At 46.7% G+C, this 69,514-nt stretch overlaps 4 protein-coding genes and 2 long non-coding RNA genes across 25 annotated transcripts; all 6 read right to left on the bottom strand.

The window, feature by feature from the left end:
- Positions 1-5,706: 5,706 nt before the first annotated feature.
- LOC129046826 (uncharacterized) lies at positions 5,707-6,378 on the bottom strand. Its single transcript, XR_008508614.1, has 3 exons — positions 6,035-6,378; positions 5,895-5,938; positions 5,707-5,794 (listed from the first exon to the last, which is right to left on the bottom strand). It is a non-coding gene; the product is annotated as an uncharacterized LOC129046826 (long non-coding RNA).
- A 6,216-nt stretch (positions 6,379-12,594) lies between these two features.
- LOC129046827 (uncharacterized) lies at positions 12,595-13,020 on the bottom strand. The gene is made up of 3 exons (XR_008508615.1): positions 12,937-13,020; positions 12,817-12,858; positions 12,595-12,722 (listed from the first exon to the last, which is right to left on the bottom strand). It is a non-coding gene; the product is annotated as an uncharacterized LOC129046827 (long non-coding RNA).
- Positions 13,021-28,240: 15,220 nt separating this feature from the next.
- Positions 28,241-31,399, bottom strand: LOC118698532 (uncharacterized). Of its 2 annotated transcripts, none has more exons than XM_054516328.1 (2): positions 30,879-31,399; positions 28,241-30,466 (listed from the first exon to the last, which is right to left on the bottom strand). In XM_054516328.1, the coding sequence occupies exon 2, from the start codon at positions 29,096-29,098 to the stop codon at positions 28,484-28,486; it is 615 nt and encodes a 204-aa protein (XP_054372303.1). In that variant the 5' UTR covers positions 29,099-30,466; positions 30,879-31,399; the 3' UTR covers positions 28,241-28,483. The 2 variants fall into 2 exon arrangements, with proteins under 2 accessions (XP_054372303.1, XP_054372304.1); XM_054516329.1 differs by having other exon boundaries at positions 28,241-30,443.
- A 197-nt stretch (positions 31,400-31,596) lies between these two features.
- On the bottom strand, positions 31,597-33,638 carry LOC118698533 (translation initiation factor IF-2-like). The gene is made up of 3 exons (XM_054516331.1): positions 32,951-33,638; positions 32,356-32,420; positions 31,597-31,736 (listed from the first exon to the last, which is right to left on the bottom strand). Exons 1-2 carry the CDS (start codon positions 33,525-33,527, stop codon positions 32,383-32,385), a joined length of 615 nt encoding a protein of 204 aa, XP_054372306.1. The 5' UTR covers positions 33,528-33,638; the 3' UTR covers positions 31,597-31,736; positions 32,356-32,382.
- Positions 33,639-40,899: 7,261 nt separating this feature from the next.
- Positions 40,900-44,588, bottom strand: LOC118698531 (uncharacterized). Its single transcript, XM_054516330.1, has 2 exons — positions 43,384-44,588; positions 40,900-42,960 (listed from the first exon to the last, which is right to left on the bottom strand). The coding sequence occupies exon 2, from the start codon at positions 41,590-41,592 to the stop codon at positions 40,978-40,980; it is 615 nt and encodes a 204-aa protein (XP_054372305.1). The 5' UTR covers positions 41,593-42,960; positions 43,384-44,588; the 3' UTR covers positions 40,900-40,977.
- Positions 44,589-54,418: 9,830 nt separating this feature from the next.
- Positions 54,419-65,087, bottom strand: LOC118698530 (uncharacterized). 19 transcript variants are annotated; one of them, XM_054516316.1, is made up of 21 exons: positions 64,863-65,076; positions 63,286-63,407; positions 62,252-63,057; positions 62,128-62,155; positions 61,871-62,033; positions 61,707-61,787; positions 61,517-61,629; positions 60,521-60,585; positions 60,415-60,442; positions 60,316-60,329; positions 60,162-60,202; positions 59,998-60,078; positions 59,826-59,921; positions 58,827-58,891; positions 58,709-58,750; positions 58,570-58,613; positions 58,425-58,468; positions 58,303-58,343; positions 57,748-57,950; positions 56,818-56,911; positions 54,419-54,938 (listed from the first exon to the last, which is right to left on the bottom strand). In XM_054516316.1, the coding sequence occupies exons 7-21, from the start codon at positions 61,546-61,548 to the stop codon at positions 54,671-54,673; spliced, it is 1,158 nt and encodes a 385-aa protein (XP_054372291.1). In that variant the 5' UTR covers positions 61,549-61,629; positions 61,707-61,787; positions 61,871-62,033; positions 62,128-62,155; positions 62,252-63,057; positions 63,286-63,407; positions 64,863-65,076; the 3' UTR covers positions 54,419-54,670. The 19 variants fall into 19 exon arrangements, 17 of the variants coding, with proteins under 17 accessions (XP_054372291.1, XP_054372295.1, XP_054372287.1 ...); XM_054516320.1 differs by having other exon boundaries at positions 60,543-60,583; positions 61,467-61,629; positions 64,863-65,075; XM_054516324.1 differs by adding an exon at positions 55,118-55,227 and having other exon boundaries at positions 54,665-54,752; positions 60,521-61,629; positions 64,863-65,070.
- Positions 65,088-69,514: the final 4,427 nt, after the last annotated feature.

Here is a 69,514-nt window from a genome sequence, read left to right as displayed (position 1 = left end):
CGCGCTTTACGGCACCTTTTACGACAGTCGCGCTTTACGGCAGTTTTACGACGTTTTATGGAAAATTTACGGCACTTTACAGCACTTTAGAGTTTTTATTTTGTTTTTCATGTATTTTTAATTAATTTTATTTTAATAATTTTGGGGTTTTTTAAATTTTTCTATTTTTAAAGCTTTTTATTTTATTTTTTAAATTTTTTTGGTTTTTTATTTTCCTATTTTTAAAGCTTTTTATTTTATTTTTAAAATTTTTTAAAATGTAATTTTTAAATTTAATTTTTCTTTTTTTAACGCATTTATTTTTTTAATTTTGTTTTTTATTTAATTTTTATTTTTCTATTTTTAAGCCTTTGTATTTTTTATTTTTTATTTATTTTTATTTTTAAATCTTTTATTTTTTAAATTTTTTTATTTAATTTTTTTTATTTTTAAAACATTTATTTTATTTTTTAAATATTTATATTTAATTTTTAATATTTCTATTATTAAAGCGGGTTTTTTTAATTTTATTTTTAATATTTTTAAATTTTTCTCTTTTTAAACTATTGTTTTAATGTTTTTTCTTTTTATTTTTCATTTTTCTATTTTTAAAGATTTTTATTTGTTAATTTTTATTTAATTTTTATAATTCATTTTTTTATTTTAAAGGATTTATTATATTTTTTAATTTTGTTTTTTATTGAATGTTTATTTTTCTATTTTTAAAGCATTTATTTGATTTTTAATTTTTTTTATTTAAGTTTTAATTTTTCTATTTTTAAAGCCTTTTTAAAATTTTTTACATTTGTTTTTATTTTTAATTTTTCTATTTTAAAAGCATTTTATTTTATTAATTTTTTATTTAATTTTTATATTTAATTCTTTTATTTTTAAAATATTTATTATATTTTTTAATTTTGTTTTTTATTGAATGTTTATTTTTCTATTTTTAAAGCATTTATTTGATTTTTAATTTTTTTAATTTAATTTTTAATTTTTCTATTTTTAAAGCCTTTTTAAAATTTTTTAAATTTGTTTTTATTTTTAATTTTTCTATTTTAAAAGCATTTTATTTTATTAATTTTTTATTTAATTTTTATATTTAATTCTTTTATTTTTAAAACATTTATTATATTTTTTAATTTTGTTTTTTATTGAATGTTTATTTTTAATTTTTCTATTTTAAAAGCATTTATTTGATTTTTAAAATTTTTTTATTTAATTTTTAATTTTTCTATTTTTTAACCTTTTTTAAATTTTTTTGTTTTTATTTTTAATTTTTCTATTTTTAAAGCTTTTGATTTTTTTAATTTTATTTTTAATTTTTTTATTTTTAAGTTTTCTATTTTTAAAGCATTTATTTTTTTAATTTCGTTTTTTATTTATTTTTCTTTTTTTAATTTTTGTATTTTTAAAGCATTTATTTTTTATTTTGGGGGTTTTTTAATTTTTATATTTATTTATTCTATTTTTAAAGCATTTATTTTTTAATTTTGTTTTTAAATTAATTTTTATTTTTAAAATTTTCTATTTTCAAAGGTTTTGCTTTTTTAAATTTTATTTTTTATTTATTTATATTCTTATTTTTTTATTTTTAAAGCATTTCTTTTTTAATTTTATTTTTTATTTAATTTTTATTTTTAATTTTTCTATTTTCAAAGCTTCTTTATTGTTAAATTTTATTTTTAATTTACTTTTTATTTTTAATTTTCTATTTTGAAACCTTTTTTTATTTTTTAATTTTAGTTTTTTATTTCTATTTTTAATTTTTCTATTTTTAAACCCTTTAATTTTATTAATTTTTAATTTAATTTTTATATTTATTTTTTCTATTTTTAAAGCATTTATTATATTTTTTTAATTTTGTTTGTAATAAATTTTTATTTTTAATTTTTATATTTTTAAAGCATTTATTTTATTTATTTAATTTTATTTTTTATTTAATTGTTATTTTTAATTTTTCTATTTTTAAAGCACTTTTTAAATTTTATTTTTATTTAATTTTTATTTTTAATTTTTCTCTTTTTAAAGCATTTTATTTTTTAATTTTATTTTTATTTTTTATTTCTAATTTTTCTATTTTTGAAGCATTTATTTTTTTAATTTTCTTTTTAATTTAATTTTTATTTTTAATTTTTCTATTTTTAAAGCTTTTTATTTTATTTTATTTGGTGCTGCCCAGACCAATTTAAGCTGGTGATTGTGGTGGTGTTTGAGGGTCTTGCATTACGCCACTACATTTTATGGAGCTTGTACGGCACTTTACAGCACTTTACAGTTTGGTTTTTTTATTATTTATTTTTAATTAATTTTGTTATTTTATTTATTTTTATTTTTAATTTTTCTATTTTTAAAGCATTTTATTACATTTTATTTGGTGCTGCCCAAACCTGCTGTAGTGCATTTTTATACTTTGTAATACTTTGAAGTAATTTTGTTTTGTATCCTCATATTTTTCCCAAATGGTTTATCCCAAACTGTACCCCCCTCCCTTTACCTGTGTTATCCCTCTCCCGGGATGAGATCATCCCCAAACCCCCACCCTGGCTCTCTGTCAATCACTCAGCCTCCCATTCCCTCCATCCAGAAGTTTCGGTCCAAGTCCTCGAGTGATCAGCCAGAGGCTCGGGGTCAGCCCCCCAGGCCTTGCCCCATACGCTGTCCTATATGTCTATCCCCCAGCATCCATCCCTTAGGGTCACTTAATGGTTGGTAGGATGTTATCTACTGTCGGTTTCCACCTCCCTTAAAATGTAACCTTGGCACAGCTCCCGGGACTCTCGGCAGGAGCCCCCTGAGGTGCAGGAGCTCCTATGGGACTCCTAATAAAACCTTGGATTAACCCCTGCTAAGAGTCGTCCCTTTATCATCTACCGCTGTCTCTGGTGTCTCTTGTGCTGCAAAGGCGACCAGCCCAGGTGCCCTCAGTACCCTCGGGGCACAGAGAGTGTCTCCCCGCTCTCGGCCGTGCCGGGGCTGCCAACTCAGGACCGGCCGAGGGTTCCTGAGGGGCTCGCACAAACCCGCTCGGCCGCTGATTGTGGTGGTGTTTGAGGGTCCTCCAGGACAAGGGAGGAGATAAGAATCTTGACTCCCCCTTTCAGAAGGCTGAAATATTATTTTATGATCTCTATTATATTAAAAGAAAATGAGATATTAGAACTACACTAAAAGAGCAAGGAGACATCAGAAAGCTGGAAAGGAATGAATAATAAAAACCTGGGACTGATCACAGCCCCGACACCGCTGGACCAGGATTGGTCATCAAGTAGAAACAATGCACAGGAGACCAACCCAAGATGCCCCTGTTGCTAAACCATCTCCAGCCCACACTCCACAGCCAGCAGATTGTTATTGGTTCCATTTCTGTTCTGAGGCTTCTCAGGAGAAAAAACCCAGCAAAAGGATTTTCATCAAACACGTCAGTGCCAGGTGATGGCACAGGCAGCATCAGCTGGCAGAGGTCACTGTGTCATCCCTGCCAGCCCAGGTGTCACAGCAAGGAGGAGAGAGTTCACCCTGTGCTCACACTGCAATACAGAGCAATACAACACAACACACACATTAACACAAGATTATAACCTTTTTCTATTTTCATTACATGTGGATTTATTGTTACACCCAAAACAACAAAAGCACACAAAAAACAGCACTCATCTACCATTAACACCCCCTTCAAATGACACACAAACTCACCGTCCCTCCCCTCACAACTGCTAAATTACACCCCAGCAATCCTTGGTCCTCAGGAACGTGGTTCCCAGGAGCCTCCAAAAAATCCTCCTGCCTGACGAAATACCCAGTCCCTGGACGGTGCGCGCCCAAACTTTGGCGATGAACGTCGCCTCGCAGACCGACCGGGACCGGGGAAAAAAAACCCAGCCGGGGGGCAAAAAAAAAAGAAAACAAAAACCCAGCCGGGGGTGGCGGTGGGGAACCAGGCTAGGGATTTTTTACTCTAAATTTACAAATGAGTTGAAAAACCTGAAAAGCAAAAGTCACACGGTTAAATCCAGTCAGTATGCGCTCACACACTCAGAGATGAGCAGACAGACAGACACAGACACATGCTCACACACTCCTCCCATTTAAACGTTCCCTGTGGCTCTTACTCGAGACGCTGAAGAACGCGCTTCCGCGCTTCTTCTGGCTGCCGCTCCTCGACGTCAAATGGTAGATTCTGGGGAAATCGGCAGCCTCGGGGACCTGTGAGACGACAGGAAGCGGTCGATGAGTGGCTGACAGCTAGGACTTGTCCCCGCTCTGGACCAATAAATTTTCTACCCAAAATCCCATAAAAGACAGATGAACAGAAAAGTTTTTATAACTGTTCTACCTAACTGTGACTATGTGCCAGGGCAGGGCAGCTCCGACCATAAGTGGTACAACGTAAGTACACACAATATAAGCCGACGCATACAGTGCAAGTGTACGTGGAGTGTAAGTACATACAGTATAAGCCAACATAGGTACACACAATATAAGTACATACAGTATAAGCCAGCATAGGTACAAGCAATGTAAGAACATACAGTATAAGCCAGGACTTGAGGTAACTCTCTGGAAGATACTAATTCTTGAGCCCTATACCCTTTGAGAAGATAGAACCTATGGAACTTCTGCAGTCACGTGAGGAGGGTGTAAGACGCTTCCTCCAGAAGTCCAAGAGAATGGCGTGGAAAAAAAGGCACTACCAAAGCCGGTAGTGAGAAGGAAGACGGATGAGAACATCTTGTCCCTTTGAGACATTCCTGTCTCAAAGAGTAAAAATGTAAAGATGCCGGAATAAGGGATATCCGGAAAGGAACGTGACTAGAATATGGGCAATGTGGCACGGAATAGTGCCAATAAAGCATCGAGACGTGACAAAGGCCTGTGACACGTAAGACAATGGACACAGACTACATAACACAGACACAGACGACATAACATAGACACAGACGACATAATACAGAGACGAGTGACAACTGCCTGGCACTGTCCCCGTAGGGACCCGAGATTCCTAACGCAAGATGAGCCAGAGGCTGATGATGCCAAAGGAAAGGAAGCCCTATGACGAGAGCACGTGATGATGAAACGGAACTCGTTAAAACAAGTTAGTGCCACAGCAATTAAGAGGATGCTCGAGAGGCTCGGCGAGCCTAGAGAAGGAAGCCGACTGCCGGGTGACCGTGGCCGTAGCTCCGGACGTGAAGGCGAGCTCCTCGGGGGAAAGATCCGTGACGACGTCGAGTCAAGGAAGGCGGACGACACAAAGTACGCGAAAATGTGCAGATGGGTCGGAACTGCCCTGCCCGGCAAAGGCTCTGGCGAGGCTGAGGGGAAACCCTCTCCCTTTACTTCCAGAGAGCCCGCCCCCCTACAGACCTGTCCCCTAAGCTGACATCTGATGGCCTCCTGTGAGAGTAAAGCTTTTTACCCTTCTCCCAGCCACTGGCCCCGACACTTAGCTTTTGGAAGAGGAGCGGACAAAATCCATCCTCGGTCGGACGTGGACGTTGAGATGCTCTCCGTGTGTGCTTCGGTGCTGCCGTTTCCAAGCTTTGGCTACGAGCCTCCTCAGGGTACCTAAGACAAAACAGAAAACCTGACTATTGCCCTCAAAAACAGTAATCCCCGGGACTCCTCCGCACCACTGCCCCGGCTCACCTCAAATCTTGATTTGACTCCAGAGGGTGCCCGGAAGATACCGGCGAAAAGAAAAGGTACACGCTTAGCATGCTGCTGTGTAACGCTCACCTAGGAGTCAGCCTGCCTAAACTCCGACTCACCTGCCCTCCTCTGTTCCTTGGCGTGCCTAGGGCAGCGACAGCACCTGCAAAGAAACAAAGCAGAAAATTTGCTGAGATACTGTGAAAACACAACCTCCCAAATCTGACAAGGATGCCACAACAATACCTTAAGCCTGCACACACCTGGCACGGATATGCTCGGCCAGGATAGATGGCAAGTGGACCAGCTAAAAGACAACAAAAACAAGAGGAGATGCTTACAACTGCACAAAAACTGAGACATCAGCAATAACAACTGCTTCTGTACGCTACTCAATGCTCACCTCACCCATTCGGCCTTGACTTCCTAAAAAGAGAGACAAAGAACACTGCTGTAACAGCCACCATTTATGCTCCCTCTGCAGAAACAAACAGTGACTGACCTGCTCAGGGCAATCCCCTCACCTGGGATGGGGGGCTCTGCCCTGGATTTTATCCATCTGCATCTGAAAGAAAGTTAGGACTAAAGTCAAAGGGCTGCAGGATAACTTAAGAGCTCCAGATAACTTGTGTCCATCGACACATCGCACCTAGAGTTCAACCACACCCCACATTACAAACTTCAAGTCCACAGGACTTCTCCTATTGCACCAGGCTATGCGGCAGGGCAGAGAAGCTCCGGCACAAATGTGTGTGCAGACACCCGTGACACAGGACAGGACGTGACAAACAACGGGGACACAACATGGACAGAAATCTCCTGGCAAGGAAAATGGCTACGAGGACTGAGAGAATGCAAAAGGAGATGACCGAGGGGAGACCGATGGTGAGCTGATGAGGCTCAGAGAAACCTGGAGGAAGAAGATGCTAACTGAATGATTTATTCCAAGAACTGCAAAGATGGATGCCCGAGAATCCTACGGCCAGAAGCCTCTACCTGCCCTCACGTTCTTTCGAGTCCTAGTCCGCCATAATGGATCCTGGCGGGACATAGCTGTCCATACAGCACAGAACAAGACCTGAAAAGACATCCGACCGGATGCTTCTAAAGACACAAGAGAGTCTGATGCCTGTCTGAGATCCCGAGTCAAAAGTTCTATGGCCTGGGTGCCAGGCCGAGGAATGCAGAGAGCACAGATGCTAACAATGATGCCAGGGTTTCTGACAGGCCCCTCAAAGGGCTCAGGGAAAAGACATGACATATGCAAACAACACATAAAACACAAAAGACAAGTGACACAATACACACCAGAACTGCTCTGCCCTGCGCACCTCAGCACTGTGATCAAAAGTCAGGCTTTGCTTTTATGGGGCCTAAGGGGCCGCTTCAGGGACACCGCCACCTCCAAAGGGGAAACAAAAACCCCTCCCAGTAATTCCCAAACCAGCACCCAGCTTCCATCCCCTCTGTGGGTCGTGGCCCTCGACTTATCTCTCGCACATCTGGGGATGCCGGTCTCGGGTGCGAAGAAAGGCCACCTCGTCGGCCGGGAAGCTCCTGCTGGCACCGGGCTGGTGTCTCTTAGACAGCTGTATTAAAGAAAACCAAACATCAGTGCCCAATCTCGGCAGCCCATCAGCCAAAACCCCACAAGTCTGCTACTCACCCTTCTCCGAAGAACGCTCAGCTGCTTGGGCCGCATGCTTCGGGCACGCTCGGAGACCGAGGCCGTCGTCACAGGGGGTGCCTGGGTTAAGAGGAGATGAGGTGATTTGGCATGGCTGAAACCTGAGGGGACCATCACTCCTCCTCCCTACTTCCCCGACTCACCCCAACTCCTTGGCAGGTGCCCAAGGCCACCTGGATGGCACCTTTAAATAGAAAAGTTCTGGGCTTCATCACCAGGTCCTGTAACGCATCCACAGGGCTCACACGTGCAGGGAACCCGGTGCATCAGCCGGCTGGTGACGGGGGCTCGGCAGGCTCCGAGTGGATTGCCTAAACCACAAAAAAAGAGAATGGAAACTTAGAGCTGCACCAGACACTGAGAGCTGAGCAATAACAACTACTTCTCTCCACTGCTCACCTTGACTGCTGGTACCAAGATTTACTTCCTAAAAAGAAAGACAAAGAACAGAGCTGTAACAGAGTCACCACATACACTTCTGCTGCAGAGATAAACGGTGCCTCACCTGGTTGGGGGAAACCACTCACCCAGGATGGGGCCCTCTGGCACACATTTAAGCCATCTGAATCTGAAAAAAAAGTTAGGACAAGAGTCAAACTGTTGCAGGATAACTTAAGAGCTCCAGATATCCTGTGTCCATCTACAAATCCCACCTAGAGTCCAACTACACCCCACATTACAAACTTCAAGTCCCCGGGACTTCTCCTATTGCACCACGCTATGCAGCAGGGCAGAGAAGCTCCGGCACAAATGTGTGTGCGCACACCCGTGACACAGAACAGGACGTGACAGACAACGGAGACACAACACGGACAGAAATCTCCTGGCAAGGAAAATGGCTGCGAGGACTGAGAGAATGCAACAGGAGATGACCGAGGGGAGACCGATGGTGAGCTGATGAGGCTCAGAGAAACCTGGAGGAAGAAGATGCTAACCGAATGATTTATTCCAAGAACTGCAAAGATGGATGCCCGAGAATCCTACGGCCAGAAGCCTCTACCTGCCCTCACGTTCTTTCAAGTCCAAGTCCGCCAAAACGGATGCTGGTGGGGCAGAGCTGTCCATACAGCTCAGAACAAGACCTGAAAAGACATCCGACCGGATGCTTCTAAAGAGACAAGAGAGTCTGATGCCTGTCTGAGATCCCGAGTCAAAAGTTCTATGGCCTGGGTGCCAGGCCAAGGAATGCAGAGAGCACACATGCTAACAATGATGCCAGGGTTTCTGACAGGCCCCTCAAAGGGCTAAGGGAAAAGACATGACATATGCAAACAACACATAAAACACAAAAGACAAGTGACACAATACACACCAGGACTGCTCTGCCCTGCGCACCTCAGCACTGTGATCCAAAGTCAGGCTTTGCTTTTATGGGGCCTAAGGGGCCGCTTCAGGGACACCGCCACCTCCAAAGGGGAAACAAAAACCCCTCCCAGTAATTCCCAAACCAGCACCCTGCTTTCATCCCCTCTGTGGGTCATGGCCCTCTACTTATCTCTCGCACATCTGGGGATGCCGGTCTCGGGTGCGAAGAAAGGCCACCTCGTCGGCCGGGAAGCTCCTGCTGGCACCGGGCTGGTGTCTCTTAGACAGCTGTATTAAAGAAAACCAAACATCAGTGCCCAATCTCGGCAGCCCATCAGCCAAAACCCCACAAGTCTGCTACTCACCCTTCTCCGAAGAACGCTCAGCTGCTTGGGCCGCATGCTTCGGGCACGCTCGGAGACCGAGGCCGTCGTCACAGGGGGTGCCTGGGTTAAGAGGAGATGAGGTGATTTGGCATGGCTGAAACCTGAGGGGACCATCACTCCTCCTCCCTACTTCCCCGACTCACCCCAACTCCTTGGCAGGTGCCCAAGGCCACCTGGATGGCACCTTTAAATAGAAAAGTTCTGGGCTTCATCACCAGGTCCTGTAACGCATCCACAGGGCTCACACGTGCAGGGAACCCGGTGCATCGGCCGGCTGGTGATGGGGGCTCGGCAGGCTCCGAGTGGATTGCCTAAACCACAAAAAAAGAGAATGGAAACTTAGAGCTGCACCAGACACTGAGAGCTGAGCAATAACAACTACTTCTCTCCACTGCTCACCTTGACTGCTGGTACCCAGATTTACTTCCTAAAAAGAAAGACAAAGAACAGAGCTGTAACAGAGTCACCACATACACTTCTGCTGCAGAGATAAACGGTGCCTCACCTGGTCGGGGGAAACCACTCACCCAGGATGGGGCCCCTCTGGCACACATTTAAGCCATCTGAATCTGAAAAAAAGTTAGGACAAGTTATCCTGCAACAGTCTGGCTCTTAAGAGCTCCTGATATCCTGTGTCCATCTACAAATCCCACCTAGAGTCCAACTACACCCCACATTACAAACTTCAAGTCCCCGGGACTTCTCCTATTGCACCACGCTATGCGGCAGGGCAGAGAAGCTCCGGCACAAATGTGTGTGCGCACACCCGTGACACAGGACAGACAGGACATGACAGACAACGGGGACACAACACGGACAGAAATCTCCTGGCAAGGAAAATGGCTGCGAGGACTGAGAGAATGCAAAAGGAGATGAGAGAGGCGAGACCGATGGTGAGCTGATGAGGCTCAGAGAAACCTGGAGGAAGAAGACGCTAACTGAATGATTTATTCCAAGAACTGCAAAGATGGATGCCCGAGAAGCCTACGGCCAGAAGCCACTACCTGTACTCACGTTCTTTCAAGTCCTTGCCCGCCATAATGGATCCTGGCGGGGCATAGCTGTCCATACAGCTCAGAACAAGACCTGAAAAGACATCCGACCAGATGCTTCTAAAGAGACAAGAGAGTCTGATGCCTGTCTGAGATCCCGAGTCAAAAGTTCTATGGCCTGGGTGCCAGGCCGAGGAATGCAGAGATCACAGATGCTAACAAGATACCAGGGTTTCTGACAGGCCCCTCAAAGGGCTCAGGGAAAAGACATGACATATGCAAACAACACATAATACACAAAAGACAAGTGACACAATACACACCAGGACTGCTCTGCCCTGCGCACCTCAGCACTGTGATCAAAAGTCAGGCTTTGCTTTTATGGGGCCTAAGGGGCCGCTTCAGGGACACCACCACCTCCAAAGGGGAAACAAAAACCCCTCCCAGTAATTCCCAAACCAGCACCCTGCTTTCATCCCCTCTGTGGGTCGTGGCCCTCGACTTATCTCTCGCACATCTGGGGATGCCGGTCTCGGGTGCGAAGAAAGGCCACCTCGTCAGCCGGGAAGCTCCTGCTGGCACCGGGCTGGTGTCTCTTAGACAGCTGTATTAAAGAAAACCAAACATCAGTGCCCAATCTCGGCAGCCCATCGGCCAAAACCCCACAAGTCTGCTACTCACCCTTCTCCTAAGAACGCTCAGCTGCTCAGGCCGCATGCTTCGGGCACGCTCGGAGACCAAAGCCGTCGTCACAGGGGGTGCCTGGGTTAAGAGGAGATGAGGTGATTTGGCATGGCTGAAACCTGAGGGGACCATCACTCCTCCTCCCTACTTCCCCGACTCACCCCAACTCCTTGGCAGGTGCCAAAGGCCACCTGGATGGCACCTTTAAATAGAAAAGTTCTGGGCTTCATCACCAGGTCCTGTAATGCATCCACAGGGCTCACACGTGCAGGGAACCCGGTGCATCAGCCGGCTGGTGACGGGGGCTCGGCAGGCTCCGAGTGGATTGCCTAAACCACAAAAAAAGAGAATGGAAACTTAGAGCTGCACCAGACACTGAGAGCTGAGCAATAACAACTACTTCTCTCCACTGCTCACCTTGACTACTGGTGTCTGGACTTACTTCCTAAAAAGAAAGACAAAGAACAGTGCTGTAATACAATCACCATTTACACTTCCTCAGCAGAGACAAATGGTGCCTCACCTGGTTGGGGGAAACCACTCACCCGGGATGGGGGGTTCTGCCCTGGATTTTATCCTTCTGCACCTGAAAGAAAGTTAGGACGAAAGTCAAAGAGCTGCAGGATAACTTAAGAGCTCCAGATATCTTGTGTCCATCTACACATCCCACCTAGAGTCCAACTACACCCCACATTACAAACATCAAGTCCCCGGGACTTCTCCTACTGCACCAGGCTATGCGGCAGGGCAGAGCAGCTCCAGCACAAATGCGTGCGTACACCGGTGACGCGGGACGGACGGGACGTGACAAACAATGGGCACGAGACACGGACGGAAATCCCTTGGAGAGGAAAATGGCTGCAAGGACTGAGAGAATGCAAAAGGAGATGATCGAGGTGAGACCAATGGTGAGATGGTGAGGCTCAGAGAACCCTGGAGGAAGAAGATCCTAACTGAATGATTTATTTCAAGAACTGCAAAGATGAATGCCCAGGAATCCAATGGTCAGAATCCTCTCCCTAACCTCAGATTCTTACAAGTCCTAATCCACCATAATGGATCCTGGCAGGGCATAGCTATCCCTACAGCTCAGAAAAAGACCTGACAAGACAAGACATCTGACTGGATGCTTCCAAAGAGAGAACTTTTGATTGCGGAGCTCAGACAGGTATCAGAATCGCATCTATGGCCTGGGTGCCGGGGCAAGGAATGCTGAGATCACAGATGCTAAGAATGATGCCAGGGTTTCTGCTAGGCCCCTCAAAGGCCTAAGGTAAAAGACCCGAGATATACAAACAACACATAATGCACGATAGACAAGTGACACGATACACGTCGGGATTGCTCTGCCCTGTGCACCTCAGCACTGTGATCAAAAGTGAGACTTTCCTTTTATGGGCCTAAGGGTCCACTTCTTGGCTACCCTCATCTCCAGAGCTGACTCAACACCCCCCCCCCCCCCAGAGAGTCCCAACCCAGCACCCCACTTTCAGCCCCTATGTGGGTTGCAGCCCTCTACTTATCTCTCGGACGGGTGGGTGTGCCGATGCGTGTCAGCTTCGATAGGAAGCGGATGCACCGTCTGGGAAGTCCCTGCTGACACGGGCTATTGTTCTCTTAGTCTGCCAAGAGAAAGGAAACCAAACGTGAGTGCACGATCTTAGCAGCATGGCAGCCAAAACACGACAAGTCTGCTACTCACCCTTCTCCTAAGAATGCTCGGCTCCTCGGGCTGCACGCTTCGGGCTCGCTTGGAGGCCGACGCCGTTGTCGCAGGGTGCGCCTGGGTAAAGTGGAGATGAGGTGATTTGCCATTGCTGTGACCTGAGTTGAGCCTCCCCCCTCCTCCCTACCTCCTCCGCTCACCGCAACTCCTCAGCCGCTCCCGAGGGCTCCTCGGATGGGACCGTGAAATAGAAAATTTGAAGGCTTCATCATCACGGAGTCCTGTAATACTTCCATGGAGCTCATATTTGCAGGAAACCCGGTGCATCGGCCGGTTGGTGACAGGGGCCGGACATACGCCGAGTCGATTGCCTAAATCGCACAAACGAGAATGGATGCTTGTAGTTGCACCAGAGAGTGAGACTTGAGCAATAACCACTGCTTCTGTACGCTACTCAATGCTCACCTTGCCCACTCAGCCTTGACTGCTGCTCTCTGCTTTGACTTCCTAAAAAGAAAGACAAAGAACAGTGCTGTAACACAGACACCATTTACACTTCCTCGGCAGAGACAAATGGTGCCTCACCTGCTCGGGAGAAACCCCTCACCCGGGATGGGTACCTCTGGCATAGATTTAATCTATCTGACTCTGAAAAAGAGTTAGGACAAAAGTCAAAGGGCTGCGGGATAACTTAAGAGCTCCAGATATCTTGTGTCCATCGACAAATCCCACCTAGAGTCCAACTACACCCCACATTACAAATTCCAAGTCCCCGGGACTTCTCCTGTTGCAGCAGGTTATGCGGCAGGGCAGAGCAGCTCCGGCACAAACGCGTGCAGACACCCATGACACCGAACGCGACAAACCGGGGGACGTTAAACATGACACATTAGGCTTGTGGTGAGAGCCTCGAGGGGAAAAGGGAGAGATATCTGACCAAAGGGACCCCAAAGACACACTAGGTAACACGGTACACCGGACAACATGACGTGGACCGGAACTGCTCTGCCCTGCCCACCTGCACGCTGCCATCAAATGTGGAGTCTCTCCCTTGAGCTGTCCTAAGAGGCCTTTTGGAGAAGATTGCTTTTCCCTCTGCTAATTTTTCAATCTATCCCAAGAACTCCCAACCCGCTACTCTCCCATCTCCGGGCCGTGGCCCCTGACTTATCTTTTGGATGATTGGTGATGTGAATCCACGTTGCACCTGAAATGAGTCTGCCTCGGAGGGCCCCGTGATCGCCTCTTAGCCTCTCTCGGTCAGCTACAATAAAGAAAACCAAAACCAATGTATGAGTTATGTGGGCCAAATCCCAGCAAGTCAGCTACTTGCCCTCTCCTGAGTGTGCCTGGCTCCTTCAGGCTCCAGCTTCATCCTGATTCCAAGGGTGTAACCTTTATTATCAGTGGCACCTGGGTTAGAGAAAAGCAAAGTTAAATGGCATTCCTGTGAGTGCAGTGGATGACCTTGTGTGAGGAAAACATGGGAATGCCTCTGCTATGCTTCTGAAAAGCCTTGTGTGGGGGGGCCCTCAAATAAACACCCTTTCTCACCCTGCTGCCTGCAAACCCCCCTGCCCCCCAATAACTCCTAACTGGATACCTGCTCACCCTCCCTCTCCTAGTCACAACTCTCAACTCATCTGAAGCCTCAATCTCAAACATCATTTTTGACACTGGGCAGATTCCTCTTGTGACACGATGAATCTGCTGAAAGAAGTGCTATGCTTGGCACAACCTGGAATCTCTGAAAGCTATGCTCCTCCTAAAAATAATAAAAAAACCAAAATAAGAACAAAACCAGAAATTGCAAATGCATTTTACCACCCCTAAATGCAATACCCAAAATCATGAACTTAAATACTCCCTGTATTCCATGCTGTTTTCTTCACAGTATCTTCCAAGCTTCTGTTGCTTTAGATGCCCAGAAACACCTGCTGAAAACAGGCTGAGATAAGCTGAAAGAGCCTCTTCACTGAAGTAACAGGAGAGCTGTTATCCCAGCACACCCCAGAAAGGGACTGAAGCCCCTCAGCAAAAGCTGGGGTTAATATACCCCTGATGGTGCCCGCCTCTCGTTCCCATGATGCCCGGGAAAAGGGAGGGGGCTAATCCCACCGGGTATAAAAGCCCTCAGAGCAGCTACAGCTGTTTGGCTCCTCTGACTCAAATTCAAGGGGAGTAAAGGGTTTGTTATAGAAGAAAACTCTTCAGAAAAATAGCAGTGCTTTCTTTTTTGCAGCAACTACTCAGAGGAGAAGAACAGAAAACTGGTAAGACATAAAACTTTGTGTTAAAGTTACATAGCTAGATAAATTGAGTTATTTGCTGTTAACTCACATAATTATTCCTTGGTGATTACTAAGTAGAACATCAAGTGTGACTAAGTAGGGAGAGAAGTAGAGAGAAGAACACTAATGATATAAATAGTCTAAGTCTCCTTGGGACTCCTACTTAGGCCTATCTACATTAGAAACAAAAATAAGAAAAAGAAAAAAAACCTCCTTGGCAGTGTATGGGTTAAGTACATGCCAGGCTCACCCTTCTCTGAGATAGCTGGTCCAAAGGCACAGAAAGAAGTGCCCAGAAATGAATATTTACATCCTAAAAAATACTGAAAAAGACAGAGCTTCCTTCAAGTGAACCTGTAAAAATGAGAAACCAGGGCAGTTAGGTCCACTGAAACTGATAAAATGACAAATAAACAAATTCTGCCCTTTAATTTATTCTGCAAAGATATTGTGAAAAGAAGGGTTCTCCTCAATTTCAATCCCTCCAGCGATGAAAAAAACAGAAATTTTTCCCTCAATCAAAACCCTTAACAAGGAGGGACAACTGGGGAAGGTTTGCAGGAGGCACTTAAGACTCACAAGGCAGCCTGACTTTGCGATGGTGGCAGCTTGTGTCTGGGAGATATTTGGCGCAATGCACGGTTTTTAGCGTGCAGCTGGCCGCTCTGGGCCACAGGCCCCCAAAAAACAACGCCGGCCCTTTCCCGGGAGAAGAAAACTCCCCAGCCCAGGTTCCTGGTGGCAGTTTGAAGCAGGCACTTAGCACTGTCAAAGCAGCCTGACTTTGTGGTGGTGGCAGCTTAGGTCTGTGAGGCGTCTTGCGCAATGCGGAATTTCAGGAGCCAGACGGCCGCTCCAGCCACAGGCCCCCAAACATCAAAGCCAGGCCTTTTCCCTGGAAAACAAAACTCGTTGTCCCATGTTCCTGATGTCAGTTTACAGGAGCCACTTGGCACTGTCAAACCACCTCGAGTTGCAAGCGGTGCCAGCTTAGGTGTTGGAGGCATCCTGTGCAACAGGGAATTACAGCAAGCAGTGGGCCACACCAGGCCTTAGTGCCCATGAAACCAAATGCTGGCCCTTTTCTCCAGCAAACAAAACTGACCATCCCAGGTTCCTGATGGCAGATTGCAGGATGCGCTTGGGACTCTCAAATCAGCTCGAGTTGGCAGAGATTCCAGCTGAGATCGAGGAGGCATGCTGTGCAATGCGCAATTTCAGCAGCCAGACGGCCGCTCGGGCCCACAGAGCCCCAGAACAAAAACGCCGGCCCTTTTCCCTGAGAAACAAAACTCACCGGACCAGATTCGTTAGGTCAGCTTGCAGGAGGCAGTTAGAACTGTTAAACCAGCCTGACTTTGCGGTGGTGGCAGCTTGGGTCTGGGAGGCATCCTGCGCAATGTGGAACTTCAGCGGTCAGACTGTCGCTCCGGGCCAGAGGCCCCCGAATAAAAATGCCGTCCATTTTCCCAGGTACGCAAAATTCACCGGCCCAGGTTAGCGATGTCAGTTTGAAGGAGGGACTTGGCACTGTCAAAGCAGCCTGACTTTGCGGCGGTGGCAGCTTGGGTCTGGGAGGCATCCTGCGCAATGTGGAACTTCAGCAGGCGGCCGGCCGCTCCGGGCCTTAGGTCCCTGAAACCAACGCTGACCCTTTTCCCTGGCAAACAAAACTGACCGGCCCAGGTTCCTGATGGCAGATTGCAGGAGACACTTGGCTCTCTAAATGCAGCTCGAGTGGGCACTGGGACCAGCTTGGGTCTGGGAGGTATCCCGTGCAATGCGGAATTTCAGCAGAGAGCCCGCCTCTCTGGACCGCTGGCCCCTGAACACCCGCGCTAGCCCTTTTCCCTGGGAATTAAGACTCACCGTCCCAGGTTTCAGATGGCAGATTGCAGAAACCACTTGGCGCTGTCAAGCCAGCTCGAGTGGGCACTGGTTCCAGCTCAGGTCTAGGAGGCACCTGCGCAATGCAGAATGTCAGTAGCCAGCTGGCCCGTGAGCCCTGAACACAAATGCCAGCCCTTTACACAGGTAAGCATAACTCAGCAGTCAAGGTTCCTGATGGAAGATTGCTGGAGCCACTTGGAACCCTCAAACCAGTCTGACTTTGGGGTGGTGGCAGCTTGGGTCTGGGAGGCATCCTGCGCAATGCTGGAATTTCAGGAGCCGGCCGGCCGCTCCAGGCCACGGGCCTCTGAATGCTAGCGCTGACGCTTTTCCCAAGTAAGCAAAACACGGCTGCCCAGGCTCCTGATGGCAGATTGCAGGAGGTGCTTGGGACTCTCAAACCAGCTCGACTGGGCACAGGTGGCACCTTGGTTCTGGGAGGCATCCTGTGAAATGCGGAATTTCAGGAGCCAGCCGGCCGCTAGGGGGCCCTGGCCCTGAACGCCGATGCCGGCCCTTTACGCAGGTAAGCGTAACTCACCAACCCAGGTTCCTGATGGGAGATTTCAGGAGACACGTGCCATTGTCAAAGCAGCAGGAGCTGGCACTGGTGCCAGCTTGGGTCTGGGAGGCATATTTGGCAATGCAGACTTTCAGCAGGCAGCCTGGCACTCTGGGCCGCAGGCCCCCGAACAATAACTCCGTCCCTTTTCCCTGGAAAACAAAACTTACCAGTCCAGGTTCCTGAAGTCAGTTTGCAGGAGGTACATGGCACTGCCTACGCAGCCTGACTTTGCAGTGGTGGCAGCTTGGGTCTGGGAGGCATTCTGCGCAATGCTGAATTTCAGCAGGCAGCCGGCCGCTCCGGGCCGCAGGCCCCCAAACAACAACGCCGGCATATTCTCAGAGAAGAAACTCACCGGGCCAGGTTCCTGATGGCAGATTGCAGGAGGCGCTTGGCACTGTCTACGCAGCCTGACTTAGCGGTCGTGGCAGCTTGAGTCTCGGAGGCATCCTGCGCAATGTGGAATTTCAGCAGCTAGAAGGCCACTCAAGGCCTTAGGCCCCAAAAAAACCCACTGGCCCTTTTCCCTGGCAAACAAAACTCAGCAGTCCAGGTTCCTGATATCAGATTGCAGGAGGTACTTGGCCCTCTAAAAGTAGCCCGAATCGGCACAGGTGGCAGCTTGGGTCTGGGAGGCATATTTCACAGTGCGGAATTTAAGCAGGCAGCAGGCCACTTCCAACCACAGGCCTTCCGAAAAAAACACCAGCCCTTTCCTAGAATAGGAAAACTCACCATCCCAGGTTCCTGGTGGCAGATTGCAGAGACGCTTGGCACTGTCAAACCGGCCTGACTTTGCGGTGGTGGCGGCTTGGGTCTAGGAGGCATCCTGCGCGATGTGGAATTTACGGAGCTGGCCGGCCGCACCGGACCGCGGCCCCTGAACTACAAGGCTGGCCCTTTCCCAGAAGAAGAAAACTCACCAGGCCAGGTTCCTGGTGACAAATTGCAGGAGGCGCTTGGGACTCTAAAACCAGCTTGAGTTGGCACAGATTCCAGCTCGGGTCTGGGAGGCATCCTGCGCAATGCACAATTTCAGGAGTCTGCTGGCCACTAAGGGCCCCTGAGCCATGAACACCAATGTCAGCCCTTTACACAGGTAAGCATAACTCACCAGGCCAGGTTCATGATGGCAGATGGCAGGAGGCACTTGGCCCTCTAAATGCAGCTCAAGTGGGCACTGGGACCAGCTTGGGTCTGGGAGGCATCCTGCGCAATGCGGAAGTTCAGGACCCAGCCGGCCGCTCAGGGCCGCCCCCCTGAACACCAACGCTGCCCCTTTCCCAGGTAAACGAAACTCACCAGGGCAGGTTCCTGATGGCAGATTGCAGGAGGCACTTGGGACTCTCAAACCAGCTCGACTTGGCACAGGTGGCAGCTTGGATCTCGGAGGCATCCTGCGCAATATGAAATTTCAGGAGCCTGCCGGCCGCTCGGGGGCACGGGCTGCTGAACGCCGGTGTTTTGCGGAGATAATCAAAACTCCACAACTTTGGTGAAAGTTGTAAAGCCTGTATGTTTATTACAGCCCTGGACGCATATGAGTATCGTTCCCCTAAAATGACATGTGTACCTCGGGGAACTTCAGGTCTCTTTTTATCCCCCTCTCAAATACATATGCATACAATTTCACAATAGGTTCGTATGTATTAATTTTTACGAATTTTGCGTTATATTTTCTGCTAGTTTTTCTTTATCGGAAAGAATTCCTAGGTCAGGTTGACCTGCTCTCACAGCAGTCTCTCTGTCTCTCTCTATCACCTTCTGTCTCCCCCACCCCTTATCTCTGTCCTTCTCTGAAGTAGTTTCTCTGAGCCTCAGCTTTGCAGTCAGGCTAAATGGCTATGTTTTCTAAGCACAGACTAAACTCAAAAATGTACATTTGATCTAAATCAAAATGGATTTCTACCCTGGAAAATTTCCACTCTGCCTCATTCCCCCCTTTCCTAAAAGGAAGAAGTAAATTCTTTTACTTCATGCAAATTCCTATGACAATAAGTGTACTTTAGTGCTTTACCGTGTACGTTTGATAAGGAGGTTAACGCAGCTACTCGCTGTAGCGTTCTCTAATTCCAAATTAGCTGTATAATGGATAATCTTAAACTTCTTCTAACTAATATTAACAAAACTACAATGGGATGACACAACTTATTAAAGATTGCATTTGCAGTTGGCGACCACCCAAAGATCACATGCCACCGGTGATGATCTGCATTTTGTTTTATTCTTTGCAGAATTCCGGTTATTTCCTTTTGTATCGTGTTGGACGGTTCTCTCCGCTTTCTTGCGTTTTTCTTCAAGATCCCCAGTAGGTCTTGGTGCTTAATTAATTGTTGTACCAATGTAAGGTCCATTCCAATAGGAGTAAGTGATAGTCTGTGATACATTGTGTAATTGGTTTTAATCAACTGGTGGGATGTCACTCGGGCCAAGTACGAAAACCGCACTCGGTAATCTTAACGAATTACAAAGACAAAAATTAAAATGATTTCTGCTAGACAAAATAACATCGTTGTTATCAATTTTTACAGCGGCACGAGCAGTTCTCGGGCACACGCAACCTTTATCGGTATATACGAGCACAGTTTTCTGGTCAGTGACTGGATGAATTTCAAAGTGTTAAATACTCTGTTCAGTGTCTAGACACACATCTTGGGCATTCATAGTATTGCTTTAACAAATTAATCCCAGCTGTTCTCTAGTAATGCAGGATTTTAAGTTTACTTGTTCTAAAGGGTAGAGCGCTGTTTATTTCATGATTTAATCTTAGCGCAATGACGGGATGGATAACGTAAACAATGGCATTACATATGGTAAGCACAAAGGCAGTGGCCACATTAGAAGCAGGATAATAGGTGAAATTTACCATAGTCCACGGGGATTGAAACTTCTTTTCAAAATCAATTGCATTATCTCAGACAACTTTCCAAATTTCAGCTGGAAAATTACCTTCACCTCTTTCCCATATGATCAGAGCTGCTGTTGCTTGCATCTATAACAGTGCTTGTATACAACTGAAAGCTAAAGACACATTATCCTGAACTGTACTAAGCGCTTCTTCTATTAACTTGTGGTCTTGGTACCTGGCCTTTTCTCACTTGGGTAGGACTTTTGAAATCTGCCACTGGCTAGTTCCTAATGCCGATAGAGATGACTGTAAAGGCTGCTTCAATTTTGCTAGGCTACCTGCTGCAGTGGCCAGCTTATTCATCAGTATTTCTGAATCAATTCCATTTAAAAATCTCAATCCTGTCCTTAATATCTCAGTTAGATCCTTTCTTATTCTGCTCTTGGGGTATACTTATTTTTGTAACCATGTTGTCTAGCTCTTAAAGGATGTTCTTAGGAAAGAGCAGCAGGCTGGTTGGATTTTTGAGATGTTAATTTGCATTAGCAACTCAACACGTTTGAGAGGCCATTCTGGATTGAAGAACGGTTGTTGTTCGCCCTCATTCCTCACTACGTAAGGGCCTATTTCATATGCTTCAGGTTCACGTTTGGGTTGCGTCTGAACTATTTGATTAGTAGTGTGGGTTGTATAAGGTCCTGCTGTTGCATAAAGTGCAGTGTCTATTTTAAACTGAAATGAGAGCCTGATAGCATCCTGAGCCTAAAGGCAGGTCACTTCTACAGGCTGTATCAAGGTGAAATTACACCAACGGTATGATTCGCTTAGGCTATCGCAAACTTCCTGGTGCCTCTATACCGGAGAGGTCGAGACACTAATTGCATCTGGTCTCTCCTAAGCCATCCGATTGACCACCCAGCACCCTACTTTGATTTCTTCTCTGCTGATCTCTTGAAGTGTCCACAGTTCTCGTTCCTGCCGCTCCTGCTCCTCATATACCTGATCTTCATGAATTACTACAGTGGATAGGTTTAGATCTTTTATCTCAGCAAGTTCTCCCATGGATCTAGTATACTGATTAAAAGCCTGGGACCAAGGCCATTCAGCATCGCTTTGGATAGAGGCACTCTCTAATTCTAAGACTCCGGTTATAATTATATACAAAACAATTCTGTAAATGAAATTACAAACTACCCCCGGCCACAATATACTCATTTTGTCCGAGTAAGCTTAATCTCAGTTCGTTGCCTCCTGATGTCACTCTCTGAGGGGCTCCTGGGGCCTTCTTCACTCAAGAGTGATGGATCTAGGCATTCTGCTCTTTGATCTTGATTGTGGTGAAGGTGGTGAGAAGCACTTGGAAGGGTCCCTCCCACTGTGGTTCCAAAGTCTTTTCTGCAAGAGGCTTAACATATACATAATCTCCAGACTGTATGTTATGTACTGGTCTATCTAGCTCTCTGCTCTGAGTTCCAGCCACGTGTTTCTCAATTTCTCTAAGCTGTTTGCTTAAAGCCACTGTGTAGGTGGCCAGTGTTATCTCCCCAGTGTGGGTGGACATTCCCTTTTGTATTCCATATGGTCTTCCATAAAGCATTTCAAAAGGACTCAGCTTTCCTTTAGCCCGAGGTTTAGTTCAAATTTGCAATAGTGTCGGTGGAAGATCTTGGGGCCAGGGTAGATTAACTTCCTGCCCCAGTCTTACAATCTGCTGCTTAATCAAATGATTCATTTTCTCTACCTGGCTGTTTTACCGGGGGCGGTATGGAGTGTGAAGTTCCCAATCTATGCCCAGGTGGCTACTAATCTGTTGCGCTACTTTGGAGAATAAATGTGATCCTCTAGCCGAGGATATTGTGGCTGGAACTCTGAAGCATGGTATTATTTCTTGTAATAATACCCTGGTCACCTCTTGAGCTTTGACAGTTCTGGTGGGGAATGCCTCTGGCCACCCGGAAAATCTATCTGTTAATACCAATAAATACTGATACCACCCCTTTCCTTGGGAGTTCTGAAAAGTCAATTTGCTGCTGCTGTCCAGCCCGTGGTCTCTCCCGGTCTGACCGAGTTTCGGCCTGGGGGTATTTTTGGGGTTAGTCTGGAGGCGAGGATCACGCTGTCGGTTTACCTGAGTAACAGTGGCATATAAATTCCTGGCAACGATTCTTTCAATCAGATACGTGTCCTAGAAAGCCTGTGGAAACTACTACTTAAAAGTCAACACTTCATTTCAATGCACTCTGTATCACTGGCAGCCTTGGTCATTCTGGGAAAGGAGCCACACTTTATAAAAGCTTTTAACTAGTTAGGCCCTAGTGTGTTTTCTAGTGCTCCTCCTTCGCTAGTGACCACAAAAATGGGAAGGGATTACCAGCTCTCTTTCAATGGTAGCCCACCCCTTGTGGTTGCATGTCTCTTTTGATTAGTATTATTATATTCTGGCTTACCTTCAAGGAAAATCTGTCCATAATTACCTCACCTTTTGCTTTCTTTGCCTCTCCATCCACCAGCTCGTTTCCTTCCTCCAATTCTGAGCTCACTCTCTGGTGTGCCTTAATATGCCTTTTCAGGCAGTTGAACCGCTTCCAGCAGCCGGATTGTCTCTTCTTTCCTTGTGAGGTTAGCAGTCCCCTCTCCTTCCAGATGGCTCCATGTGCATGCCCAGCTCTGAATGCATACCTCGAGTCTGTATAGATGTTTATTTTCTTTTCTATTTCTAAGGCATGGGTCAGGGCATTTATCTCGCCCTTCTGTGCAGAGGCACTTGTTGGTATGGGTCCAGACTCTATTACTTTATTACCTCTCTGCAGGTAGTCACCGTGTACTTAGCATGTAGCTTTCCACTGGCAACGTAGCTGCTCCCGTCAGTGAACTAGGTCTCTGCATCGTCCAGAGGAGCGTCTTTCAAGTCTGAGTTGCTGGAGTAAGTAGATTCAGTGGTGTCTAGGCAATCGTGCCGTACTGCTTCTCCTTGATTCCACTGAGAGAAGAAGCTGGGTTGACAATATCAGTCACTACTATCTCTACATCACTTTGCTCTACCATGATGGCCTGGTATTTCAGGAACTTCTGTGGTGAGAACCAGTGGCTGCCCTTTACTGCCAGTACTGCGGACACCGTGTGGGACATTAGCGCGGTCATTTTTGTCCCAGGGTAAACTTGCATGCCTCTTAAATGCTCAGCACGACTGCTGCTACGGCCTGAGGCAACCTGACCATCCCTTTGCTGTTGCATCTAGTTGCTTAGAGAAGTAAGCAACTGCCCTCTGGTATGGACCCAAGTCCTGAGCCAGTATTCCCAGGGCAATTCCTTATCTTTCATGGGAAAATAGAAAGAATGGTGTACTTACATCTGGAAGTCCCAAAGCTGGAGCTGACATGAGGGCACTCTTTAGCTGGTGAAAGGCCCGTGTGGCTTCTTTTGGCCACTGGAGATCTCTGTTTCCAGTGGCAATAAGAGCATAGAGGGGTCTGACGAGCGGTCTATAATTATAAACTCACAGCTGGCACTACCTTGCCGTGCCTAAGAAGGTTCGGAGTTCCTTCGTTGTCTGGGCTTTTGGGGTTTGGCTTATGGCTTCCCTGCCCTAAAGTCCGCTGCTCGGCACTCGCTCCGTACCCCAGGTAGATTACTTTCTGTTTTGCTACCTGTGCCTTTTTCTTTGATACTCTGTATCCTTGGAGTCCTAGGAAATTTGAAAGGCTTACCGTCTAGGCCACACGTGCTTCCTTTGTCCGAGTGGCTACTAGAAGATCATCTGTGTACTGCAACAGCCTCCCTTCTTCTTGTGGAGCTTACCAGGACTCTGGATCTTTGCAAGTTGTTCTCCAATCAGAGTGGGGGAATTTTTGAAGCCTTCAGGCACATGGACCATGTGAGCTGTGTTTTGCACTGCTTCTAGGGCTTTCTCACGCGAACGCAAAAATTTTCTGGCTGGCTTCGTGGATGGGGAGGCAAAAGAAGGCATCTCTCAGGTCTAAAACAGTAAACCAGGTTAACTCAGGTGTTAAACAAGTTAGTAAAGTATATGGATTTGCTACCACAGGGTATAAATTCTTGGTTATCTTATTGACAGCCCTCAATCCAGTACTATCAATTATTGGGCTGATTTCTTTCCTATCTTCTTTTGAGGGGGTACGCTTAATTCTTACTGGTTGTGTTCCTTCCTTAAGCCTGATTACCATGGGGGGCATTTTTCACTCTCCCTGGTACAGCAGAGGAACATACCCCAAAAATACTTATTTACTTATTCTAATATCTCTTTCCTAATGTCTTTCTTAATTTCAATGGCTGTTAATGTTAAGCCTAACATCTTTATATCATTTGCCTCCAGAATAACCTACTCATTTGAGATTGTTTAGTGAATTGAGCGTATACAAAAGCTTCTAAGTACACATGTTACTTTAAAGGTTTGCAAAAGTATGCCTTCTCAGACTGGCCAGTTGTTCACCACACTACAACATAAACATTCTCCACAGGTACTAAAGCTTTATTTAAAACTGAATATATGGCCCCTGTATCAACTAAAATTCCACCTTTTTCTTTCTTCTGATCTCACTGCCTCTTGCAGAGGGGTCTGTTACCTCCTAGTTCTGGATGAAATCGGACTGCCAGGAGGGGGATGAGTGCGAATGGGTATACCTTTGGAGCCTGAGTCCTCTTCCCTTTTGGGGAGGTCATCCTTATCCTTCCTCCCTTACCTCATGAGGAGCCTTCAACAAATCATATGTACTCATTTTGCGAACTGTAATCTCTTTGCATTTCAGCATGATAATCTTTGTCTGACTTCATACATTGCTATCTTATGCTGCATACTGAACAACATGTTTGATTTGCCTTCTCTTTCCTTTGTTTTTTTCTTTTTTTTTTTTGTTCAAGAGCTACACCAGTAGGTCAGAGGGAGCTCTGACCCCACAGTTAATCCACCATTCTGGGTGATTTCTTAAAGCAAAAAAAACACATCAGCATACAGGGCCTTATCCCGTTTACTTTTCCATTTTAAAACAGCTTTAACTGCAATGAGGTATTATAAATATTTTTATTTTCTGAGCTGCCCCTACTGACAGCCTTGTCCCAGCCAGCCCATCCCAAAAGGGGCTGGTTCAGGAACCTCTTTGCTCTGGTTAGTTCTCATTATCTCCTTCTCCTTATGCTATCTTGTTTCCCCCCAAGCCTCACAGTGTCTTTTCTCAGTTTTTCCTCACACACAGATCTCCAGGTGGCAGGTATCAGATGTGATTGTTCACACAGAAGCTTTAAGATCTCAGGTTCTGAATTGGCTTCATCAGGAACCTTTAATGTACGCTTAAGACACAGTACAGCAATACTAGTGCCTCTCACAAACTCTTGCACATAAGGTGCCAGCCTCTCAATGCACCAAAAACTCCCGGGAATTGCCTGCAGGCTATTCCGTTTATCACTTCGGCATTTATTACTTAACCTCTATGGCGGGTTGTTCTCAGTCTAAACTTACTGTATTACACACTGAAGTCCCATAAATTCATTCATCTCTTCTATCTAAACTCTATTTTACAAAATCTCAGTCTATTTTAGTTCTCTTCTTGCACAATCTAATTAAAGCATTGCTTCTACTGACACTCACTTTACTGCCTTGCAAAAGGCTGTGCCTGTTACAGCAAAAACTCTGATATGCTCACACACACACACCACTGATCACAAATTCACTAGAGCCAGGCCGTGCCAAATTGCCCGTGTGCCTCGGCAACTGCCCAGGCTGTGCCAGGAGGGCTCCTGAGCGGGAATGTTCCAGGCCAGGCCACAGGCACAAGAAGCGCCCTCAAATGCAGCAGCACAGCCCCGACTGCAGCCCTGCAAACGCTGCCAGAGCTGCAGCTTCCCGCAACTGAACCCCGAAACTGACGCCGCGGATGGGGCTCACCTTGCTTCAACAAAGGCAAAGAAATGTGTTCTCCCCTTCAAGTTCATCGCCTAGGAGAGCAGAAAAGAAGGGGCTTTCCTCCAATGAAATCCTTCAAGCCATGTGGAAAGGGGGATTTGGACCTCAATTCAAACCCTTGCAAAGGAGGGACACCAGCGCTGTCCCCTCCATTTAAATCTTAGGATGATGAAAATGGGTTGGCTGCCTTCAAATCAAACCTGCCACTGGCAACTATTTACAGACTCGAACAGGACGGGCCACTCAAAAATCAGTGTCTTGAGCTGGTATATTTCAACATCAGTCTCAACACTTAACAATGGAGACACTCGATGTGAACAGCTCACTGATTTAAACAGAATGCCAAAGAAACATAATGTTACAACACAGCATAAAGCAAAATCTTCCCAAGTTTCAGCCAATCACACATAGAGCAAAAGCATATTCACATTACTTCTACCCAATTACATGGAGAATACATAGCTTTGGTTAAAACAATAGCGGCATATTTTCTAACAAAATGGCTAACAAACTAACATATTCATGTAAGCCTTCTAAAATATACATCAAGTAAATTTGTTGCAACCAAAAAGGACAAACCACATAGGCTTATTATTCTATTTCTCATGTCTAAGCTGCAGCATAAAACTCATTCTGCTATCCTGGCATTTCTCTGTCTTTGCTAGGTTTTTGGGGCCTGCTTTTTTACCATTTTCTCAAAACCCTTTAACTTTATGGATTCCAGCAAAACCCATAATATGACAACAATACTTTGCCCATTCCCGTTCAAATGGAACGCAGGGATTCCCTGTCACCCCTGGGATACCCCTAACAGCCTGGAAAAGACAGGTTTTCTTTCAATCAACACCCTTCGAACCGCAGGTGAAGGCGGATCCCTCCCAGTTCGAACACAGACAATATTAGGAGAGTAGCTGCTTGCCTCTCCTTCTTTTGTCTTCACAAGCTCCGTTTTTGTTCCTGGGGAACCGGGGAGGGGGGACTGCCAAGATCAAATCGAAAAGGGAAAGGAACAAAGTCCCCGCTCCAAATCCACACGCGCTCACCCGTTCGGCTGCTGCTTCCCGGCACAAAGATTCGTCCCTCGGCACCTCCTTGAAGCGATGCTCCGCGTCTCCAAGCGCGCATCCAGGTGTTCGCCCAGACGCTGCGAGAAGCTCTCGCAGTCCTTCCATGAGACAGCCCCGGGAGCCCCCCATGAACCCCTCTTCTCAGCAGCTCCATGCAAAAGGGAGCTGAGGCGAAGCCTCCCCCTAAAATTGCCTCCCCCCCCCCCCCCCCCCGGCAGGAGCCGGCCCCTCATCATCCTCACAGCTCACACCTGGGGCTGCTCCGAGCCCCCCATCATCCTCACAGCTCACACCTGGCGCTGATGCCACTCTCCAACAGCGCCTCTCCCCGTCCAGCACACAGCCCGCTTCTCACAGACACAGAGCCAACAGACATCTGCTCCGGGTGCTGGCTGTTCTTAGTCCGTCTGCTTCCACAATTCAGACACGGACGTGCGCTGATGGCACTGAGGGAAAGCTTTCCAGTGCACAAGACTGTCATTCTGGTAGCACGCTTTGAGACGCCTTCAGAAAAAGCAGAATCAGCGCCACCTCCTAAGAGCCCTGCTGAGGAACCCCGCCCTCCTTGGGACACCCAATGCAGCAGAGCTCGAAAAACAAAGGGAAAAGTCAAGCTTGGAGTGGAAAAAGACAATAGAAATACAGCAGCCTTTCAAGAAAGCCTTCACACAGTAATAGTGGGACCCGGTCACATTTCTTCTTTCCTCGCTCTCTGGAATGACATCGATACGAAGTACAAAACCCACACGAAACCCAAGGCAGAGCTGGGATTTTACACGTCTTCCTTTTGGCTCTCGGGATGACAAGCGCCTCTTCCGGGACTGCGACACGATTTGGGCGCTGGCAGAGAACGGAGGCAAAAGGTGCCAGAGAGCCCCTTCTATCGCCTTCAGCCCCTGCAGCTGTTCTGAGGGTTCCAGGGCACAGCTCGGTCCGTTCCTAGATCAAAACCTCACGGCAATATCTTCAGAACTACTACCCATCCCCAGTCGGAACCTTCTACATTCCTGGAAACAAATGAGTGCGTAGAGAGGGTTTCTCCCCAGCTGAGTTTAGAGACCAATTCCTATTCTTTAGCAATACCTAGAAAACCGAACGCCTTGCCAGGTTTTAGCATCCTACACCCACTCACCCCTCCCTCCCTGTGCATTTGGTGGCAGCTTTGGGTCCCTCTGGGGGACGGCACCCAGCGTGACCCCCGCCCCTCGCCCGCCCCCCACCTGCTCCTGCACCGCAGTGGGGCTCCCTCTCCTGGGCACCTCGGGGTGCCCCCAACGGCATCAGAGCCCCGAGTCTTCACCCCCCCCCCCTTTTCCTGACCCCCAAAGAAGGCTCAGAACGAATCCGACTGCCCTGGACAGCAGCGCAGCGCTTCCCCCAAGCCCTTCCCACACGTGCATGGCCCCAGCAAGGGATTCTGCTGCAACAAGAAAGCGGGGGCAGCCCCCAGAAGGCTTGAGGTTCCTGCCCAGCCTCGCTGTCACGGGCCGGGGGCAGCGAGAGAGGGAGCGGCACAGACGGCGGGGACGGCCCGGCACAGGGCGGGGGCCGCTCTCAGCGCGATGCCGGCAAAGCCGCAGCTCCGGCGCTGTCGGCCGGGCTGCTTGAGCGGCACGGGGGGATCCGCCGAGAGCCTCCGGCCCCGCGCGGGGACTCCTGCAAGGGCCCAGGGGCGCCGGGCTCCGGCCCTCGGGGCTTTACTCTCCGGCAGCCCGAGCCCCGCGGCTGCGGGGCAAAGAAGGAAAGGGGGCACGGGAAGAGAGGAGCGAGAGCAGGGCATGAGAAAGGGCGGCGAGGGAGCTCGGGCTGCGCAGGAAAGCGGGACGGGAAGGGAAAGCCCGGGACGAGGGTACAGGGAGGCTGGGCAGAGGAAGGAGAGAGGGGGAACAGAAGGGAGTAGCGGGCTAGGGACAGGACAGGAAGGAGCCGGGTTTGTGGGGGGAGAGGGAATGGGGGAAAGGGAGCGAGAGAAGGCGAATACGGGGAGAAGGAAGGAGGGCTAGAGAGAGGGACAGGCGGGGAAGCCCCCCAGAGCCCCGGCTGCACCCCGAGCCCGGCCCGGCGCCTCGCCCTGCCCGGGATGCGGAGCTCGGCGGAGCTCGGCTCGCTCCGGAGACGCTCGGCTCGAGTCGGCTCTTGTCGCCTCAACTCGGCTCTTGGCGCCTGCATTCGCCTCTTCGGCAGAGCTCGCCTCGCTTCGGCCCAACTCCCAGCCGCTCTGTGCCTTCGGCGCGCCTCGGCTCCGCTCGGCCCGGTTCGCTCGAGGCCGTCAGGGTCGGCCGCTCTCGCCTTGCTTCGGCCGAGCTCGTGCGATTCCCCCGAAGGCGGCGGCGTTCGGTTGTGTTTTTAGAAATATCTTTCTCTAGCGATTGTATCTTTCTATAGTTAGATTTATATTTCTAGAATACTTCTATTTATCCAAATAAAAACCCCATCTCTAACCAAAAAAATACATGAAAACACCTTCTTTTAAACGGTATCGAAATATTTTTATACTTTGTATAGTTATACTCACATTTATATATATGGTTTCTTTTGATGCAATCTATTAATAATTATCTATAATATCTATAAAATTCTAGACATGTATTTAAAGTATTATTTATACTATGTATCGTATCTACTGCTGCAACTGATTTTTTCTTCTAGTTTTAAACTTTATCTGTACGTATTTATGATATATTTCTAGACTTAGATTTCTACCTTCATATTCTTTGTATTTATCATTTTTAGCATCAAAACCCTGCCTACTGACAAGTAAAAAAAACCGCTTTCTTTAACGATTTAAAAAATATTTTTATATTTATAATTTTCCTATTTCTATTTATCATTTGCTCTCTAGTACGTGATCACATACCTGCTCCTGCACCGCAGTGGGGCTCCCTCTCCTGGGCACCTCGGGGTGCCCCCAACGGCATCAGAGCCCCGAGTCTTCACCCCCCCTTTTCCTCTAGTTAGAAACTACACTGGAACTTTTTTCTGGAAACAAAGACACAACCTAAATCCTCTCCCCATGTCCTAGACAGATAGATGTTCAGTTCTTAGTTGACTGGGCAGCAGTTTCTTCAATAGAACGAGAAACAATATAGAAACGTTTTAGCTACAAGCAAATAGGCAAATCTGAACAAGGTCCTGGTGGCCAGCCGCTGCAGTTATTTTGAAGCCATTTTTTAAACAATCAAGTACTGATCCCACAAAAAATAAAGCAAAAAGCTGACTACTGGCTAAGAAAGAAGGAAAAATTAACTTTTGACGACAACAACAACATTCCAAGGACACAGGCTTTTTTCCAATCTCATACCTTATTACTACCTCTCTTGGGAATTCTCATCGTGGATCCCAAAAGGAATAAATCCCTCAGCGTGTCCTAAAGCACCAAGGAGCTACCTACAAGTGAAGGTGGCTACTTTCAGTGCAGACACAGCTGATGACACAGCAGTAGCGCAGTTCTATGCTGCCCAGGGATAATACTGTCTCCTCTTCTCCAGCAGCTGACTCTCTCCTGCCATGGTTTCTGTAAATGCATCAGAGCACGACCTTAAACACAAACAGGCAAGAAAACACCATCAGAAGTCTTTCATGAAGCACTACAAGAAGGGTTCCAAGCAGAGACCAACAGAATTTCAAGGAAGCAGTATGCAATTAAACCACCTCAGACTCGTTCAAGTATCCGGCAGGTAGATGGAACCATTCAGAAACGACAAAGAAAACCTCCCCAAGTATTTATACAGGAGTCCTTAACGTCAGAAATGGGATGACAGGTTATGTTCAGATAAGATGAATGTTTATTTGGATGTAGAAATAAACTTCTCTCATGGTCCTTTGCCAAAAAATAGAACCTACAAGTGAACACCTACACCTGCCTAAAAAGACCTAACGAGCCCCTGGCAGCCACCGGCATCAAAGCACAGGGGATGTTTCTAATCCAGGCTAAGGAGAACAATATCACCTTTTGTTCTCTCCAGTTTGTTTCCTCTGCAGTCCTATTTGCTTCTTATGATTTTTACACTCTCTGTATCTTCTTGGGCAGCGCTGAGTCTGACGACCGGGATACGAGAGTCCTTCCCTGCCCTACGGAGAGAACCAGGAAAAAAAGTTAAAAAAAGAACAGGGCAGTTTGAAGTTAATACTTCCGACGAGAAGCAGCACCTGACAAACAGAGTGAACAAAGCGTGATACCTCCCTGGGGACAGAAGACTTACAAACTCTCCGGGATTTACAATCCTAGTAACCAAGCCCTTCAGCACAGCAGCCAAGTGTCCCATTAGGTGGTGCTGCACCAAAGAATGATCCGAGAGGTTCCAAAGAGTGAAACGCACGTTATTTTCCAAAGACGTAAAATCGTGCAAAATAACAAAACTACAATAGATCTAAACTACAGGGCAAGAGTACAAGTGTTAACTTGAGGAGCTGGAACCATCCAGGTGAGCAACTGCTAACTGGATCCTCAACAGAGTTTGAGGAACCCTCCAGGCAACAAAAACAGCATCTTTAGCCCCCTCCTATTAAAGATTCTACAAGGATGATGGTTTTATTTGTGTTTAGAAGTTTGGATTTGAAATGGCCAGTTCAATGGAGAAAGAGACAGTTTAAGTAGTATTACATTATTATTATTATTATTATTATTATTATTATTATTATTAGCTACTGGAAGAAACAAACCAGTAGTATCTATACTTAATTACTTCTATTTCCAGGAAATCATAAAGAAAAAGAACCAAACAAAAAAAAGTCACTTCCTACCTTTTGTATCTCAGGATGAAAAATGTCTCTTGGGCTCTTCTCCAGTTTCTCCAGACTCCTGGCACTGAAATGCAAATGAACGAGTGCTTTAGAGGAGGGCAAGTGCACATTCCAACCCCGAACCACCAACCGATTGCAGTTACAGCGCTTACAAAATGAATCGTTCCCAGAGCCTCTGGGAAATGGAACGGTTGGTGCAACTGCCATTTCTTCCCCAAAATACTAACTTCCAACACTTCCTAAACTTAGTTTGCATTTTAAAAACAGAAATTAGGGAGACTCAGGGTGGAGATCAGGTTGAAATTGATTTCCTTCTAAAGCACAGGGCTCTGTTCCATCACCCTTCACTTTGGCTCCACACAGAATCACGGGGAGCATTTTAGGAGGGCCCAAGAACCAATTCTATTTCTCTCTTTTTTCTAGTTCTCTCTCTTCCTAAATCATTCAAGGCAAGTCAAATGAAAAAGGACAAGTTCAGCATCAAATTCACACTTTTTCCCTTTGTCTGCTCAAGAACAGGCTTTTAAACCACTTCTTGCTGCCTTCAACGATTAAGACTTGCAAAACAGTTTCGCAAGTTTGATAGGTTTATCATAAAAACCACAGAACGCAAGCTCTGAATTACAGGAAAAGGTACACAGGCAAATATCTCAGCTGATGGTGGCTTATTTGTAAACACATACCTTAACGGAGATTGCACTGAGAATGTTTCAGTGGGACTCTAAGGGAAAAGTATTTTCTGAGTACCCTGTAAACAAGAAAAGCTAGGATATATTACAGGACATACCCACTTGTTCTGCATATTCAAATAGGATTACCAATAAAAACATTTAAGAAGGAAGAAAACCAAGGTAATTTTACTCAGCTATATTTGCTGCCGATTTAGAGAAAAAAAAAAAAAAAAAAAAAAAGTCACGGGTGCTGCAAAGAAAAAAAAAAAGTGAACCAGAAACGCCTACAGTAGAACTTTAAAACAATTGCTTGGATAAAAGCAGCTCATGGAACATGAAGTAGAAAAAAAGCGAAACCAGTATCAGACCTGCCTATTTTCTTACCATTGCACAAGAAAAATCCGACAAGCGGTATAAAGTCACTGCCTAAAACCGATCCTAGGATGTAACCAAGAACAATTGAGGCATTTGCTAATCTAAACGGAAACCTTTTCCGGACCCTAGTGTCAAATCACACGTTTTGTCTTGCAGCAGCTCGAGGCTGGAGAGCATTTCCCCTGGGGGTCGGGAGGGTAGGGGCACAAGGGGCTGAGTTTGCGGATCGCACCTGTGCCAGCAGAAGGATCCAGCCCGCGCGCTCCTTGCGCTCGCCATTCTCCGGGCCATCGCTGTGTTTTACTGCTCAGCGATGCCGCTCCATCTGTTTGCGTGGAAGAAAGAGCCACGAGCACTGAGGCACTCAGCAGCCGTGTCATTCCAGCCGCTCGTCCGCCCCCGCCCGCAGCAGCGGCAGCAGCCCGAGGGACACGGCTGCAGCTCGGCGGCTCCCGCGCCTCCGCCAGCCGCCGCACAGTGACCGCGGCAGCGCCCGGCGCCGCTCGCCCGGGGCGGCTCCTGCAGCTCCCGGTCCGCGGCAGCAAAGCACCGCCTGGCGCTCCGCCATCGGCGGGCGGCAGCGCGCCCCGCCCGAGCTGAGCCCCCGCCACCGGGACCGCTGAGCGAGGCCGAGGCACCGGGCGGACGCCCCTTCCGCGCCGCTCGGCTCCGTGCGGGCGGCCGGCCGGAGGCTTCGCCCCTCCAGCGTCGCTGCCGCGGCTCCGTCCCGCGCGGGAGAGGCGCCGGGAGCTCCCCGCGCCCAGCCCGCTCCCCCGGCGCGCGGCCGCCTCGGCCCGCCAGCCATTCATATGGCGCGTCGGCCGTTGCGTCAGACGCCGCGCTTTACGGCCGCAGGGCCTGCCGGGAGTTGTAGTCTCGAACTGACAGCCGCCGCTCCGTTTTCCGCCACCGGGAGCTGCGGTCCCGCCGGGGGATCAAACGGCTCCTTCGCTCCTGGGCGCGGAAGCACCTTAGGCAGCACCGCCCCTCCCGAATGTCCTTTCTTTTCCACTCCAACTCTTTTTTCTTTTTTTCACCCCCTTTTCCACTTTCGCGCTTTCTTTTTCACTCTCACCCTTTTCCTTTTTCATTTTTTTTTCTTCCTTTCTCTTCCTTCTATTTTTTTTTCTTCCTTTCCTTTTTCCTTTTCTTTTTTTCTGTCTGTCTTTCTCTCTCTCGTTCTTTCTTTCTCTGGCTCTCTTCTTTCTTTCTTTCTTTCTTTTTCTATTTCTTTCTCTCTCTCTTTCTTTCTTTCTCTGGCTCTCTTCCTGTCTCTTTCTTTCTTTCTGTCTGTCTTTTTCTATTTCTTTCTCTCTCTCTTTCTTTCTTTCTCTGGCTCTCTTCCTGTCTCTCTCTTTCTTTCTTTCTGTCTGTCTTTTTCTATTTCTTTCTCTCTCTCTTTCTTTCTTTCTCTGGCTCTCTTCCTGTCTCTCTCTTTCTTTCTTTCTGTCTGTCTTTTTCTATTTCTTTCTCTCTCTCTTTCTTTCTTTCTCTGGCTCTCTTCCTGTCTCTCTCTTTCTTTCTTTCTGTCTGTCTTTTTCTATTTCTTTCTCTCTCTCTTTCTTTCTTTCTCTGGCTCTCTTCCTGTCTCTCTCTTTCTTTCTTTCTGTCTGTCTTTTTCTATTTCTTTCTCTCTCTCTTTCTTTCTTTCTCTGGCTCTCTTCCTGTCTCTCTCTTTCTTTCTTTCTGTCTGTCTTTTTCTATTTCTTTCTCTCTCTCTTTCTTTCTTTCTCTGGCTCTCTTCCTGTCTCTCTCTTTCTTTCTTTCTGTCTGTCTTTTTCTATTTCTTTCTCTCTCTCTTTCTTTCTTTCTCTGGCTCTCTTCCTGTCTCTCTCTTTCTTTCTTTCTGTCTGTCTTTTTCTATTTCTTTCTCTCTCTCTTTCTTTCTTTCTCTGGCTCTCTTCCTGTCTCTCTCTTTCTTTCTTTCTGTCTTTCTCTATCTCTTTCTCTCTTTCTTTCTTTCTCTCGCTCTCTTCCTGTCTCTCTTTCTTTCTCTCTGTCTTTCTCTATCTCTTTCTCTCTGTCTCTCCTTCTTTCTCTCTTTCTCTCATTCTGTCTGTCTTTCTCTCTGTCTCTCTTTCTTTCTTTCTCTCATTCTGTCTCTCTTTCTTTCTCTCTTTCTCTCATTCTGTCTCTCTTTCTTTCTCTCTGTCTCTCTTTCTTTCTCTCTTTCTCTCATTCTGTCTTTCTTTCTCTCTTTCTGTCTCTCTTTCTCTCTCACTCTTTCTTTCTTTCTCTCTTTTTCTCTCTCTATTTCTAATCTTGGCTTTCCATTCTAGCTTTAGAATAAAAAAGCAGCAGTAGAAACATTCAGGCTACCGGGGAGTGCAAAAAACCCCAAAACGGTAATGATTTTAGGAAAACTATTTCCTCCATGGGAGCCTGAAATTTTCTACAGCTGCAGGTGACATAGAGCTTTTATTTCTTCTTCTAGATAGTTTATACTTAATACTCTATTTATACAGCGCCCCCTGCCGCCTGCTTTGGCGCACTGCAGGCACAGCGCCCCCTGCCGTCTGCATCGGCGCACTGCAGGCAGAGTGCCGCCTAATGACGTCACCGCGTCAACACGGCGCCCCGCCCCGGCCACGCCCCCAGCGCCCCTTGGAAAGACCCCAAGGCGTAGGCGCTTTGCCAGCTGCCTGATCAAAATGCCGACACCCACCTCGAGCCCTAGAAACGATTTCCCGCGACGCCGAACCCTGCAGGCGAACCGGAATGCCATCATCGCAATTGAAACGCCACAGAAAATATCGTCGGGGCCGCGGCGGCGTCGGTGTTCCGTGCAGGCAGTCCGGATAGACACACCGGGGTCCTCCGGTTTCCCGCCCTTTTGGCCGCCATTTTGAGAAGGTCAAACAAACTCCCGCGACATTGGTGACGCGCCACTCCCAACATGGCGGCCGTGGGAGGACCCCCCCCCCCCCCCCCTCGGCCGAGAGAGGCGGTTACTCAGATGCCGGTCAGAAAACCGCCGAAATACACCCGCCCGCGGCGCCGCTAACCGCACAGCCCGTCTCGGGTACACCTAAAACGCCACAAAAATTCCGCCGGGGCCGCGGCGGCGTCGGTGTTCCGTGCAGGCAGTCCGGATAGACACACCGGGGTCCTCCGGTTTCCCGCCCTTTAGGCCGCCATTTTTAGAAGGTCAAACAAACTCCGCCACGCGCCACGCCCAAGAGGGCTGCCTGGCGGCGGCGGGCTGCAGTACCGCGCTCTGCCCACAAGGCGGCAGCACTGCCGCCCACCCCAGCCGGGGGCGCCGCGCGCCTTGGGGCTGCGGGCAGCCAAGGCGGCAAAAAAGAACAGGGGCGATTCCCCCCCGCAAAAAACTCCTCTAAAAATAAATGCCAAAAACCTGCCTCTTACCAAACAAGAACCAAATAAGCCCCCTTTCTTTCAAGCCTTCTTGAAATAAATTTTATAGTTCTAGTTTTCCTAGTTCTATTCACACGCATATTTATACCGGACATTGATGTGTTACGTCGTTTATACAATCTATTATGCCTATTCCTATTATCTGTATTTATTCATATTTTGTGGTTTTATCAATATCATTATATATTGATTGCATATTTCTATACTTTGATTTAGATTTCTATCATACTTTTATTATTCCAAAAAAAATCCCATCTCTAACCAAACAAATACCAAAAAACCCTTCTTTTAAACTATATTGAAATCGTTTTATATTTATAGCTTGCATAATTATATTCACTTTTATAGTCACAGTTTATACTGATGCATTCTCTTCATAATTACATATCACATATATATTATTCACATCATATAGATAAATTATTATTTTTATTATGTACCAAATCTACTGCTACAACTTCTTTTTTCTAATATTTTCAATTTTTATATCCATCTTGATGTAGTCATGAGATATTTTTACAAGTAGATTTCTACCTTTCTATCATTTGTATTTGTAGTTTTTATCATAAAACCCCTGCTTTTGCCAAGTAAAAAACAAAACCTTCCTTTCTTTTAAACTACTTTTAATAATATTGTTGTATTTACATTTACCATATCTATAATGTTTTAGATATTATATCATAGTGATGTACTAGATTTATGGCTATTTCCTATAATAGATCATAATAAGATATATACAGTATCACTTGTATTACGTGTTGTATGGATTTATGTCACTTTAGATTTACAATCCTTTAATAATTTTATATATATATATCTGCATAGATTCGCAACGCATTTCTATATTTAAAATTTCCTTTGAGCTGTGTTTATATTTATCATCTCTATTGATATATCTATAAACATACACAACGCTCTATTAAAAAATACAATATCTTATTGGAATATATCATGACTTATGTTACCTGTTAAATTTTAAATATAGATCGAATAGATCAAAATAAAAGTTTATTCCCATTTCTGCACATCTACTTGTTTTGTTTAAAGATAGCTATCCTTAGAATTTTACATTTAAAATCCAATTCCTAAATACAAGGACAAAACAAACAGCATCGAATTCCCACCAATGTCTTCCAAAACCATCAAGATACCTCCACCAGCCGAACAACTGCCAGCGAAAAAAACACACAACACTCTTTTCACTGACAGTTCTCATCACATCAGAAAAATGGAACCAAACGAAAAGAAAACCCTGGAGAAACACACGCAGCAAATCACAAAAGCCTCTAAAAAAACCCAAACCAACTCGCTCAACTCCAATCAGTGCCACTGACCCTGAACGTCATTTTAAAAACTAACCAAAATTCTACATCTACACTAACTCAAAGAATAAGCAATACTCTGTCAAAAGAACTTTAGAAAGCGAACTAATGAACGAAATAGAAAAAAAACCCAAAAAATCTCAACCACTAAAAAATAAGAAAATAACTACCCAAATTAAAAAAAAAAAAAAAACAACAAAAACAAACAACTACTTAAAAAGACCCACCATATAAATACCCACGTTCCCAAAAATAAAACTGATCAACAACCACCAAATACGTCGAAGGACAACAAAAAACGAAAAGAAAAAAAAAAAGAAAGGAAAAAACCAAAAGAAAATACATTTGTAAAACAAAAGTCCCCCAAACCAAATCAACTTTAATTTACAACAAAAAAATTATTCCCAGCTGAAGAATAAACGCATAGAGCCTCATTCGATCAAAATAAAAATACCACCCAGAAATAAACACAAAGCCTAAAGAGAAACGTAACCATTAACAATATCTCCCAAATGATCCCGTAACAATACAACATACACTACAATCAAACAAACCAAATCAATAAAAGCCCTGGAAGACGATAAACACGAACGCAATTAGAGAGATTTTAAAAACCCCGCTGCTATTAACGACACGACGCCACCTCGAACCCACCGAAGCAAACGCTACACGCCCACGCTAATAAAAGCCACCGCGACAGAATTAAAATCCGAGCCGCTGCTTCGCGCAACGACCCCTAGAAACCATTGCACGCCTTTAAAAACAGAATAGCCCGGCAAAAAAAATATCCGACTACAGAACTCGATTCAAACCAAACCTTTATCGTCACCACCTGAACCGAGAACCGTACCGGTCAGGAAGAACGCCAGAGCCCTTAGCGCACACCCACTGCGACCCACACAAAACCGTGCGATCGATCCCTACAGAGCACCTCCGAACCACGACACCCAAGAACTTGCGGCAGCCGAACCCCGCGCTGCCGGCCCCGGACGGAGCGCGGCTCCCGGCGGCAAAGCGGCTCCTCCGGCGCGCAGGGGCGGCGCCGCCCCGGAGACCCCCCCGCCCCCGCCCGCTCCCCCTGCCCGGGGGACCCCGGCGGCGCCCGAGCCCCGCGCCCGGAGCGGACAGAGCGGCGGGCACCGGCCGGGCCGGCGCAGCAGCGCCCGCGCCGCCTCTGCCGGCCCGGCGCCAGCCGCCCTCGGCTCCGCACGGCGGCTCGCACCGGCAGAGCGGCTCCGCCGCTGCCGCGCCAAATTCCCCGTGCGCCTCGGCAACCGCCCGGCCCGGGCCGGCAGCGCTCCCGAGCGGCAACGCTCCGGCCCGGGCCGCGGCCACAAGAAGCGCCCTCAAATGCAGCGGCACAGCCCCGACTGCAGCCCTGCAAACGCTGCCAGAGCTGCGGCTTCCCGCAACTGAACCCCGAAACTGACGCCGCGGGCGGCGCTCACCTCGCTTCAACAAGGGCAAAGAAATGGGTTCTCCCCTTCAAGTTCATCCCCTGGGAGAGCAGAAAAGAAGGGGCTTTCCTCCAATGAAATCCTTCAAGCCGTGTGGAAAGGGGGATTTGGACCTCAATTCAAACCCTTGCAAAGGAGGGACACCAGCGCTGTCCCCTCCATTTAAACCTTAGGATGATGAAAATGGGCTGGCTGCCTTCAAATCAAACCCCTCAGATGACAACAATACTTTGCCCATTCCCGTTCAAATGGAACGCAGGGATTCCCTGTCACCCCTGGGATACCCCTAACAGCCGGGAAAAGGCAGGTTTTCCTTCAATCAACACCCTTCGAACCGCAGGTGAAGGCGGATCCCTCCCAGTTCGAACACAGACAATATTAGGAGAGTAGCTGCTTGCCTCTCTTTCTTTTGTCTTCACAAGCTCCGTTTTTGGTCCTGGGGAACCGGGGAGGGGGGACTGCCAAGATCAAATCGAAAAGGGAAAGGACCAAAGTCCCCGCTCCAAATCCACACGCGCTCACCCGTTCGGCTGCTGCTTCCCGGCACAAAGATTCGTCCCTCGGCACCTCCTTGAAGCGATGCTCCGCGTCTCCAAGCGCGCATCCAGGTGTTCGCCCAGACGCTGCGAGAAGCTCTCGCAGTCCTTCCATGAGACAGCCCCGGGAGCCCCCCATGAACCCCTCTTCTCAGCAGCTCCATGCAAAAGGGAGCTGAGGCGAAGCCTCCCCCTAAAATTGCCTCCCCCCCCCCCCCCCCCCCCCGGCAGGAGCCGGCCCCTCATCATCCTCACAGCTCACACCTGGGGCTGCTCCGAGCCCCCCATCATCCTCACAGCTCACACCTGGCGCTGATGCCACTCTCCAACAGCGCCTCTCCCCGTCCAGCACACAGCCCGCTTCTCACAGACACAGAGCCAACAGACATCTGCTCCGGGTGCTGGCTGTTCTTAGTCCGTCTGCTTCCACAATTCAGACACGGACGTGCGCTGATGGCACTGAGGGAAAGCTTTCCAGTGCACAAGACTGTCATTCTGGTAGCACGCTTTGAGACGCCTTCAGAAAAAGCAGAATCAGCGCCACCTCCTAAGAGCCCTGCTGAGGAACCCCGCCCTCCTTGGGACACCCAATGCAGCAGAGCTCGAAAAACAAAGGGAAAAGTCAAGCTTGGAGTGGAAAAAGACAATAGAAATACAGCAGCCTTTCAAGAAAGCCTTCACACAGTAATAGTGGGACCCGGTCACATTTCTTCTTTCCTCGCTCTCTGGAATGACATCGATACGAAGTACAAAACCCACACGAAACCCAAGGCAGAGCTGGGATTTTACACGTCTTCCTTTTGGCTCTCGGGATGACAAGCGCCTCTTCCGGGACTGCGACACGATTTGGGCGCTGGCAGAGAACGGAGGCAAAAGGTGCCAGAGAGCCCCTTCTATCGCCTTCAGCCCCTGCAGCTGTTCTGAGGGTTCCAGGGCACAGCTCGGTCCGTTCCTAGATCAAAACCTCACGGCAATATCTTCAGAACTACTACCCATCTCCAGGCGGAACCTTCTACATTCCTGGAAACAAATGAGTGCGTAGAGAGGGTTTCTCCCCAGCTGAGTTTAGAGACCAATTCCTATTCTTTAGCAATACCTAGAAAACCGAACGCCTTGCCAGGTTTTAGCATCCTACACCCACTCACCCCTCCCTCCCTGTGCATTTGGTGGCAGCTTTGGGTCCCTCTGGGGGACGGCACCCAGCGTGACCCCCGCCCCTCGCCCGCCCCCCACCTGCTCCTGCACCGCAGTGGGGCTCCCTCTCCTGGGCACCTTGGGGTGCCCCCAACGGCATCAGAGCCCCGAGTCTTCACCCCCCCCCCTTTTCCTGACCCCCAAAGAAGGCTCAGAACGAATCCGACTGCCCTGGACAGCAGCGCAGCGCTTCCCCCAAGCCCTTCCCACACGTGCATGGCCCCAGCAAGGGATTCTGCTGCAACAAGAAAGCGGGGGCAGCCCCCAGAAGGCTTGAGGTTCCTGCCCAGCCTCGCTGTCACAGGCCGGGGGCAGCGAGAGAGGGAGCGGCACAGACGGCGGGGACGGCCCGGCACAGGGCGGGGGCCGCTCTCAGCGCGATGCCGGCAAAGCCGCAGCTCCGGCGCTGTCGGCCGGGCTGCTTGAGCGGCACGGGGGGATCCGCCGAGAGCCTCCGGCCCCGCGCGGGGACTCCTGCAAGGGCCCAGGGGCGCCGGGCTCCGGCCCTCGGGGCTTTACTCTCCGGCAGCCCGAGCCCCGCGGCTGCGGGGCAAAGAAGGAAAGGGGGCACGGGAAGAGAGGAGCGAGAGCAGGGCATGAGAAAGGGCGGCGAGGGAGCTCGGGCTGCGCAGGAAAGCGGGACGGGAAGGGAAAGCCCGGGACGAGGGTACAGGGAGGCTGGGCAGAGGAAGGAGAGAGGGGGAACAGAAGGGAGTAGCGGGCTAGGGACAGGACAGGAAGGAGCCGGGTTTGTGGGGGGAGAGGGAATGGGGGAAAGGGAGCGAGAGAAGGCGAATACGGGGAGAAGGAAGGAGGGCTAGAGAGAGGGACAGGCGGGGAAGCCCCCCAGAGCCCCGGCTGCACCCCGAGCCCGGCCCGGCGCCTCGCCCTGCCCGGGATGCTGCGCTCGGCGGAGCTCGGCTCGCTCCGGAGACGCTCGGCTCGAGTCGGCTCTTGTCGCCTCAACTCGGCTCTTGGCGCCTGCATTCGCCTCTTCGGCAGAGCTCGCCTCGCTTCGGCCCAACTCCCAGCCGCTCTGTGCCTTCGGCGCGCCTCGGCTCCGCTCGCCCCGGTTCGCTCGAGGCCGTCAGGGTCGGCCGCTCTCGCCTTGCTTCGGCCGAGCTCGTGCGATTCCCCCGAAGGCGGCGTCGTTCGGTTGTGTTTTTAGAAATATCTTTCTCTAGCGATTGTATCTTTCTATAGTTAGATTTATATTTCTAGAATACTTCTATTAATCCAAATAAAAACCCCATCTCTAACCAAAAAAATACACGAAAACACCTTCTTTTAAACGGTATCGAAATATTTTTATACTTTGTATAGTTATACTCACATTTATATATATGGTTTCTTTTGATGCAATCTATTAATAATTATCTATAATATCTATAAAATTCTAGACATGTATTTAAAGTATTATTTATATTATGTATCGTATCTACTGCTGCAACTGATTTTTTCTTCTAGTTTTAAACTTTATCTGTACGTATTTATGATATATTTCTAGACTTAGATTTCTACCTTCATATTCTTTGTATTTATCATTTTTATCATCAAAACCCTGCCTACTGACAAGTAAAAAAAACCGCTTTCTTTAACGATTTAAAAAATATTTTTATATTTATAATTTTCATATTTCTATTTATAATTTGCTCTCTAGTACGTGATAACATACCTGCTCCTGCACCGCAGTGGGGCTCCCTCTCCTGGGCACCTCGGGGTGCCCCCAACGGCATCAGAGCCCCGAGTCTTCACCCCCCCTTTTCCTCTAGTTAGAAACTACACTGGAACTTTTTTCTGGAAACAAAGACACGACCTAAATCCTCTCCCCATGTCCTAGACAGATAGATGTTCAGTTCTTAGTTGACTGGGCAGCAGTTTCTTCAATAGAACGAGAAACAATATGGAAACGTTTTAGCTACAAGCAAATAGGCAAATCTGAACAAGGTCCTGGTGGCCAGCCGCTGCAGTTATTTTGAAGCAATTTTTTAAACAATCAAGTACTGATCCCACAAAAAATAAAGCAAAAAGCTGACTACTGGCTAAGAAAGAAGGAAAAATTAACTTTTGACGACAACAACAACATTCCAAGGACACAGGCTTTTTTCCAATCTCATACCTTATTACTACCTCTCTTGGGAATTCTCATCGTGGATCCCAAAAGGAATAAATCCCTCAGCATGTCCTAAAGCACCAAGGAGCTACCTACAAGTGAAGGTGGCTACTTTCAGTGCAGACACAGCTGATGACACAGCAGTAGCGCAGTTCTATGCTGCACAGGGATAATACTGTCTCCTCTTCTCCAGCAGCTGACTCTCTCCTGCCATGGCTTCTGTAAATGCATCAGAGCACGACCTTAAACACAAACAGGCAAGAAAACACCATCAGAAGTCTTTCATTAAGCACTACAAGAAGGGTTCCAAGCAGAGACCAACAGAATTTCAAGGAAGCAGTATGCAATTAAACCACCTCAGACTCGTTCAAGTATCCGGCAGGTAGATGGAACCAAAATGGAACCATTCAGAAACGACAAAGAAAACCTCCCCAAGTATTTATACAGGAGTCCTTAACGTCAGAAATGGGATGACAGGTTATGTTCAGATAAGATGAATGTTTATTTGGATGTAGAAATAAACTTCTCTCATGGTCCTTTGCCAAAAAATAGAACCTACAAGTGAACACCTACACCTGCCTAAAAAGACCTAACGAGCCCCTGGCAGCCACCGGCATCAAAGCACAGTGGATGTTTCTAATCCAGGCTAAGGAGAACAATATCACCTTTTGTTCTCTCCAGTTTGTTTCCTCTGCAGTCCTATTTGCTTCTTATGATTTTTACACTCTCTGTATCTTCTTGGGCAGCGCTGAGTCTGACGACCGGGATACGAGAGTCCTTCCCTGCCCTACGGAGAGAACCAGGAAAAAAAGTTAAAAAAAGAACAGGGCAGTTTGAAGTTAATACTTCCGACGAGAAGCAGCACCTGACAAACAGAGTGAACAAAGCGTGATACCTCCCTGGGGACAGAAGACTTACAAACTCTCCGGGATTTACAATCCTAGTAACCAAGCCCTTCAGCACAGCAGCCAAGTGTCCCATTAGGTGGTGCTGCACCAAAGAATGATCCGAGAGGTTCCAAAGAGTGAAACGCACGTTATTTTCCAAAGACGTAAAATCGTGCAAAATAACAAAACTACAATAGATCTAAACTACAGGGCAAGAGTACAAGTGTTAACTTGAGGAGCTGGAACCATCCAGGTAAGCAACTGCTAACTGGATCCTCAACAGAGTTTGAGGAACCCTCCAGGATACAGAAGGGTTTTCCCCAGAAATTACACAGGCCGAGTTTTGATAGAAGTACACTTGCCAGATGCTCAGAAACGTCACCCATCCTCCTCCGGGTGTCCTGAGAGAGCTGCGAATGGCTCTCACGTGGTTTGAGCTGGTTCTGTAAGGGCTCAGGGTGAATTTCACCAGATGCAACCAAACTGGGCAACACCCAGTGGGACAGAAGGAACCCAAAGCTTGTTTTACCCAAAGCTTGGGTAAGCAGAGCTCCAGCAAATACTGAGGAAACGGACAGAACAGGGTAACAAATAATAAACATACCTTTTTTTTTTTTTTTTTTTTTTCAGATGAGCAAAACAATTAAGGAGAAGGTGGAAAACTCACCATGACTGAACATTTCATCACCTGTAAGCTGACCATCCTTAGCACAGAGGACTCCAAATTTAAAATTCACCGATCCCTGGAAAATAAAACCAAATATTATTTGGTAAACAGTCAAACAGAAGACATAACAATTTGGGTCCTCTAATCTTTGCATACATCCTACACATCAGAACATACATTTTATACTATCTCCTACTACACGATAATTTACCTTTAAACTTTGATAGTATTTTATTTTTTATTTTTCTATTTTTAAAGCTTTTTATTTTATTTTAAAAATTTTTTAAATTTCATTTTTATATTTAATTTTTCTATTTTTTAAGCATTTATTTTATTTTTTAATTTTTTTATTTTATAATTTTTCTATTTTTAAAGTTTTATTTTATTTTTCTAATTTTATTTTTTATTTAATTTTTATTTTTAATTTTTCTATTTTTAGAGCATTTATTTTTTTCTAATTTTATCTTTTATTTCATTTTTTTTTAGAATTTCTATTTTTAAAAGCATTTTTTAAATTTTATTTTTTATTTCTTTTTAATTTTTAATTTTTCTATTTTTAAAGCTTTTTTTAAATTTATTTTTTATTTCTTATTTTTAATTTTTCTAATTTTAAAGCATATTTTTATTTTTTAATTTCATTTTTTATTTTTATTTTTAATTTTTCTATTTTTAAACCATTTATTTTTTAAATTTTTTAATTTAATTTTTATTTTTAATTTTTCTATTTTTAAAGCTTTTATTTTTTAAATTTTCTTTTTTATTTTTTATTTTTTATTTTTCTATTTTTAAAGCTGGTTTGTTTTTTTTTTATTTGGTGCTGCCCAGACCAACTTAAGCTGGCGATTGTGGTGGTGTTTGAGGGTCTTTCTTTACGGCACTACATTTTATGGAACTTTTACGGCACTTACAGCTTTTTACAGTTTTTATTTTGTTTTCATTTATTTTAAATTAATTTTGTTATTTTAATTTTATTTAATTTTTATTTTTAATTTTTCTATTTTTTAAGCATTTTATTACATTTTATTTGGTGCTGCCCAAACCTGCTGTAGTGCATTTTTATACTTTGTAATACTTTGAAGTAATTTTGTTTTGTATCCCCATATTTTTCCCAAATGGTTTATCCCAAACTGTACCCCCTCCCTTTACCTGTGTTATCCCTCTCCCGGGATGAGATCATCCCCAAACCCCCACCCTGGCTCTCTGTCAATCACTCAGCCTCCCATTCCCTCCATCCAGAAGTTTCGGTCCAAGTCGTCCAGTGATTAGCCAGAGGCCGGGTGTCAGTCCCCCAGGCCTTGCCCCATACGCTGTCCTAAATGTCTATCCCCCAGCATCCATCCCTTAGGGTCACTTAATGGTTGGTAGGATGTTATCTACTTTTGGTTTCCACCTCCCTTAAAATGTAACCTTGGCACATCTCCCAGGGCTCTGGGCAGGAGCCCCCTGAGGTGCACGAGCTCCTTTGGGACTCCTAATAAAACCTTGGATTAACCCCTGCTAAGAGTCGGCCCTTTATCATCTACCGCTGTCTCTGGTGTCTCTTGTGCTGCAAAGGCGACCAGCCCAGGTGCCCTCAGTACCCTCAGGGCACAGAGAGTGTCTGCCCCCAGCCCAGGTGCCCTCAGTACCCTCGGGGCACAGAGAGTGTCTCCCCGCTGTTGGCCGTGTCGGGGCTGCCCCCCCGGTGTCTGCCGACTCAGGACCGGCCGAGGGTTACTGAGAGGCTCGCACGAACCCGCTCGGCCGGTGATTGTGGTGGTGTTTGAGGGTCCCCAGGACAAGGGAAGAGACGAGAATCTTGACTCCACCTTTCAGAAGGCTGAAATATTATTTTATGATCTCTATTATATTAAAAGAAAATGAGATATTAGAACTATACTAAAAGAGCACGGAGACATCAGAAAGCTGGAAAGGAATGAATAATAAAAACCTGGGACTGCTCACAGCCCCAACACAGCTGGACCATGATTTGTCATCAAGTAGAAACAATGCACAGGAGACCAATCCAAGATGCCCCTGTTGCTAAACCATCTCCAGCTCACACTCCACAGCCAGCAGATTTCCATAAATTGGTTCTATTTCTGTTCTGAGGCTTCTCAGGAGAAAAATCCCAGCAAAAGGATTTTCATCAAACACGTCAGTGCCAGGTGATGGCACAGGCAGCATCGGCTGGCAGAGGTCACTGTGTCAGCCCTGCCAGACCAGGTGTCACAGCAAGGAGACAATTCATCCTGTGCTCACACAGCCCTGCCAAGGGACCGGCTGCCAAAACAGAGCCGTGCCATGCATGCCAGTATCTGCATGGCAGAGAGAGGACATGAAAAGCCACTGAGGAAGCTGCCACCTCCTCCCTGAGCTCTGCCCTGCAGGCCGGGTCATGGGCAGCCACTTTGGGAAGGCTGCATTTGCTGCCCATCAGCTGCTCTGTGTGTGACAGGAATTGAAATAGCCCAGGTTTGGGTTGGTGCTGAGCAGAGGGCAGTGAGGAGAAAGGGAAAAGGCTGTGCTGCAGGGCACGTGGATCCAGGCAGAGCAAATTTGGGGAGCAGCCTTGTCTTACAGCATTTCATTTTCCAGTTCTACTACACTACATTTCATTTTGCACTTCTGCTAGAACTGCATTTCAACAGGTTTCAAATATCCTCCTCAGTCCCAGCAGCCTGCTTCAAAGTGCTGTGTCTTTATTAGACCATTGATGGTCCTTCTGAAATGTGAGTCTCACTGGCTGCATCCAAACCTTGTGCTTGAAGAGCATTCCTAATTAAAAAAGATTGGGCCTTTGGGGAAGAAGGGGCTGCAAAGCATTTCCTACTCCAATTTCATTGTGAGGAAATACCCCTGAAGGATGATGCAGGGATTAGGATTGAGACAAAGATGAGTTTCGTGGGTCAATTTTACTTTGAGAGCTTGAGAAGCACAGGAAGCCCAAGTGATGATCCCAGAGGGTTGAACACAGAGATTTCACCCTCCCAGATATACAAGGGCCTTAACCTTAAAACCACTGCTCTCAGCACAGAGCTGTCTCAATGCTGCATTAATGTTTTCTCCTCTTTGTGCATGTGTAGAATTGAAATCCCTCTTGGGGAGGAAGCTTATTCCAAGTAAATTCCTAAACAATCAGCTGAAAAAAACCCTGAAATGTTCTTTCACTTGATTTGCTACTCCCTGCCAAATGCATGCGCATGCCAGGTCTTAAGCCTGGTACTAGAGCTGAGCCTTGAAGGAGGTATTGTCTACGCAAGGCTTCTCCTTCAGTTTTGGGATCCAGTGCTGATTGCGACCACGTCTGGTGAGAGAAGTGATCATAAATACACCACGTTACTGCGTGGCTCGTGAAAAATGAAGAGCAGGTTTGGCCCAAGGCAGGTGTCGTGGTCAGATCCTGTCTGCTCTGCACGGAGTTTTTGGTCCAGTAATGATATCTGAAGGTTATCTGGCTGCACTGACCAAAGATGCTCTGCTAAGACACCTTCTCCTTCAATTCTTTCAGGTCCCATCAGCTTTCATAGCCTTTTATATTTTTAAATCCTTTGACATTTGAAACACTATTCCCCTGCAAGGCCTTCCCCTAAATCCCAGCTTCTCAGAAGGCCCAAGGGGACAGGGTTGGCCAAGGGTGGAGCTGTTCTGGATTTGTTGGTGGTGCCTTGTAGTGAACAGTGTGTTCAGAGCTGCTCTGCTGGTTCTGCCTATCACTTTGACAGGGAAGGAGTGTGCTGGGATATGATAAATCACTAAATTGTCACTTCTAAATGCTGCTTGCAATGAAAATATTGTGCATAAACCCTCCTAAGTGGTGTTAAATTTGTCTGCTGTATTTCTTCCCTCCCACCCCACCACTGCTGCTCTAAGATCCCTTAGTAGCTCAGTCTTTCTTTGTGTTTTGTTTGACATTTATGCCCACTTTCCCCAAAGCTCTGGGGGTTCTTTTTAAAATATGATATTGATTTTTCTCTTGGTTTAAAAAAAACCCTGAAATATACACACACACACTAAAGAAGCAGGTCTCCATGGCTCTTTTGGTGCTCTTCCTTTACCACTCAGCCCTGAGTGGTGAAGGAAGAGCAACAGGAAGGGTGGTTTGTGGTGCTGGAGAAAGTCTCTGCAAGGCTTAAAGCAGTATCCCATTTCACCAGATGGCTTTTTTTGTTTTTTTTTTATAATGGGTTATGGTGCTGGGAAGATCTGGAAAGAGTGCAAGTCCCTCATTCCAGTTTGGATGTCTTGTTTTAAGAAATGTGTTCTTTCAGTTCTTGGAGAGCATAGTTTTGGATTCATCCTCACATCCTCCAGTTTTGGTGGCTCTGTTGTTTTTTTATTTCCCTTTCTCTGCCCTTTTCCCTGCACTCACTCCCCTGATGGCTGCAGGGGATGTGATTCAGGCACTCATCACTGCTCTGGAGCTTCTTTACAGAGCTAAAACTGACTGGGTCTCTCACCCTCCTCTCATAGCAGTGGTGCAGAGTGAGGCACATGGCAGGGCAGGGGTTTTATCTGTTGTTTTATCTTCTGGTTTGATGTTTAACACATGAGGCAGAAGAACCCCAAGCCCCTGCTCACCATATCAGGCTAGGCTGCAGGGGAGCACATTGACAGCAACACAGTGGCTGTACTGCAACCACAATCAATCTGATAGAAAAAGGGTTTAAGGCTTCTAACGGTGCCATGGTGACTGAGCTGAGCCCAACCTGGGCCTAGCTTGATCCCTGATCTGTGTAAAGCCCTCTTCTGTGCTTTCCTGAGGCTGGGACAGCTGGAGAGGTTGCTCTCCATGAGCACAGGATGGCAGCTGTGGGCTGAAACTCGCTGAGCTGCCTCCCCAGTAGGGGATGGGATTGTGAGGGATTTAAAAGAAAAAACATTACAAAGTCTTTGTCAGTCTTCCATGCTCACTTAAGCCGGCTGTTGGTGATTTGTAGTATTTTTTAAAATAAAAACCAAATGCTTTCCCTTTACAAGTAAATATGCTATGAAGAGGACTTCAAAGGAAAGATGATTAGTTACTATCCAACTGTTGCTAAATTCATTGGTTGATGGTCCATATACTGCATTTTTTAATGTTACTGATACCTGATACAGACTATTCCCAAGCTGTTTGATAATTATTTATCAGCCATCTGCATCAGCATCATCTGCATGACCAGTGATGGCCAAAAAGCAGGAAGGAGAGAGAGGGGTTAAGCTGTAGGCAGGAAAGGGAAGGCAGAAACCAAGCAGCAAACAATTGGCACCTGGGCTCCATTGAAGACTAAAAGTGGGAAAAAATGGCTTAATTGAAAAATCTGCCTATTGTGTGTGCAGTCTCCAAGGGGAAACAAACAAACCCATTCAAAGGAAGGGAAAAAAAAGGCAAAGAATTAAAAAATCCTTGTGCTGTTATGCAGAATTGGGGGGTTTAACTCTTCCCAATCTCTTCCCAGTCTCAGGCAGAAATATTTTTATAACCAAACCATCTCCCTTTTTAAAGCATTTAGTTGGATTGAGTAATTTCTTAAGTCCTCCATCATCAGGACCAGTTTGGGTTTGGCAGCTCAAACACCTTGGCAAGGCCAGGACAACTTCAGTGGTTCTCCCTGTCCTGAAAGAGAGGAGAAAAGGGAAGTTAAGCTCACTGCAGAATCAAAGACTCCTGCATTTCATCTTTTGGCTTGGATTCCTCACCATGGAATTTTAGCCATAAAAAAAGGGGAGGTGGCACCAAATTGAATTAAAAAGTGCCCTTTCCCAGTGTTTTTATTCCAGACATTCAAAGGAAGCTCATTTTTCTTCTAGCATTCTTTCCCTAATTTTAGCAGAACCATTCTCATCCCAGACCCCACTCATCAGTTGTTCAATCCTTTGGCACTGGATCTGGACAAAGGAAGGGACACATCTGGGTCATGGGAAACCACGGAGAGAAACCCTCCAAAACTGGACAGAGAAAAATGAAATGCAGGAAGACTGACCTGCAGCTGGTTGCTCTTTGCACTGGGCTTCCTTTAAAGGAATGGATTTGCTGCTAAACGCATCTCAGGCTCAGATGTGACCAGGAGAAGGTGGGATGGAGATGAGGAGTCAGACAGGGAATAGCCAGGGAGATGCAGGGCCCAGGAACATCAAGGATGGAGAAGAGAAGGAACAGGGATTGTTCTCCTTGTTTAGATCCATCAGTGCTGGGAGCTTGGGAAGCACATGAGGGTACCAGAGGGATGCTGGGCAGGAGCAGGAGAACTCCAGGATAAGGGCAAGCTGCTCCCACTCCAGGGCTGGGCCAGGGAAGGAGGGGAATTATTTCCCTCCCCTTTCCAGTGGGATGCAGGTGCCACCCTGTGCAGAGGCAGGAAAATTGCCTTGCAATCAAGTACAAAACCTGCCAGGCAAGGCCAGGATGCCAGCAGCCATTTCTCCTGGATTTCCTGCTTACAGGCATTTTAAGCTTGCTTTGTCTCAAAAGCACCTTTTTTGCCAAGGGCATTCCCATTTCTTCTGGATCCTGAACAGAGGTTTGGAAAGCTGACTTTGATGAGGGAACTGTTTCCTATTTTGATCCGTGTTAACTTGGAGTTTCCCTTGGCACCAAAATCAGGGGGTGAACCCAACCCTTGAAGGGCCGTAAGATCCTAACTATCCAATCCCCAATCCCCTCAGCATTGGCTTGTAGAACCTTCTCAGGGTTAATTTAGCAAACTTAAGGGTTTGGCAAGTTCAGGATCAAAACAACCAAAAAATTCGTGAAAAAGAAACTGAACTGAGGCTGGCTAAAAGCTGATGACTCATTACAACAATTCAGTGAAAAGGAAGCAGGATTGATCCTGTGAAAAACGCCAATCACTTGTTTTTAAAACTTTAAAAGTTTAACAGTAATTAAATGGTTATAAAAATAGTAATACAATTAGAGTAATAATAATTTGGACAAATTAAATTAAATATGAGACAATAGAGACAAAGAGTTATGGACGTCCGGGTACCTTTTTCCGGGCAGCACGAGCCCAGAAAAGGACCCCCGTTAACAAAGGATTAACCCTTAAAAGCAATAGCCTGTTGCATAGTCATACACTTCATACATGATGCATAAATTCCATTCAAACACAGGATTCTGTCTGCTCATCATCAACTTCTTCCTCTGAATCCTAACAGCGCCTTCAAGGCAGGAAGAAGTTCGTTTCTTCTGATAAGAGGGCAATAAATTCTTTTTCTCTGAAAGATTTAGGTGTCCTGTGACTGCTATCTCACTGCGAGTCCTTTCTTTACAAAAAGTCTCCTACATAGCATAGTTTCTACTTTAACATTTTGTTATAACCTAAAACTATATTTAACACACTACTTAAGAGAATTAATACAGCATTACTTTCTAACAAAACACATATAATATTCATTTTAATATTTGAGAAAAGACAATCACAAAATAAGCATTTTTCACATTTTCAATACTTACCAAGCCATCTGGCCAGAGTTCTGTGCCCACCAAGGACACAGCAACCAGCAGGGACCTTCCTCCCATTCTCCAGCACAGGCTTCTTCCCTCCACACGCAGGGAGCTGCAGCCACTCAGGGAACACCGACTTAGTCACAACAGGAGAGGCACAAGGATAATTTGGAACTCGTTGTGACCTCAATGCCGCCCAGACCCAGGAGAAAGCACTTTTCCGATCAGACGGAGCGGGGTATTTCCCGTACCGCCCTCTCTTCTCCCTACCCAAGGCGCATGAGCACACTGCCGCCATCATTACAAGGGCAAGTGAGTGCCGCCCTGAGCCGCCATCTTGGGTGTGGCGTAAAAGTGACCTTTTTTTGTCTCCCCGTTCCAGTTTTCACCCCCTGCAGAGGCAGAAAAACTGCCTTGCAATCAAGTACAAAACCTGCCTGGCAAGCCCAGGATGCCAGCAGCCATTTCTCCTGGATTTCCTCTCCGCAATCTTTGGTACTGGCAGAAGCCACTCCCGGCCGAGCCGCCATCTTTGTTGTGGTACCCTTAAGCATCCCCCGCTCCTCACACAGGCGTTTCTCTTGCCGGCTGTCTCAACCCGGTCCCGACGCCGATCCCGCACTCTCAGCGCTATTTTCTGCTGCTTTTCCCGGCGGGAGAAAACGGGTGGCGGGGTCAGCGGCACCGGAGCCCCGCGAACCGCGGCAGGGAGCGGCGGCGACGCCTCTGCCGGAGTCCTGCCGCGGCCGCCATCTTGAGCGTGGCTGGAGCCCGACCCGGCTCATGCAGGGTCCTGGTACGCGGGCGCTTCGCCGTCTTGAAATGGCAGCTCTGTCCCCTCCGCGCCTCCGCCGCTCGCCGAAACCGGCCCCGCCGCTGTCGTTCTTGCCAGCCACGGCCCCGCACGGCGGCCGCTCAAGCCCGGTCACGCCCTTTTGCACCCCTTACTGTGCTTCGCCGCTCCTCTCTGTGCACAGTACCGCTCTGTGCCCACAAGGTGGCAGCACCGTCCCCCGCCCGGGCCGGGCTGGACGCACCTTGGGGCAGGCAGGGAACGGAGGCCGAGGCTGCCGGAGATCCTTTTGTATTTATTCCCTTCAGCCCCAGCAGCTGTTCCTACGGTTTAAGGGCATTTGATTGGTTCATTCCTAGGTAAAAACGTTATAGCATTGGTTTCAAAACGACTACGCATCTCTAGTCAGAGTTCCTGTATACAATAAAATGGATAGATTCGTTCCAAACCATTCTTTCCAAATGGTTTTAGAGATAAATTCCAATTCTTTGCCAATACCTATAAAAACGAAAAACTTGACAGGTTTTGGTGTTCTACACCCACCGCTCCGTGTGAATTTTCTGGCAGCTTTTGGTCCCTCTGGGGCAGGGTAACCCAGCATGACCCCCCCTCATTCCCCACTCACCTGCTCCTCCATCACAGCCTGGTGTGACCGTGTTCACAGGAGTCTTAGGATGAGGGAAGAGACGAGGAATTGACTCCATGTTTCAGAAGGCTTGATTTATTATTTTATGATTTATATTATATTAAAACTATACTAAGAGAAGAAAGGATTTCATCAAAAGGCTAGCTAAGAACAGAAAAAGAAAAAATGATAATAAAGGCTTGTGTCTCAGACAGAGTCTGAGCCAGCTGGATGTGATTGGCCATTAATTAGAAACACCCACATGACACCAATCACAGATCCACCTGTTGCATTCCACAGCAGCAGATAATCATTGTTTACATTTTGTTCCTGCAGCCTCTCAGGAGAAAAAATGCTAAGGAAAGGATTTTTCAGAAAATATCATGGCTACAGCCTGGCTCTCCCTCCTAGGGACATTGCGGTGCCCCAAATGACATAAGAGCCCCCAAGTCTCCAGCCCCTCTCCCTCAGCCTTGCTTCCTCACCCCCAAAGAAGGCACAGAAGGAATCAAACTGCCCTGGACAGCAGAGTGGTGCTTTATTCAAGCCCTTTCCACGAGTACATCTCCCCCAAAAGTGACTCTGCTGCAACAAGAACGGGGGGCAACCCCCAGAAGTTCCTCCCCAGCCCTGCAGTCACAAGAGAGAGGCAAAAAGAGGGAGGGGCAGCAGAGAGGACACAGGAAGAAAAGTAAGAATGGGGTGCAGAATGAAGTTGAAAAAACAACCAAAAACAACCACAAAACCTGGGATGGGCAGCATAACAGAGAGGAATTAAAAAGGAACGGGGATAGGGAATGGCACACAGGAGCACCAGAGAGCCACCAAGAATATAAAAGGAATACAAAGAAGGCATAAACAAAAAACAACCACCAAAAAAAAACCCCAAAACAAGAACCCCCCCCCCCCCCCCCGCAAAAAAAAAAAAAAACACCCATGAAAAAACCCCCCAAAATCAAAGAACAACCAACCAAAGAAAACCAGACTGGGACAGGCAGCATTAGAGAGGGATTAAAAAAGAACAGGGACAGGGAATGGTTCACAAGCATCCAGTGAGAAAGAATGGCATGGAAATCACCACACAGAATAAAAGAGGAATAGGAGTGGGCCATGGAGAAGGACAGAGGAAAAGGCAGAGCGCCAAACACACAGTATGCTCAGAATTAATGTGATGAGAGGCTAAGACATGTTTTGCACAGCACAATGAATGGTCTGATTTTCAGAAGACAATTGAGAACAGACAGAAAAACTGCCTCAAGGATACAGAGGTTTCCTAAGAATTCCCTGGAACAGGTAAAGAAGAGAAACCACACAGACTATCAATGCAAGACTCTAAAACCAGCAAGAAATTTATTCTTGTGTATTAAATGTTAAAAATCACATGCATGATTGTAGAATATTTTAGTTTAAAAAATATTTCAAAAACCAACCCTGACAGTTTACCTGCAACTGCTATAAAATATCTATTTTATATATATATAAACATGATTATTTTCTGTAATCAAAAAATTTAGACAAGGATGCAACCATCCAGGTAATGCTGAGTGAACTGATACCCTGCATCAGACAGTCTTGTCAAACTCCTGCTGGCAGAACTGAGCTCACCCCAGTCCATGGATGCACTTGGCTCACACACTGATTCAAATGCAAGTGACAGCTGGGGAAACAAGGAGTGGAAGAAAATTGTATTTTGCACACTACAGCCAAGACCTGTGAAAGGCCGCAGTAGAATATGCTGCAAAAGAGCCCATGGTACAAGAAATGCAGGCTCATAGGCTGTCTCCTCAAGACATGCTGGTGGAATATTCTGCATAGCTGGCCACATGCACAGTGCCCCTGAGTCCTGTAAGCAACATCAGAAATGTCAGCATGAGTTTCACCAGGCACTTTTAGCTCCTAAGGAAGGCAGCCAACAAAGATGTTTGTAACCTTTACCAAGGAACAGATATAAAAATGACAGGTTGCTCAGATCTAGTACCTTTTCCATTTTCATTCAAAGTCCCAGCCCCGCCATCCACTTACCAGCCCCACAGTGATTTCAGCACCCACCCAACAGGTGCCATCACAGGCCCAGGCAATATTCTACCATTGACGGGGTTTTCAGGCGCAAGGTTGCAACAGAGAAAAGGTGACTGAGATGGAGAGAAAAGAAGACAGAGAGAAGAAAAGGAGGGTGGGAAAACTGAAGAAGGACAGGAGTTAGAGTAACAGAAAGTGGTTGGGATCAGAGTTAAAGTGAAAACTTAGTCTTTTCCTTTATCACTCTACCCTTAAGAGCAAAAAAGACACACTAAGGAAAAGGAGAACACAAGGAGAACAAGAAGCAAGAAGAGTGAGGGTGAAAGTTATGAAGAAAAAGAAATAAGGTGCAAAGTATAGACAAAAGAGAGAAAAATACAGTCAGAAATAGTGAAATGGACAAACAGAAAAAAGGAAAAGGAAGCAGATGGAACCAGAGTTACAGAAGGAGAGACACAGTGTCAGAAACAGTGAGAAACAGAAACAAAGGGTTAGAGACAGATGGAAATTAAGTTAGAAATAGAAAAGTAAAGTGAGGAGCAAAAGGAAGACATACAGTGGCTAGAAATGACAAAAGCACACAAAAAAGGACAGGAGCCACGGTGGGGGTAGGGAAGGGCAGGGGGTATCTTTATTAGGGGTGATTCAACTTTATTAAATAAATGTTTTTATTTACACTTCAGCAAAACACATGGAAACAGTGCATACAAATGCAAGTGCAGATACAATCCATAGACGCACTGGTAAAAGTCTAATTTACATATAGACCAATACAGGGAAATGCAGCAGCTAGTGCAAATGCAGAGCAATGCAGAGCAACACAGATAGAAAAAGGTTATCATCTTGTGTTTATATTTTCATTACATGTTGATTTATTGTTACAGGAAACCCAAAACAACAAAAGCACACAGAAAACACTCATCTACCATTAACACCCCCTTCACATTACACACAAACTCACCATCTCTCTCATCACAACTGCTAAATTACACCCCAGCAATCATTGGTCCTTGGGACCATGGTTCCCGGGAGCCTCCAAAAAAATCCTCCTGCCTGACGAAAACCCACGCCCAAACTCTGGCAACGAACGTCACCTCGCAGACAAACTGGGACAGAGGAAAAAAAAAACCCAGCCCAGGGAAAAAAAAAACCAGGCCCTGGCTGGAGATTTTTTATTCTAAATTTAAAAATGAGTTGAAAAACCTGAAAAGCCAAACTCATACAAGGTTACAGCCCTAGAACCCTTCAACACACACACACACTTCCTTCAGCTTACACACAAACCCACACTCACACCTCAACGACTCTGCTAACCCCCAGCACACATTCACACCACTCGTCAGGAACACAGCTCCCAGGAGCCTCCAAACAATCCTCCTGCCTGACGAAAACCCCAGTCCCTGGATGGTCCGATGGTCCACACCCAAACTCCGGCAATGAACATCACCTTGCAGGCCAGCTGGGACAGAGGGAAAAAAAACCCAGCCACGGGGTGTGGGAGGGGGGAAACTCTGGCTGGGGATTTTTTATTCTAAATTTAAAAATTAGTTGAAAAACTTGAAAGGCAAACATCACACACACAAGGTTAAATCCAGTCAGAATGCACTCACACGTGCAGAGACAAGCGGACACAGACAGACACAGTCACATTCTGTCACACACACTCACACATTCTTCCAACTTACACTCACTGCAGCCCTTACTTGAGACACTGAAGAACGTGCTGTGACACATCTTCTGACTGCCGCTCCTTGACATCAAATGGTAGATTCTGGGGAAATCGGTAGCCTTGGGGACCTGTGAGATGACAGGAAATGGTCAACAAGTGGCTATCTGATAGCTAGGACTTGTCCCCGCTCTGGACTGATAAGTTTTCTACCCAGAATCTATCTACTGTTCATCAGTCTTCTATCTACCCATAGAAGACAGATGAACAGTAAAATTTATGTAACTGTTCTACCTGTGACTATGTGCCAGGGCAGAGCAGCTCCAGTTATAAGTGGTACAACATAAGTACACCCAATATAAGCTGACACATACAGTGCAAGTGTATGTATAGTGTAAGTACACACAATATAAGGTGACATCGGTACATACAGCATGAGCCAGAACTTCAGATAACTCTCTGGAAGATTAATTCTTGAGCCATATACCCTTTGAGAAGATAGAACCTACAGAACTACTGCAGTCACCTGAGGAGGGAGTAAGACACTCCCTCTAGAAGTCCAAGAGAATGGCATGGAAAAAAAGACACTACCAAAGCTAGTAGTGAGAAGGAAGATGGATGACACCTTGTGTAATCCTTCCTGTCTCAAAGAGTAAAAACAGAAAGACGCTGGAATAAGCGATATCCGGGAAGGAACGTGAGTAAAATACAGCCTATATGGCACAGAATAGTGCCAATAAAGCATCGAGACGTAACAAAAGCCTACTACACGGAAGACAATGGACACACACTACATACCAGACACAGACAACATACCAGACACAGACAACATACCAGAGACAATTGGAAACTGCCTGGCACTTTGACCTTATGGACCCAAGATTCCTACTGCAAGATGAGCCAGAGGCCGATGATGCCAAAGGAAAGAAAGCCCTATGATGATAGCACATGATGAAACGTAACTCACTATAAGAAGTTAGTAGCAAAACAGTTAAGAGGATGCTCGAGAGGCTCGGCAAGCCTAGAGAAGGAAGCGGACTGCTGGGTGACCGTGGCGATAGCTCCAGACCTGAAGGCGAGCTCCTCAGGGGAAAGATCCGTGACGACGTCGAGTTGAGGAAGGCTGAAGATGCAAAGTTCCCAAGAATGTGGAGATGGGTCGGAACTGCCCTGCCCGGCAAAGGCTCTGGTCAGGCTGAGGACAAACCCTCTCCCTTTTCTTCCAGAGAGCCTTTCCCGCTACAGACCTCTCTGCTAAGCGGACATCAATTGTTCCCTGTGATAGTAAAGGTTTTTCCCCTTCTCCCAACCAGTGGCCCTGACACTTAGCTTTTGGAAGACAAGCGGACAAAAGCCATCGTCAGTTGGACGTTGAGATGTCCTCCACGTGTGCTTTGGTGCTGCCGTTTCCAAGCTTTGGCTACAAGCCTCCTCAGGGTACCCAAGGCAAAACAGAAAACCTGACTATTGCCCTCAAAAACAGTAATCCCCGGGACTCCTCCACACCACTGCCCCGGCTCACCTCAAATCTTGATTTGACTCCGGAGGGTGCCCGGAAGATACCTGCAAAGAGAAAAGGGACACGCTTAGCATGCTGCTGTGTAACACTCACCTAGGAGTCAGCCTGCCTAAACTGCGACTCACCTGCCCTCCTCTGTTCCTGGGCATGCCTAGAGCACCGACAGCACCTGCAAAGAAACAAAGCAGAAAAGCATGCTGACATACTGTGAAAACACAATCTCCCAAATCTGACAAGGATGCCACAACAATACCTTAAGCTTGCACCCACCTGGCATGGTCATGCTTAGCCAGGATAGATTGCAAGTGGACCACCTAAAATAAAAAGAACAAGAGTACATGCTTAGAGCTGCACCAGAAACTGAGACTTCAGCAATAACAACTGCTTCTGTACAGTACTCAATTCTCACCTTGCCCACTCAGCCTTGACAGCTGCCCTCTGCCTTGACTTCCTAAAAAGAGAGACAAAGAACACTGCCGTAACAGCCACCATTTATGCTCCCTCTGCAGAGACAAACAGTGACTGACCTGCTCAGGGCAATCCCCGCACCTGGGATGGGGGGCTCTGCCCTGGACTTTATCCTTCTGCATCTGAAAGAAAAAGTTAGGACAAAAGTCAAAGGTCTGCAGGATAACTTAAGAGCTCCAGCTATCTTGTGTCCATCTACAAATCCCATCTAGAGTTCAACTACAGCCCACATTACAAATTTCAACTCCCCAGGGCTTGTCCTATTGCACCAGGCTATGTGGCAGGGCAGAGCAGCTCCAGCACAAATGTGTGTGCAGACACCCGTGACACAGGACAGGACATGACAAACAATTGGGACACAACAGGAACAGAAATCTCTGGGCAAGGAAAATGATTGCAAGGACTGAGAGAATGCAAAAGGAGATGACCGAGGTGAGACCGATGGTGAGCTGATGAGGCTCGGAGAACCCTGGAGGAAGAAGATGCTAACTGAATGATTTATTCCAAGAACAGCAAAGATGGATGCCCGAGAATCCTACAGTCAGAATTCTCTCCCTAACCTCGCATTCTTACAAGGCCTAATCCGCCTTAATGGATCCTTGTGGGGCACGGCTCTCTCTGTACAGCTTAGAACAAGATGTGACAAGACATCTGACTGGATGCTTCTAAAGAGAGATGAGATTCTGATACCTGCCTGAGCTCCTGAGTCAAAACTTCCATGGCATAGGTGCCAGGGCAAGGAACACTGAGATCACAGATACTAAGAATGGTGCCAAGGTTTCTGACAGGCCCCTCAAAGGGCTAGGATAAAAGACATGAGATACCCAAACAACACATAATGCACAAAAGACAAGTGACACGATACACACCGGGACTGCTCTGCCCTGCGCACCTCAGAACTGTGATCCAAAGTGAGACTTTGCTTTTAGGGGGCCTAAGGGGCCACTTCATGAACACCCCCCCCATCCTCCAAAGCGGACTCAAAAACCCCTCCCAGTAAATCCCAAACCAGCCCCCTGCTTTCATCCCCTCTGTGGGTCGTGGCCCTCTACTTATCTCTCGCACAGCTGGGGATGCCGGTCTCGGCTGCAAAGAAAGGCCGCCTTGTCAGCCGGGAAGCTCCTGCTGGCACCGGGCTGGTGTCTCTTAGACAGCTATATTAAGGAAACCAAACGTCAGTACCTGATCTCGGCAACCCATCGGCCAAAACCCCACAAGTCTGCTACTCACCGTGCTCCTAAGAACGCTCAGCTGCTCGGGCCGCACGCTTCGGGCACGCTCGGAGACCGAGGCCGTCGTCACAGGGGGTGTCTGGGTTAAGAGGAGATGAGGTGATTTGGCATGGCTGAAACCTGAGGGGACCCTCGCTCCCCCTCCCTGCTTCCCTGACTCACCGCAACTCCTGGGCCATTGCCAAAGGCCACCTGGATGGCACCTTTAAAGAGAAAAGTTCTGGGCTTCATCACCAGGTCCTGTAATGCATCCACAGGGCTCACACGTGCAGGGAACCCAGTGCATCAGCCAGCTGGTGACAGAGGCTTAGCATACTCCAAGTGGATTGCCTAAAGCACACAAACAAGAATGGAAGCTTTAGAGCTCCACCGGAAATTGAGACCGGAGCAATAACAACTACTCTCCACTGCTCACCTTGACTGCTGGTATCCAGACTTAGTTCCTAAAAAGAAAGACAAAGAACAGTGCTGTAACAGAGTCACCACATACACTTCTGCTGCAGAGACAAATGGTGCCTCACCTGCTCGGGGGAAATACCTCACCTGGGATGGGGCACTCTGACATAGATTTAATCCACCCAAATCTGAAAAAAAAGTTAGGACAAGAGTCAAACTGTTGCAGGATAACTTCAGAGCTCCAGACATCTTGTATCCATCTATAAATCTCATCTAGAGTCCAACTACACCCCACATTACCAACTGCAAGTCCCCGGGACTTGTCCTATTACACCAGCCTATGCGGCAGGGCAGAGCAGCTCCGGCACAAATGTGTGCAGACACCCGTGACACGGGACAGACAGGACGTGACAGACAACGGGGACACCACACGGACAGAAATCTCCTGGCAAGGAAAATGGCTGCAAGGACTGAGAGAATGCAAAAGGAGATGATCGAGGTGAGAGTGATGGTGAGCTGACCATGAGGCTCAGAAAACACTGAAGGAAGAAGATGCTAACCGAATGATTTATTCCAAGAACTGCAAAGATGGATACCCAGGAATCCTACAGTCAGAATCCTCTACCTGCCCTCACATTCTTACAAGTCCAACTCAGCCTTAATGGACCCTAGCGGGGCATAGCTGTCCATACAGCTCAGAACAAGACCTGAAAAGACATCTGACCGGATGCTTATAAAAAGAGAAGAGAGTCTGATGCCTGTCTGAGCTCCCAAGTTGAAAGTTCTATGGCATTGGTACCAGGCCAAGGAATACAGAGATCACAGATGCTAAGAATGATGCCAGGGTTTCTGATAGGCCCCTCAAAGGGCTAAGGTAAAAGACATGACATATCCAAACAACACATAATGCACAATAGACAAGGGACACGATACACACCGGGACTGCTCTGCCCTGCGCACCTCAGTTCTGTCATCAAAAGTGACACTTTCTTTTATGGGCCCTAAGGGGCCGCTTCATGGACACCCCCATCTCCAAAGGTGACTCAAAAACCCCTCCTGGTGGGTCCCTACCCTGCGCCCCACTTTCATCCCCTCTGTGGGTTGTAGCCCTCTACTTATCTCTCGGACATCTGGGGATGCAGGTCTGTGTCATGTACAAAAGAAGGCAGCCTCAACATCTGGGAAGTTCCTGCTGGCACTGTTGTTCAACATCTTCCTGATGTTTCTTAGTCAGCTACATGAAAGAAATCCAAATATCAATGCATGATCTCTGCAGCACACTGGCCAAAACCCAACAATTCTGCTACTCACTCTTTTCCTAAGAATGCCTGGATCCTGGGGCCGCGCCCTTCAGCCACACTCCGAGGCTGATGCCATGGTCACGGGGTACACCTGGGGTAAGAGGAGACGAGGTCATGCGGCATTGTTCAAACCTGAGCGGACCCTCGCTCCGCCTCCCTACTTCCCCAACTCACCACAACTCCTCGGCCATTGCTGAAGGCTGGTGACACCTTTAAATAGAAAAGGCAGAGGCTTCATCGATGAGTCCCGTGATTCTTCCGCGGGGCTCGGGAGAGCGGCGCGCCCGGTGGGTCGGCCGGTCGGTGACTGGGGCTTAGTGTACTCCGAGTGGATTGCCTAAAGCACAGAAACAGGAACAGATGCTTAGAGTGGCACCGGAAAGTGAGACTGGAGCAATAATAACTGCTTCTGTACCCTACTCAAGGCTCACCTTGACTGCTGATATCCAGCTTTACCTCCTGAAAAGAAAAAGAACAGTGCTGTAACAGAGTCACACTTTACACTCCCCCTGCAGAGACAAACGGTGACTGACCTGCTCGGGGGAACCTCCTCACCTGGGATGGGTGGATGGATTTTGCCCTGGATTTTATCCTTCCGCGTCTGAAAGAAAGTGAGGACAAAAGTCAAAGGGCTGCAGGATAACTTCACAGCTCCAAACATCTTCTATCTAGGAATATCATCTAGAGTCTGGCAACACCCCACAAACTGCAAGTCCCTGGGACTTGTCCTGTTGCAGCAGGCTATGCGGCAGGGCAGGGCAGAGCAGATCTGGCACAAATATGTGCAGACACCCGTGACACAGAACGTGACAAACAGGGGGACAACAAACGCAACACATTATGCTTGTGGTGAGGGTCTCGAGGGGAAAAGGCAAAAGGGACCCCAAAGACACACTAGGTAACACGGTACGCCGGACAACATGACGTGGACCAGAACTGTTCTGCGCTGCCCGCCTGAAAGATGCCATCAAAATTAGAGCCTCTCCCTCTAGCTGTCCTAAGAGGCCCCTTGGAGGAGATTACTTTTCCCTCTGCTAATTTTTAAATTTGTCCCAGGAACTCCCAACCCGCTGCTCTCCCATTGTTCCAACTCCAGGCCATGGCCCCAACTTATCTTTTGGATGATCGGTGACGAGGATCCACGTTGCACCTGAAATGAGTCTGCCTCAGAGGGCCCTGTGATCACCTGTTAGCCTCTCGGTCAGCTACAATAAAGAAAACCAAAACCAATGTATGAGTACAGAGTTATGTGGGCCAAATCCCAGCGAGTCAGCTACTTGCCCTCTCCTGAGTATGCCCGGCTCCTTCAGGCTCCAGCTTCATCCTGATTCCAAGGCTGCGGCCGTTATTGTGAGTGACACCTGGGTTAGAGAATGGCAAAGTGAAATGGCATTCCTGTGAGTGCAGTGGATGACCTTGTGTGCTGTAAGACATACAAAGGCCTCTGTTACACTTCTGAAAAGCCTAGGGGTGGGGCCTCAAATAAACACCCTTTCTCAACCTACTGCCTCCAAAACCACCCCCCCAGCAATAACTCCTAAGTGGATACCTGCTCACCCTCCCTCTCCTAGTCACAATCCTCAACTCACCTGAAGCCTCAGTCTCAAACATCATCTTGGACACTGGGCAGATCCCTCTTGTGACATGATGAATCTGCTGAAAAAAGTGTTGTAATTAACACAACCTGGAGTCTCTGGAAGCTGCACTCCTCCTAAAAAATACAAAACAAAATAAGAACAAAACAAGAAATTACAAATGCACCTTACCACCCCTAAACACAAAACCCAAAACTGTGAACTTAAATACTCCCTGCATTCTATGCTGTTTTCTTCACAGTATCTTCAAAGCCTTTATTGCTTTAGACATCTAAAAGCACTTACTAAAAACAAGCTGAGATAAACTGAAAGAGCATCTTCACTAAAATGAGAGAAGAGCTCCTATCCTAGCTGATCCCTGAGAGGGAATGAAGCCCCCCCAGCAAAGGCTGGGGTTAATATACCCCTGATTGTGACCGCCTCTCATTACCATGATACCCCGGAAAAGGGAGGGGGGGGGGGGGGGGGGGCAAATCCCACCAGGTATAAAAGCCCTCCAAGGGGCTATAGCTGTTTGGCTCCTCTGACTTGAGTTCCAGGGGAGTAAAGGGCTTGATATAGGAGAAAGCTCTTCAGGGAAATAGCAGCACTTTCTTTTTTGCTACAGCTACTTGGAGCAAAAGTGCAGAAAACAGGTAAGAAATAAAACTTTGTGTTTAGGCAGCACAGCTTGGTAATTTAGGTAATTTATGTAAGTTAACAGCAACTTGATAAGTTGCTGTTAACTTACATAATTATTCCTTAGTGACTGCTAAGTATTACTTCATGTGTGACTAAGTAGGGTTGAGAAGAATACTAATGATATAAGTAGTCAAGTCTCCTTAGAACCTCTAATTAGGGCTATCTACATTATAAATAAAAAGGAAAAAGAATAGACTCCCATATAGTATTAGGGTTACATATGTGCACATGTGCTGGCCTTGCTCCCATCCAAAATATTTGGTAGAAGTGCCCTGAAATGCAGTTTTAAACCCCTAAAATGCTGAAAAAGGCAAAGCTTGCTTCAAGTGCACCCCTTAAAATGAGGAAATAGGGCAGTTGCCGCCACTTAAACTAACACAATGGCAAATAAATGGCTTCTCCCCTTTAATTTAATCCCCTGAAATATTGGGTAAAGAGGAGCATTCATCACTTTAAATCTCTCCAGTGATGGAAAACGGGGGATTTTTCCATCAATTCAAACCCTTAAAAAGGAGGGACAGTTGGGCTTCCCTCTCCATTTCAGCCTTTGGATGATGAAAAGGGCAGAGCTACCCTTAATTCAAACTCATAGTAAAGCATCATCGAGGTTTTCCCCTTCCATTTAAACTGCAAAATAATGAAAGATGGGGACTCCCTGTCAATTAATACCCGTAACGGCATGGAAAAGCTAGGGTTTCCTTCGATTGAGACCATTGAAGTTGCCGGGGAAGCAGATTCCTCTTCAATTTGAATGCGGGCAATTGTGGGAAAGGAAGCTTTTCCCCTCAATTTAAATCCCCTTTCTCCTAGTAATCCCTCCCTTTTCTGGGGGCACTGGGGAGGGACTGATAAAAGCTGAAAGCCCCCCAGGACCCCGCATGCTGCCCCACCTGCTCAGGGGCTGCCCCTTGGCAAGAGTGCTCTTCCCTCGGCATTTTCTCTAAGCGGGGCGCCGTGCCCGGGCGCATCCGGCTGCTCCGCAGCCCCTGCCGGATGCTCCGACCGTCGTTCCCCGAGGGACATTCGGGATACTTCCGTTTCCTTCGCGGGGCTGGTAGTTCCCTGTGCAAGTGTGCCCCGGTAACCCTCTGAAAGCAGCCTCTGGCAGGAGCTGCCCCCTCCTCATCCTCACTGGTCACACCTGGAGCTGCTGCATCTTGGGAGTGGGAGGTGGGAGGGTTTTAGCCAGATTTCTGGAATGCTTGCTGCAGGACTCAGTAACTCATGGTCAAAAAGATTTTGTCCGAGCTATGAAATTTAAAAAAACCCCAAAAACTAAGTCAATCTTGTACTTAAAGCAATTTGTAATCTAGAAGTTTGTATGGACTATCTGTCAGCTCTCAGGAAATTAAACACCCTGCTATCTTTTCTTGCCCTTACATAGTGAAGAAATCTAATATTTTACAATAAAATTTACTGGCTTCTAGTTCATGAACTATAAACGGTATTTGTTATGATTTTGTGATGCTATTTACAGGTCAGTGTTCTGAGGGTAGTTCCAGCCCTCCCTTGGCCCACTGCCCTGTGCAACCAGGCCCCTGTGCTGTGTGGCTGTAAAAGGCAGCTAATGCATCTGTTTTGAAGAAAAAGAGTGAGAATTGTGTATTGAAACTTAGTACTGGTTCCCTTTGCTGTACAGTATTTTACACTGAATCAAAGAATTTGTGTTCTGGGCTTAATTCTTTTTTAATGGTGCCTTATCTCAGGGGAGCTGGGCAGAACTGGGTAAGTCTGATGTTTAGAGAGCGTGAATAATATTTGCACAGGTTTCTGTGTTTTCAGTGCTCAGTCAGTGACAACTAACCTAAATTACAAATGCTGAGGAAATGCAAGAATGCTCCTGTCATTGTGTGCTTTTTAGTTTAGGTACCAAACTGAAATGTCCAGTGATTTGAAGAAAGCTCAGCCCAACTGGAGCTAAACATCCTTTAATTAACCTTTGCAGGATGGAGGTGTTCTGAATAGGGAGCCTCTTAGTTTAAAAGTTATTCAAGCAGGTCTTGGAACATGGCAGCCAGAAATGCCTGAAGAGTTCACAGAAACTGCAAGCACCTGTTAAAAGCAAAGTATATGGATCTTTTTGTTTTAGAATAAAAATGGCTGGTTAACAAACATCCTGAAGAGTCAGCCACCCACATTCTTCCTCCAAAGAATTGCAGATTCTTAGCTCCTGGGCTCTGAGATGTAATTACAGTATGAGGAGGTTTAGGAGAGCTGAAAAGTCACCATGGCAACCTCCTGGCAAAAATCTTCGCTCATCCAACGTAAAGCAAAATTTATTTTTATCTGAATGGCCTTAGTGAGCCTGAACAAGTTCTGTGTTCTGGCTCTCTGCTTCATTTCATTGTACTCCTCAGACATGGTCTTTTCCTGCTCTAAGTCCTAAAGGCCATCTTCTAAATCTTCTAAATGAAAGTTTTGACTAGAAATGGATGCAGGATGCTGGCTGTTCAATCGGGGTCTGCCTCTGAGTTAAGAAAGAGATGCCCTCTCGTGGTGTTCCAGACCCTTTGCAATCAGCTCCAGTGAAGCTGATAAACAACCTGTGCTGAATAATTTTAAGCATTGAAGTAAACTGAAAAACGTGGAAACAGATAAAAGAAGATGAAAGAAATGAAAATCATTGAAAAGTCCTGTGCAGTCCCTGTTCAGAAGAAAGAAAGGCTCTCCATGCAAGAGTTTATGCAAATTATAGAAGCTAGGAGAAGCTATGCAGCATGGACTTGGTGAGACACAGTGCTTGCCAAGCAATTTTCGTGGATGTGACCTGCCCATAATAGGAGACTGAGACCTGCTGGTCGAAGCTGCTGGATGGCAGGAGGGTGCTGCTCAGCTGCAGCTACTTGACTGTGAGAGAGTCTGTGCGGGTGCACAGGGGGAAGGCAAAGCAGGAGAAGAGCTGCTGAGATATAAAGCAATTTGGCTAAGGGGTGCTCTCAGTTTTTTGAGGAAAAACTTGAAGTCTGTGGTGTTTAAATGGGGGTAACCAAGAGGAGGAGACACAGATTTGTGAGCAATAAGGTGACGATGGATGGGTAGGTTATGTAGGAAAGCTGAAGGGAGGGATGCTTCTATTACTTTTGGAGCCGAGAGTGCCTGGACTAGCAGGGTGCCATGCTCAGCAGCCTTGGGAGGTTCAGGCTTTCTCCGGTTCCTCTTACATCCCTCTCAGATCCAGTAAGGGGAGTGAACAACCCGGAGCTGCTGTCAGAACATTTAAGATCACGCTCCTGCAGGAGACAGCCACCTGGCCTCCAGGACCAATTTTGTCCCTTTGGAGCTAACTCACAAAATTCAGAAGTTGATCTCTGGCTGACCAAAGTGACAGGCACACAGGGGTGTCCTTCTCAGGGGCCACTCTCTCTGAGACCTCACACATGAAATCTTTCTCAGCAGCAAGCAATAATTAGTATTTTTGGAACTTGGCAATGACTAATTAATATCTTGCAGGAAGGAAGAAACTGGTGTTGATCTTTACACTATAGTATTATGTACTACAAATATGGGCTAGCTATTGGGGGAATTTTCAACTAGTGTTCTTTAGTGCAGTTGCTTTTGAAACAGAAACGAGGGGATCTCTTCAGTTGTTTCTGTCTAATTTGTGTTTTACAGTGCTGCATACTCTGGACTTTGCTCTGGACAAAACCTGCATGACCCTGTGACGTACCGTAGGCTGGGAGTGTAATGATTTGTTTCTTAAATATTATTGCAAAAGTCAACAAATCATTTCTGGAGTAATAAAAGAGAGGGTTGAAAGCAGAGATTTGTTATTGCAGCAGATTTTCCAGGACCTTAGAAATGTGGTTTCAAAACAGAATAACTTGCTCTTCATTTCCTGACCCACTGAAAATATCGCAATGTCCCATCTGATTTCCTCTTCACATTTTCTTCACCGGTCTTTTGGCATCTGACAGAAGAAACAGTGTGGAGCAAAAATCTACCTGAGCTGCGCTACACAGGGAGGTGAGTTTTTGAGCAGAGCCTTTAAATAACTATGGTGTTCTTAGAAGAAAGTATGAAAATATATTTATGTGCCACAGGCTGGGAGCACAAACGTTACTGCAAAATCAGCAAAAAATTGCCAGAGTGATAGCGTTGAAAGCTGGGAGAAGAGATTTGTTGTCACAGCAGTAAATGGAAAACTGGATGCCATTTCCTAACGTTGTAAATTTTGTAAAGTGCAATTTTTAAAGGAAATGGATGGAGTTGTTATTAGCTCAGAGGTTTTTATAGTTTTCTAGTGTCCGAACACAAAGGGACAGCTTCCATTTTGCCAGTGGGCTGTAACCCTGTGTGGAGAGCCCCAGGTGAGGGCTGCATCTGATGTGAAGCCAGGTGACTCCACGGAACGGAGCGTGGCCATCTTAGACGATCTGAGGAGCTAGTTCATCCCTCACGGTCATTTTATGTAACTCGTGAATAGGTGAAGATTTCATCCAGTGTGGTGCTGAACCAAGTCCTTCCTTTGATGCCTGGTGAAGTGAGTAGAGGAAGTAGAGTGGCACAGGGGGAGTTGCAGGGCATGGGGAGCGAGTCTGGGGCTCTCAGACATCGAGGCTGCCTGTCCACTTTTTCTTGATCCGGTTTAACTGTAGTCATTTTGCAAGCAACTTTAGTCAAACTGAAGCACAAAACAGAATAAAGCCCTTTCTGCTTAGACTGGCATATTTGGATTTAAGTGTTCAGTATATGCTTATACCCTGGAACTAGCTCTGTCTCAATTATAAACATGTTCCCACGGCTGAATTACACTGATGAAAATTTGCTTGTAGTCAGAGCCCAGGAGTGAGAACAAATACTTTTACTGGCTGTGCTGTCTGTGAGAAGTGTCCTGTTTCTCCCTTTGCCCTGTTTGCTGCTGTGTGGATTACCATCCCACCAAAGTCTGTAGGATATAACTGCAGGTCAGCACACCCAGCTTAGAGGCACTGGTAGGGCTTTCTCTTCCTATGTTCCCCTACATTTTTAGGAACTTCACCACTTTGTCAAAGCAGACTGGAAGCTGGTTACAGGCTTACAGAGTTGTGACAGATGACCAAAACGTGTTCAGTGTTGTTGTATGAACTTCATCTCTTTTAGAAACCAGCAGAATCCAGAGGGTTTTGTAGCTGTGACCTTTGCAGAGATGGCTGATCTAGTGACTCAGCCCCATCACAGGGAATGAGGACTTCAGGGCCTCTGTGCTGTCAATGCCATTCCAGCAGATTGCAGGAGCAGTTTGAATTTCTCAGCCAAGTGGGAAGGGGGTGCTCACCAACATCTCTTTTTCAGAACATGCCTAGAAAATGAAGAGGTTCCTGTGTTGGCCTGAACAGCGCTCTGCTGATAAGGTCTTTTGCATCTTGGTGGCTGCTGCTTGTCTTTTTCTCCTGACAGGTACAGTAATTCTGCTCAGGACTAATCACATGAATGGTGCTTCCAGCAGGCTCTGGGAATCCCCCAGCCCAGAGAGTGTCTGATGGTGTCTTGATTTGTGCACACACAGTTTATCCCTACAGGAGCCCACTTTCCTTGTGCTCTGCCCCAGAGCAGCAGTTCTTAT

Source organism: Molothrus ater, chromosome 14 (genome assembly GCF_012460135.2).
Source record: "Molothrus ater isolate BHLD 08-10-18 breed brown headed cowbird chromosome 14, BPBGC_Mater_1.1, whole genome shotgun sequence".
Taxonomy (NCBI): Eukaryota; Metazoa; Chordata; class Aves; order Passeriformes; family Icteridae; genus Molothrus; species Molothrus ater.
Note: the sequence above shows the minus strand (reverse complement) of the source record. Positions and strands in the feature narration are given on the sequence as shown.

Bases quoted from the DNA above. Each gene is read 5' to 3' on its own strand.
- LOC118698531 (XM_054516330.1), bottom strand. From the start codon at position 41,592: ATGCAGGCGCCAAGAGCCGAGTTGAGGCGACAAGAGCCGACTCGAGCC.
- LOC118698530 (XM_054516312.1), bottom strand. From the start codon at position 60,668: ATGAGATTTATAGATGGATACAAGATGTCTGGAGCTCTGAAGTTATCC. The intron at 58,751-58,826 runs GTCAGTCACTGT...CTCTCTTTTTAG, and splicing joins GCGGGGATTGCCCTGAGCAG to GAAGTCAAGGCAGAGGGCAG. The intron at 58,344-58,424 runs GTGAGTCGCAGT...TTCTCTTTGCAG, and splicing joins CCAGGAACAGAGGAGGGCAG to GTATCTTCCGGGCACCCTCC.
- LOC118698532 (XM_054516328.1), bottom strand. From the start codon at position 29,098: ATGCAGGCGCCAAGAGCCGAGTTGAGGCGACAAGAGCCGACTCGAGCC.
- LOC118698533 (XM_054516331.1), bottom strand. From the start codon at position 33,527: ATGAATGGCTGGCGGGCCGAGGCGGCCGCGCGCCGGGGGAGCGGGCTG. The intron at 32,421-32,950 runs GTGCGATCCGCA...TCTTGTTTACAG, and splicing joins GGATCCTTCTGCTGGCACAG to GGTACTCAGAAAATACTTTT.